Raw genomic sequence first — 71,521 nt, 5'->3', positions numbered from 1 at the left:
TGTCCCCGCCACCCCACCTCCAACTTTATATGTTGGAGCTCTAACCTCCATTACTTTAGAATGGGACTGTGTTTGGGAATGAGGTCACTGGGTGAACAGCTTCCCTTGCTACCCCAGGGCATTGGTTCCAGGACCTGCACAGCCACCACAATCTGCAGAAGCCCAAGTCCCCTGTATAATATGGTGTGGGGTCTGCCTTGTCACCGACCCTCGCCCTATTGCCTCCCTCTGCCCCTTTGTTTTCCTTTGCATGTGACTCAGGCCTTCCTACCATCTCCTTGGTCTCAGGCAGCTCTGAGGCTCAGCTCTCATGACCCGGCTGCCACCCCTGGGTGGCATCCTGTCTGTGCTGCTTGGACACCTGCTGAATCAGTGTCTGAGAGCCTTGCGTCGCCGTCCCTTCCCAGGTGAGCTGGGGTGACAGGGAGCTGCACTGGGGGCCTTTGGTGGACAGCCCCCTCTGTGCTCCAGCACTTGGAGCCTGCTGGCTTTTACAAGGGGGTGCTTGGGGACTGAAGAGCTCAGGGAAAGACACCCAACCTTAGCGGAAGCCCTCCCCAGGCGTGCTCATCTTTCCTCCCACTTCGGACGCTGCCCAGACTGCAGCGCCTGGGAAGTGGGGATGGTGGGGGCAGGTGTTGGTGTGCGATGCTGGAAGCTCCTTGCCCACAGCTCACTTGGATGCCTAGGGGTGAGGGTGTGCTTCCCTAGGGCTGCGTTGATGAGTTCTGTGGTGACAGGAGGCAGACGTGGTCCAGACACTGTAGCAAGGGAACCTGTCACACTCTTCCAGTGTTGCTTTCCAGAGTCCCCATCCTGTATGTGTCCCCACAGCTCTCTCTGAGAACACTTGGAGACCTTGCTCCCAGTGGGGTCCCGAGACTCTGACCGTGTGCTCCCGAACCGTCCACAGAAGATCCAAGGATCCTGACCTCGTGATCACCTAGTTAGTATTGGGGAGCTAGGAAAGAAGAGCAGCTGGCAAGGGTGTGCATGGCCTTGCAGCAAATTTGTCTTTGATGATTCAGAATCGTGAGATAAGAAAGCTCCAGAGCCAGACTCCATGGTCATTCACCTTTCCTGGGGGCTCTTCCAAGCACTCCTGGCACCAGCGGCCCCAGGGCTCCCCTGGGATGGTGCGCCCTGACACCCACATGCACCCAGAGTTCTCAACACAAGGACCTCTGCCCCCAGAAGCTCCCAAAGGGATGGAGAAGGGAAAAACCAGAGGGCCTAAACAGAACAGGGTTGGGGGGAAGCAACACCCAGATCTCAGCTTCTGCCAGGGGTGTAGAGGGGAGAAGGGAGACTGCTAGGGGGTCTGGATCCCCAGGACCTCGAGCCAAGACAAAACAGCCAGCAGGACACCCATGGCTGGACACAGAAAGCCTTGTACTTTGGAATACATTACACTTGCTAACCTTGGGCAGGTCACTTCACTAAGTCTCAAAATTCTCTGTGGTGAAAACCAGAATAATCTCTCTCTCTCTCTCTCTCTCTCTCTCCCTCTCTCCCTCTCTCTCTCTCTCTCTCCCCCCCTCCACCTCTCCATTCTGTCTCTCTTCCCCCTTCATCTCTCCCTTGCTATAATTCTCCCTTTCAAATAAATCTTTTTTTTTTTTTTTGAGAACAGCTGTTCATAAGAGAAATCTAAATCCTGCCATTCTACTCTGCTTCCTGTTGCTATAACAGAACATCAGGCAGTGTATAAAGAACAGAGGTTGATTCGGCTCACAGTTCTGGAGGCTGGGAAGTTGCAGAGCCTGGCACTGGCATCTGCTGGGGATCTTGGGAGCGCCTCATGGTACACCACGACTTGGCCGAGGGTGTTACCTGGCGAGGTCAAGCAAGCAGTTGTGCTGGCTCGGTCGCTCTTGCTCTTCTTACAAAGCCACTGACAACATCTTAGGAGCCTGAGCCCATGACCTGGTCTAATCCTAACTGCCTGCCTAAAGCCCCGCTTCCAAATGCCACTGATGCAATGACTTTGAGGATAAAGTTTCCAAAACATTAACTTTGGGAGGACACAACCAAACCACAGTGTCTGCTTATTTGTCAAAGAAAGTCTGAGTGTGGCCTGTGTTGAGATGTCTTCCCCATCAGCTCCCATGCTTTCTAGAAATGTGGCAGTGAGGACAATCGGCAGGCAGGAGCCCAAGCCTCACATGACAAGGGGCCGAGAGTGCAGGGACCCAGTGTTCCCAGAGGGAGTGAGTGACAAAGGAGCACACCTCCTGCCTGATGGTTACGTAAAGTGAAATTAAGAGAGGAGAGAACGTGTAATCAGATATAGATGAGAAACTGATGAAGATAATTGGTGACATCATGAAACATCTAACCCAACTGGCACTGAGCTGGGCCCGTGCATAAGTCGGTGCAGAGATACCTCAGGCTGAGCCAGTGTTGGTGACCTTGGCCAGTGGCTGAGAAGACACCTGCTCTTCCTGGAGAGGATGGAAGATGGAGCCCTTTTCCTTGACGATCCAGATAGAAATGCTCACGTACTGACCACTGCTTATAAGAATTAGAACCCCTACAACTCTAAGTACCTTCTTGGCTTTACTTTGTAAAACATAGCCTTTCATTTATAAGTACAACACGATAAGCAAAGTTCTACAGTTTCTCTGGGGAAAAATGTTCATTACCCATTACTTTCTGTGACCTCAACTTGTTGAAAAGTGACATTTCAGGGCCTGTGTGTGGCTCAGCAGGTTAAGCCACCACCTGTCGTAACAGCATCCCATATGAGCACCGCTTTGAGTCTTGGCTGCTCCATATCTGACCCAGCTCCCTGCTAATGCACCTGGGAAAGCAGAGGAAGATGGTCCAACCATCCACATGGGAGACCCCGATGGAGTCCCAGCTCCTTGCTTCTGCCTGGCCCAGCCCTGGCCATTGCAGCCATTTGGGATGTGAACCAGTGAATAGAAGATCTCTCTGTATTTCCTTCTTTCTTAACTCAGACTGTCAAATAAATAAAATAAAAAAAAGAAGGAAAAGTGACACTTCAGAGAATGCCAAGCATGAAAGCAGCTGAGAGGGAATAGGTTTTCCTCCTGCTCAACATCTGCTTGTGATGAAAGGAATTCTGGAATTTCATACTGTGTTTAAGGCCAATGTTGAACATGGACTAAGTCCATTCTCTCTCTCCCATTATTATCAGTTGCATTTGTTTCCTCTCAAAAATATAGTTTCGGGGCCAGCGCTGTGGCACAGCAAGTAAAGCACCGCCCGCAGTGCCACATTCCACATGGGTGCCAGTGTGAGTCCTGCCTGCTCCACTTCTGATTCAGCTCTCTGCTGTGGCCTGGGAAAGCAGTGGAAGATGGCCCAAGTCCTTGGGTCCCTGCATTCACATGGGAGACCCCGAAGAAACTCCTGGCTCCTGGCTTCAGATAGGCACAGTACCAGCCATTGTGGCCATCTAGGGAGTGACCCAGCAGATGGAAGATCTCTGTCTGTCTGTCTGTCTCTCTCTGTCTCTGCCTCTCTGTAAGTCTGCCTTCAAATAAATGAGTAAATCTAAAAAAAAATACACTTTCCACTGTGGGTTTTTAAAATTTTAACATTTGTCAAACTTGCAAATATGGAGACAGAAACAGGCAGCATTCCCAGGTCAAGAAGCAAATGAGGGGCCGGTGCCATGGCTCACTAGGCTAATCCTCCGCCTGTGACACTAGCACACCAGGTTCTAGTCCCGGTCGGGACACCGGATTCTTTCCCAGTTGCTCCTCTTCCAGGCCAGCTCTCTGCTGTGGCCAGGGAGTGCAGTGGAGGATGGCCCAAGTGCTTGGGCCCTGCACCTGCATGGGAGACCAGGAGAAGCACCTGGCTCCTGGCTTTGGATCAGCGCAGTGCGCCAGCCGCAGCGGCCATTGGAGGGTGAACCAACGGCAAAGGAAGACCTTTCTCTCTGTTTCTCTCTCTGTCCACTCTGCCTGTAAAAAAAAAAAAAAGGTAAATGAGGAACACAGCCCAAGCTGGTGGGGCTGTGGCAGACCATTGGTCCCTGGCGCCATGGGCAGGTCTCAGGCAGGGGTGGGTTTGCTTGGCAACACCAGCAAAATGTGAGGCTGTCAAGAAGAGACTTCAGCCAGGGCTCACCTGCAAACAGGGATGAAACTAGGGATACTTGCCTACTATAACAGGTGGCCTATACTGTAGCATAAACTTGTATTTGTGGTTAGAAAAATAAGATGCTATCTAAAGAGACCATTCCCCAGAACCTCCCCAGCTACAGGGCAAGGGTTAGTGCCAGCCTTAGCTTCGGAAGCTGGGCTTTGTTCCTTCTCTTAGGGACAACTGCCATGACCAAGCTTGGAAGAAACTGTGCAGGGGCCAGTGCTGTGGTCCAGTGGATTAAACCATCCTTAGCAGCGCCGGCATCCCATAACAGGAGCTGATTTGAGTCCTGGCTGCTCTGCTTCTGATCCAGCTCCCTGCTAATGTGCCTGGGAAAGCCGCAGATAGTCCAAGTGCTTGGGCCCTTGCACCCAGGTGGGAGGCACTGACGAAGCTCCTGGCTTCAGCCTGGAGTGAACCAGTGGCTGGAAGATCTCTCTCTGTCTCTCCCTCTCTTTCTCTCTATCTCTCTAATTCTTTCAAATAAATTATGTAAAAAATATTAAAAAAGAAAAAGAAGAAACTCTGTGAGACAGCTTTGCAGAGACCACCTTCATCAGGCCTGAGAGGAGCCTCCATGCCTCTCTGTAATGTATTTTATTTTTCACTGTATGTCCGTGAATCAGGATTCAGTTGCAGCAAACAGAACCTCCTCTGGCTATTTCTAGCAGAAAGGATTTAATACAAGGCAGTCTTGGAAAATGTGATGCTTAAATCTACACAGCACTGCCTGCAGCGTCCTCACTGAAGCAGTTGAATGCTGGAGCAGGACAGAAAGGCTGTGTATGAGGGAACTCCTGCCTGGAGACTCAGAAAGAAAGACTGACTCTTCTCGGGCATCAAGCCTGATGGCTTTCGGAGGAGAGCTACTCCATCAGCTCCCTGCTTCTCACGCCTTTGACCCCAAAAGGGAACCATCCATGGGTTCTCCTGGGTCTGCAGCACACCAATTACAGATCTTGGAACTTCTCAGTCCCATCATTGCATGAGCCAATTCCCATAAACGTGTGAATGAATGACCTATGGGCTCTCTCTCAGGATAACTCTGAGTAACACACAAAACCTTGGCAAGGCCAGAGACTCATGGCAGGAGTCACCAGGGCCTCAATGATTGTCCTTAGAAGGTCAGTCGAAAGGGATCAGAACACCTCTCTTAGGTACCTAATGCGTGGCTGCTGTGACCTCACTAGAGACCCCAGGCTATGGCTCTGTAACCCCCTGAGAGCCTCTCCCCAACCCCCCCAGTGAACACCTGCTCTAGGACCCAGGACAGCGCAGGAATGAAGGGTCAGCAGCAGGGAGGTAACACCTGCACATTACTGGCCACTGCACTGGGCGAGTGAAAGGAGGGGAGGGGGAGTGGTGAACCTCCTTCCTCATCCTGTCTTTGTCCACTGGAGGCTGGCAATGGCCATCTACTTGTAGTCAAAGAGAAACAAAAGCAACTTCTGAGAGAAGAAGCAGCCTCCACTTGGCAGCTGCAAGAACACTGACACAAAGGCCAAAATGACAACTTAGTGATTTACTGTGAGAAATGCACCTGCTGAATGGACTAGAATGCTCAGTCCAGGAGAACCAGGTCAGGTGCCCCCACTGGAGATGGCACTTGGAATACCCAGCCTCCCTCTTGCTTCTGACCCCCATCAATGGGTTGTGTCCACCACCTGCTCTTTGCCTGTCTTCCAGTCTAGCAAACTATGACCAAGCAGTACTTCTGATAGGTTGATGGGTGACTCAGCAAAAAACTGAGTGCCCCGTGTACATTTAGGCTGGGGACTGGACCTGGGGATGGAGCCCGCTTCTTCCCACTGTCTCTGCTTCCCCTTCCCTCTTCCTCCAGGGTGCTGTTGCACATGGTGCCTTCAGCAGTGAAGTTTTTATTACCCAGTGTTATCAGACCAAATAGTCCTGCCAGTACTGGGCCAGGAAGATTTCCTTGGATGTCTCCAGAAGTGGGGAAGGCTGGGACACCTCTACAGGGTTACGGGGCATTGGCAGGATATTTGATGTGTAAAAACCAGGTCGCTTCCAAGGCGGCTCCGTTCCTTCCCTCTTGATCTTGTCTTTGCCCTTCAGCCTCTTTCCGACACACAGGTTGATGCCTGCCTTCCTACCTAACGATTGGAAAGTTGGCTCCATGAACAGCAGAAGCTGAGGTGGACCGAAGCTGCACTGACTTTCCTCTTTGTTTCTGTCTGGCCTTTGTTTATCTTCTTTCTTCAAGGTATCTGATATTTTTCTTTAGGTTGTGCAACACAAAACTAATTTTTGTCTTTGACTTCAGAAATTTATTACTCTAATATCTTACTTATCTTTTAAAAATATTTATTTACCTACTTATTTTTATTTGGGGGGAGATCTCATCCACTGGTTCACTTCCCAAATTCCCATGAGAGCTGGGGCTGGGCCAGGCCAAAGCCAGGAACCCAGCCATAGCAGAGAGCTGGATCAGAATTGGAGCAGCCGGCACCCATATGGGATGCTGGCACTGTAGGCAGCGGCTTAACCAACTATGCCACAGCACTGGCCCCTCAAAATTGTTTTGTAGGTAAGACAACAAGGTATAAATGGCAGAGCTAAATATTTCTTTGATGATTTTTTTACACAGGCACTTTTTGTTGCATTATGGCTTTGATAAAGAAGACTTAATGTTTTTTTTTAAAGATTTATTTATTTGAAAGACAGAGTTAGAGAGAAAGAAGAGGGAGAGAACTTCCATCCACTGCATGGCTGCATCAGCCAGGTCTGTGTTAGGTTCCAGGTTTTTTGGGGGGTTAAGAAGGCGAGGAAGTGCCCAGTCAAAGCAGGAAAGAGTTTAAGGAGGGACAGAATAGGGAGTGAAGAGACTAGGGGTTCAGCCTGTCCAGACGGAGGGTAGGGGTTTGAAGCTGGGTTTCATTCTACTTGGGCAGCGGGCAGAGTCCCTTCTTAAAGCTGCTTGTTGGAGGAGGTGCAGAGAGCCACATGGACCCTGATAAGGTGGCTGGAGGGTGGCAGAAAGGTTTCTTGGTAAAGTCTACAATGACTGTCTCAGTGTCTGGAATGTTCCAGGTGAGTGGCTGGGCTGAGCAATAAGCATTCCACCCCCTTTGGATGATCTATCTGCACCCCGTGTCATTGGGTTTGGGGTTAGCTACTCATGTCTCCATGGCCAAACAGGCTTTAACAGTCTGCACCAGGCCAGGACTTAAACAGTGCCCATTTGGGACATCGCAGGCAGCAGCTTAACCCACTAGGCCACAGTGCTGGCTCCAGCTACAATGATTTCTGCAGCAGGACTAGGAGACTTTTGATCAAGTCTCTGCTTATCCATTTACCTGCAGAAATGTATGTTAAGCATCTATTCTATGCCAGCAGCAAAGATGAATATAACATCTGTGACACTGCAATGTATAATATCTAGGAGGGTACTTCAAAGAGCTTGTAGGAAATGGAATTAAAAGCCAATTCTATTTTAGTATAAAAAATTTATAAATTCATGCATAGATTTTTTTCATCATACACACACACACACACACAATCTTCAACTCCCTGCAGCTCTTGGAACCCAAAGTGCCGACTGGCTTTTGTATGCTAATGTGATGTCTGTGGCTGGAGGATCCTACATAGCTTCAGGATGCCCGCTGGTTGCCAGGGGAAACAGCTCTGTGATCAGAAGGTCCCATCTCCAGTCTCCAGGGAGGGGGGAACTGCTGAAGCCCTAGTTGATCAAAGTTGACCAATGATTTGATCAAGGATGTCTGGGTAATGGAGCCTCTCCAAAAGCCCAAGAGGAACAGGAATCAGAGCATTTCCAGGTTGCTGCACACATGGAGGTGTCTGGAGGGTGATGCCCCCTGTCCTCAGAGAGGACATGGAAGCTGCACACCGCTTCCCACATGCCCTGCCCTGTGCATCTCCTCCATCTGGCTATTCACCTGCATCCATTGTAACATGCTCTGTGATAAACTAGTGAATGTAAGCAAAGTGTTCTCCTGAGTGCTGTGAATGAATCAAATGCAAGGAGTGTGGAATCCCCACTTTGTAGCTCCTCGGTGGGAAGCACAGGTGCAGCCACCTGGGGCTTATAGCTGGCAACAGAAGCCAGGGCAGTCCTGTGGGAGCTGAAACTCTGTCCAGGTAGGTGGTGCCAGAGCGGTTGAATCAGAACACAGCCAGGTGGCATCTGCTGCAGTACTGATTGATGGCTTGGCGAGAACCCCCCCGCCCCAACACACTTGGTATCAGAATGTTGAGTGGATAGTAGGAAAAATTACAGCTGGCTGTAATCCGATTTTTCCTGTATCTCCTACAACACTGTTCACGTCCTAAAGAGTTCACTATCTTGATCAGTGTTTCTAGAAATGTGGTCCCCGGAGCAGCAGCCACAGCATCACTCATAAACTTGTTAGAGATGCAGGTTCTTGGGCTCCATCTCTGACCCACTGACTCAGAAACTCTGGGTCTGGAGAAGAGGTGGCAGTGAGCTGCATTTACTGGCACTGCAGGTGAGTCTGATGAGCCTGACACCGTAGAGCTTTAGAAGTCCTGGCTAGGAGGCGGTCAGAAAACAAACACCAGTCTGTGTGCTAAGTGTCAGGCCAGAGCTGTAGTTCAGGGCCTAAGGAAACCCGGTAGACATCACCTGCGGGAATGGGCAGGCGTGGCAGGAGAGGGGATGTAGGAATGGAAGCTGCAGAAGTGCGGTGAGGAGGGGCACTGTAGGCAGAGGAGAGGAAGGAAGACGTGAAAGAGCCAGTGGTTCATGGCAGAGAGAGCTCAAAACACAGCATCCTCAAAATGGAATTGGGTGGGTCTAGACTGAAGAGCTGAAGAGGAAATATGGAGTTGATTTTCTCCAACTCGTCTCTTATTTTATTCTTATGTTTCTTATTCTTAGGCTTTAGAGGAATCTTCCTCTGCCAAAAGAGAAAGCAAAACAAAAGAAAAACTTCCAAAACATCCTTTAACATTTCTTATTATGCTACTCTGTTGATGAGTAATGCTCCCAGCTTCCGATCGTCTGAAAGAAAGTCCTCAGTTTTTCTCCATTTTTGAAGTTATTTCTCTTGAGGACAGAACTTTATGTTGAGTCTTTCTTTCACACTTTAATGATGTCACTGCTTTGTGCTCTAATTTGCATAACTTTGGATGAGAAATTTCCTATCTTCCTTTCCCCATCTGTAATAGGTCTTTTCCTCTGGCTGCTTTTAAGATTTTCTCATTTGTTTCAAGCAATTTGAGTATAATGTACCCTGATATAATTTCCTCCTCCTGCTTCTTCTTTTGTGCTTGAGATACATTGAGACTGTTTTAAATGGGTTTACAGTTTTCAACAGATTTGTATATTTGTTTGCTGTCATTTATTCAAATGCGATCTGTCTCCCTGTCTGTGCTCCCCACCGAACTCTAATTATACATTAGATCATATTAGATATTAACTCATAGCTCACTGATGTGTTCATCAATTTTTTAAGTCTTTTTGTTGTTTCATTTTAACTCTCTATCGCTATGTCTTTAAGTTCCCTGATCTTTTCTTTCACAACATTTAATCTACTGTTACTCTCCTTAACTGAATTTTTAATTTAAGATAAGGAGACAGAGTTGGTGTTATGGTGCAGCAGCAGACAATACTGCTGCCTGGGATGCCAGCATCCCCTATTGGTGCTGGTTTGAGTCCTGGCCGCCCCACTTCGCATCAAGATCCCTGTTAATTCCCTAGGAAAAACAGTGGAAGATGGTCCAAGTGCTTGGGCCCTTGCATCCCTGTTTGAGATCGAATGAAGCTCCTGGTTCCTGGCTTCAGCCTGGCCCAGTTGTGGCCATTGTAGCCATCTGGGGAGTGAACCAGGGATGGAAGTTTCTTTCTATCTCCTCTCTCTCTAACTCTGACTTTCAAATAAATAAATAGATCTTCATAAAAAGACAGAGACCAATGTTCACCAAGTTGTAATGTTCAGTAAATCAGATACTTTAAGTGCATTTTTGACTTAGAATATTTTCTTTTTTTTTTCAAAGATTTATTTATTTACTTGAAAGTCAAAGTTACACAGAGAGAGAAGGAGAGGCAGAGAAAGAGAGAGAAAGAAAGAGAGAGGCCTTCCATCCGCGGGTTCACTCCCCAATTGGCTGCAACAGCCGGAGCTGCACCCATCCAAAGCCAAGAGTCAGAAGCTTCTTCTGGGTCTCCCACATGGGTGAAGGGGCCCAAGGACTTGGGCCATCTTCTACTGCTTTCCCAGGCCATATCAGAGAGCTGGATCGGAAGTGGAGCAGCCAGGACTAGAACAGGCACCTATATGGGATGCTGGCACTGCAGGTGGCAGCTTTACCTGCTACGCCCCAGCACCAGCTCCTACAATATTTTTAGCTTCATATGGGTTTTTCAAAGCAGTCATAAATTGAGCAGCATTGGTAGTATTTTTAATTTCTAAAGCTCTGATGCGAGGATTTTCTTTCATGTCTCTCCTGCTTATGCTTTCCTTTATCCTCTTAAACATAAGAAATATATGTATATAATATCTGTCCTAACATTCCCATGTGCTAAATCTACCATCGACATCATGTTTAGATCTATGTATATGACTGACTTTTTTGGTGTTAGTCATAGATCATATCTCCCACTTCTCTGCATGCTTGGCCATTTTTAATCAGATTCTGAGTAGTGCACACTTTTTACATTTTGGTTGCTGGATTAGAGTGTATCTCTGTATAGCCTTGGGGTTTGTTCTGAGAAGCAGTTCAGCCCATTCAAGGCTGGCTTTTAAATTCATCTAGGGCAGATCCAGGGTCATTTGGTCCCAACACTGAGACATCAGGCTCTGAAATCTCCCCTCAATACCTCATGTGGCATGAGGTCCACTCCCCGCTGCAGAAGGAAATGCAAATGATTCCCTCCCGGCATGCTCTGTGGGGACTGTTCTGCCTGGGCAGTTCTTTTGCAGGTCTCTGGAAGTTTCCCCACACTCCCAGCAGATCAGCCCCCATCCAAAGGCTCAAGGCAACCCCTCTGCACGTTCCCTTCTCTCCGGTGTTTGACCCTAGAGACTCAGCCACTTGGAGCTCCCTGCACCCTGAACTCTGGCTCCTCAGCCAAACTGCCAAGCTTTGTGTGGACCCCTCCTCTCTGAACTTCGACTTGGAAACTCTCCAGGCAGTAAGCTGAGACCGTGGGTGCAGCTCCCCTCACTGATGCCTCCTCTCCCAGGGATCAGGGTCCTGTCCTGTCTGTTGTTCAACAGCATGTACTTTGCCCAGTTTTCTAGTTGTTGGAGGCTGGAAGGGATCCTGTAACTCCACCTTGGTCAGACATGGAAATTTCCCCATCCTTGTTCAGATAGACTTCCAAGGGCCACGTCTCACAGGGTCAAGAGCTGAGGAAAGAAAAATCAGATCTAGGCTGGCGCCAGGAAGGCAGTGGAGGATGGCCCAAGTGCTTGGGCCCTGCACTCGCATGGGAGACCAGGAGGAAGCACCTGGCTCCTGGCTTTGATTCAGTGCAGCGCACCAGCTATAGCGGCCATTTGGGGAGTGAACCAATGGAAGGAAGACCTTTCTCTCTGTCTCTCTCTCTCTGTCTAACTCTGCCTGTAAAAAAAAAAAAAGAAGAAGAAGAAGAAGAAAAGGAAAAAAAAAAAAAGAAAAATCAGATCTCTGCCTGAGACCCTCGGAGCAAACACCATGCACAATGCCTTCCTTTTCTTGTTGAGGGGCCTCCCAGGTATGGGCTGCTGTGGGCACATAAGAGGGCTGAGTGATGAAGAGACTGGCCAGTTTACTGTGCAATGGGTTTGATGACAATGGAGTTTCTAGGGTTTAATGCTAGGCTTTGGGCACATGGTATTGCAATTTCCCAGATGTACTGAGAAATCCCATAGGGTTTTTGAGGTCTGCCAGACAATTTGCATCTGTGTCCTGTGATCCTGGAAAAGTCGCAGCTACTAATGTTCTTTTTTTTTTAATTTTTTTTTTTAAATTTTTGACAGGCAAAGTGGACAGTGAGAGAGAGAGAGACAGAGAGAAAGGTCTTCCTTTTGCCGTTGGTTCACCCTCCAATGGCCGCCGCGGCTGGCGCGCTGCGGCCGGCGCACCGCGCTGATCCTGGCAGGAGCCAGGAGCCAGGTGCTTTTCCTGGTCTCCCATGGGGTGCAGGGCCCAAGCACCTGGGCCATCCTCCACTGCACTCCCTGGCCACAGCAGAGAGCTGGCCTGGAAGAGGGGCAACCGGGACAGAATCCGGCGCCCCGACCGGGACTAGAACCCGGTGTTCCGGCGCCGCTAGGCGGAGGATTAGCCTAGTGAGCCGCGGCGCCGGCCTAATGTTCTTATAATTTTTCTGCTTAGGTAGAGGATGAATTGGATGGGAGAACTCTTGGAGGACTTGGTGAAAAAGAAAGTTAACCACCAAAAGACTGACTCTCAAGCCCGCAGATTCTGACTGGTGACCCAACAGAGGAAGAGCCTTGCAAATATGGGAGCTGGTGGTCATGTCACAAACATGTTTTCAGAACCTACTACTGCAAAAGGTGCAGCAGAATAGATATCGCGTCAATATACTATTCTCTAAAATCAAATACGTAATGGTTGCATTCATCCGGATCTTGAGTAATTTCTTTTATACATACTTGAGAAATAGGCTGTAAGGGAAGACAAAGAGAAGGGCGAAAGTAAAGAGATGGCTTTAAAAATTCTCTTCTTGGAAAAAGAAGTTAAGTTGGATCCTCAACCAAAATGAAGTGACAGACCATGGGTTCCCGGATCAGTGAGCGGGATTCAAATGGGCAGAAGATCAGCCAGATAGTGCTTTCTGATTGAAAGGTCAGAAGGCCCCAGGGCTGGGTTGCGGGGTGGGTTAGCCAGGCAGTCTGGTTCAAAGGGGCTCTGCTAAACATAATGAGATGGAGAAATTTTATTTTATGCATCAGATGTGGTGGAAAAGAGGGATTTGATCAATCGCTTTGGGCACTAAGACTCACAAAAGGTGTGTGCCGAAGTCCCCAGGTGTTTAAAAGGCTTCTTGGTAAGGAGGTGAGCCTCTAGCTGCAGAGCCTCTGATTGCCTGGCAGGGTACAGAGTGCAGGAGGCCCTGCCAGAGATTGGCAGCAAGGCGTTGCTGCCTTCCCGGGGGCGCTGGGGAAATGCAAGAACAGGAGCTACCAGCACGTAGTGGGCAGACGCTGCTGCGGTTGCCGGCTGCTTGCTATGTGCAGGGAAGTTGGCACCATAGGGAATTTTTCCAAACGCCAAAGGGTGAGTGCTGCTGCCGGCCACGGAGCAGACTGTAGATCCTGCCAGCTGTGTCTCTGCTCGCCCCACATGTGCAGTGCTTGGTCTTGCTCCTGAAGAAATGCTGACCATGGACTTCAAGGCTGGAAAGGCTGACAAATGCCCTCGCCCAAGCATGCTTAATTATCACCCCGTGCAGGGCATCCCTGCGTCTTGGTCTGGCACTAATTATTACAGAAGGGGTTACTAAGTGGGATTTAATAGGTCCTGTTTAGCTTGCTGTTGTGGGGTTTCTGCTTTTGCTTGGAGCCAGGGAAGAGAAGGATATTTGTCCAGCCTGTGGATTTATTTACAACTCTGGGGTACAAATTGGGAGCACCATAATGGAATGAATTTGAAGGTACTTCAAAAAGTTCATGGAAAATGGAACTAGAAGGTAAGCTTTTGTGGTGCAAAACATTTCAGATAAAGACTTGCTTTATCTGAAAGATAGAGCGACAGGAAAAGCAACAGAGATAGACACAGATCTTACATCAAGTAGTTCACTCTTCAAATGGCCACAACGACCAGGGCTAGGCTAGGTCCAAACCAGGAGCCTGGAACCCTACCTCAGTCTCCCAGGGGGGTGGCCAGGAACCAAGTACTTGAGCCATCACCTGCTGCTTCCCAGCACATACACGAGCAAGAAGCTGAAGTCAGAAGCACAGCCAGGACTTTAACCCAGACACTTTTTTTCTGGGATGCAGACATCCAGAATGGTGCCTTAGCCATGGCCCCAAGCACCCACCCTTCCATAAACTGTTTTTCTGAAGTTCCCTTTGTCCCATACCCTGGTTTCCTCTGACCCTCAACCATTTTTCTCCCCTGGAGAGGTCCCTGCAGTGGCTGTGCCAGGCTTCTGCTATCTACATGTGTGTCAACAGGAGCTCCTCCAGAGCCTTGCATCACAGCCCAGGCTACAGTGCCCTGCACCTGCTGCTGCCCCCTGTGCCCTCCCTGTGAGCCCCACCCCTCTGGTGGTACTGCTGCTATATAGAATATTCTGGAGTCCTTGGTGTATGAAATCAGATGGGAGTCTTGACCAAAGCAGAAAGACTCCTTCCTATATGAGCACCCCCAATCCACCACGACATAGGAGAAGGCTCTTGGGGCTCAGGGTGGCCTGAGACCACAGAGAACAGTAGGAAAGCACAATGGGATGGCAGCCAGCTGTGGCCCCCAACGGCCCACCTCCGATCATTGTCCTTGTGTTTGGGGCTCTTTCCCTCGGGCTGGCTCTGTCCCAGAGGGCCCCTTGTGCACTCACAGAAATAGGCACCTGACAGCCTGCTCTGTAAATAGCATCACAGGCCTGGACTTGCCCGAGTCTCCTGACAAACACCGGCTGCTGTCAGGCCAACACCTCCCCTCCCAGCCCGAGGAGGGAATAGCTCGGCCTTTTTTTTTTTCTAAGATGTATTTATTTATTTGAAAGGCAGAGTTAAAGAGAGGCAGAGGAGAGAGAGAGAGATAGAGAGAGAGAGAGAGAGAGAGAGAGTCTTCCATCCACTGGTTCACTCCCCAAATGGCCACAGAGACTAGTGCTGATCCGAAGCCAGGAGCTAGGATCTTCTTCCAAGTCCCTTATGTGGGTGCAGGGGCCCAAGGACTTTGCTTTCCCAGGCCATAGCAGAGAGCTGGATCAGAAGTGGAGCAGCCAGGACTGGAACCAGTGCCAATATGGGATGCTGGCACTGCAGGTGGTGGCTTTACCCTCTACCCTGCAGCACCGGCCACTAGCCTGTGTTTAATGCCTGCTCCTACGTTGCTCTCTGAATTGTTCTTAGCTAAAACATGAGACGCTGGGGGATAGGTGACAGGCATTGTAGTTGGAATACATTACTCATATTGGAAAGAGTCCTCAGCATGAGCAGCCTTTGTTTTGAGATTTGAGGCGACCACGAGCAGATCATACACCAGACACTGAGAGATGTAGGATTCAGTCGAATGGAAATTGCTTTGGGCTGTGGGGAAAGCAGCTACAATTTGTACTACATTCTGTATTATTTAATAATATTAATAATTTGCACCTTTATTTGGTGTATCAGATGGGAAAAAGCTACTCTTGAAATCTACCAGGCTGCAGCCCTGACTCAAAGATGCATGGGGGATGGGCATTTGGTCTCACTGTTAAGACACCAGCTAGGACATCCATGTCCCTACGGGAGTACCTGGGTTCAAGTCCCAGCTCTGACTCACAATTCTAGCTTCTTGCTAATGCTCACTCTGGATGTAGCAGGTGAATACTGAAGTGCTCAGCTACCTACTCTCTGGGTGGGAGACCTGGATTAAGTTCCTGGCTCCTGGCTCAGGCTTGGCCCAGCCCCAGCCATAACTGGCATTTGGGAAGTGGACCAGTGGATGGGAACTAACTCTCTCTTTCTCTAATAATTTTTTAAAACATAGGCACACAGGTACCATCCATCCCCAGCTCCCTCTATAACTGTGCTTAGAAGGGCTTGTGCCTGCTTCACTGACCAGGCAAATGCAGGGCTCTCGGAGACTGAACCACAATCCCAGAAGGTTTCATCATACCCAATTTTGCCTAGAAGGATGGCGGTTGTGTAACCTCTGTCTACCATGGTTAAAAATGAAGACAGTATCAGGGTCAGCGCTGTGGTGGAGAGGGTTGAACCTCTGCCTGCGGCATCAGCATCCCATATGGGCACCAGTTTGAGTCCCAGCTGTTCCACTTCTGACCCAGCTTCCTGCTTAGGTGCCTGGGAAGGCGGTGGAAGATGGCTCAAGAGCTTGGGCCCCTGTACCCATGTGGGAGATTCAGAGGGAGCTCCTGGCTCCTGATTTCAGCCTGGCCCAGCCACAGCTGTTGCAGCCACTTGGGGAGTGAACCAGCAGATGGAAGATCTCTCTCTTTCTCTATCTCTGTATTGCTGCCTTTCAAATAAATAAGTAAATCTAAAAAAAAAAATACAGTCCCTACCTCATAAGATGTTGTAAGGATCAAAGGAGTTTTTGCATGAAAGCACTTAAAGTACAGTGTAAATTCTCCATATATTTCCAGATCCTTCTCTGTGCTACTCAGCGGTCCCAATGGCTAAAGACTTGGCTCTGGTCTAGACTGACTTGTGTCCCTAGGTATTCCTATGCTAACATATCCACCCTAGGATATGTGCTTCTAGATGCTGCAACCTAATTATTAGCCTTAGCCATTGCTCATTTGTCTGCTCCCTGTGACATTTGTATGTATCGAGTCTACCCTGACTTCTAAGAAAGGCCTTGTTTTGCCCAGATGTGAGTTTGCGCAGCTACAGGTGCCCCTGGCTGCTGTGCCTCAGGCACAGCCTTAAGCATCTCCCATCTGTGTCTGAGACTGTGCTCCTTCTGCCACAGTCAGCTGTGTCTGCCCTGAGAACAGTTACCTACCTTCCAGGACTTTCTATGATGGTGACAAAAGGGCTGCGAAGCGGAGGATGCAACCCATCCTTTCTCTGCTTGGAGTTGGAACTGAAAACAAGGTTCCCATGTCCAGAATATACATCTCCTGGTCTTTTCTCTGCAAGAACACTGAGTATTGACCAAGAGACCTCCCAGACCTAAGGTTTAGTTATGTCAAGCCCAAGGCCATGGGCATCACATTTCACAGTTGCACTGAACTTGGACATGGGGGCAGGGGCCCCAGGGATGAATGCTGTTGCGAGGATGTTTCCCCTCCTCAAGGACATCTTTCCACCTTTCTCTCTCATGAGATGGGCAAACCACAGATGGAACCTGCCTGCAACCCTGAGTGAGCACATGGAACGGCGCAGCCTTGCAAAGTCACTGGACTCTCAAAAGGCTTTGCATGGAGACAAATAAACTTTGCATGTCAAATAAAAGTGTTGTTTAATTATTCTAATATAAATAGTGATAGCACTGGTCACGGTTAGCTCATTTAAACATCACAATGATCCTCTGGACTAGATACTACTAACTTTCCCATATTAAAGATGAGGAGCCTGAGACACCAAGACATTAATAACTTGCAAGTACCACATGAATGCAGCAGACCGTACCCATGCTACAGGAGAAAAACCCACAGCATGGACAGACACGTCATTGTCCCTTTCAGGACGCACATTTTATCAGCTGTTGCACTATCCCTGGGGGTGGACTTGACAAGTATCATTACCCAGAGATGCAGAAATTGAGGCTGAGAGGGAAGGTGATTGTGTGTGGTGTGTTTTCTGCTTTTCCCCCACCATCTATCTTAGATTGCAGGCAGTAAGCCCACAGAGATCATGTCTGCTCAGTGCCTACGACAACATCGTAACCACCTCTGTTTTCACAGCATATGCTAAAGGGCTCTGAGCTGGTGACCAGGGAACTGGGGGCCAGTGGCTGGGCTGTGATCCAGGTGAGAAGTCTTGTCACAGGATTCACTGATCCTGGAGCTGCTCTCTCAGTTGTATCATCATCCTCATCATCATAATTTTGGGAAACAGCTGGTCTCACACTTCACCCCCATCATACCCACCCACTCCCATTCCTGTAAGAAGGGACAAGGGAGGTTGAATAGCTTGGGGCAAGGGTCCTGCCCCTGGCCCATGTGACAAGGGCCAGTCTGGCCTCTGTTCAGCAGAGGATGCTCCTCTGTAGCGGGGCCCTGAGCCTCAGCTTCTGCCATCTCCCTTGACCAAACCCTCTCGCTCTAAGAGGGAAATGAAGAAAAGAGTTCACTTGATGACAGGAGCCCATTTCCTTAGTTATGCCTCTGCTCTGACAATAATCACATTTTTTCTATTTATTTCATTATAAATAATTAACCTTAACCATTTTCTTCACAGGAGTTGAATCATGAGACTTTAAAAACCGTCAGACCATATCATCACTGCAATTGCCAAGAGCCCTGGTGTCTCCTCCCGCTGTCTTAGAAAGTAAATCAGGACTTACTCTAGAACAAAAACATAGAAGTCACAGACATTTGCCTACTTTCCTCCTCAGTCTTATTTTAACTCTTCTGCTGGGATTAGGCACATCCATAATTAGGTGTCTACAACCCTTTTACATCCTTTTTATAGCAAGCGTGTGCCTGGAGTCTGCAGGCTGGCCAGCAGCAAGAGCTGTGCTTGCTCCGTAGGGTTGGTGGAGAGCCAAGAGACACCTCCTCCGGAAGAGAGCTGGCACATATTCACCAGCAAACATGGACAGGTCCTCCAAACTGATGACCAGCGCCGCATCCTTTCTCCTCATTCTTAATAATCAAAGACAGTGAGAAATACCTCCTGATGGGTTAGTATGCTCTACAGTTGAGTGTCGGATAACTAGGTAGCTCCAGTGCTGGCTATACATGGGGTGTGTGTGTGTATGTGTGTGTGTAGTTTCAACAAGATTATTTTAAAAACACACACAGATACAACATTCCATAGATGGGTGATAATCAACTTTTTGAAGTGTGAAGAAGCAATATTCTTAACATTGATAGTATTTGAGCCCATTGCTTTGGGCAAATGGCAGAATTCCTATTAGGGAGAGAGTTGCTCTTGAGTTTAGGAAGAAAATACTTGGGATGTTGATTATGCAAATGCAGTCAATGTAGGATTAGTCTGAATGGGAGCCATTTAAACAGAGGGAAATGACTCGTCTCTGTATGGTGTATGGTGTATGCGCACACCTTATACTGGTGAGTAGCGCCACCTACCCCACAATGCTCCTCCCTTCTTGCTTTTTCTGTGTCCAGGGAAGCTGACCTCCAGAGGGTGCTACCCAGGCTCCCCTGCCCTGTGGCTGTTAGTTGGGTCCAGGCCATGGAAAGCATCTGCAAGACAAAAGAGGACAGAGGCAAATGTATTTATCACCCTGGACCCCAAGCCCTAGTCCCGCGCACTCCCAGGGCTCCCTGGGCTGCAGTGCTTTCCAAGCCCAGCTCCTTCTCCAGGCTCTGGCTCCGTGGGTCTGGGCACAGCAGTGGCACAGCTGCCTGCCCCTGCTACTCACTGGGGGCTTCTGATCCCTATGGCTTCCTTTCCCCAAGGGAAGAGCTCCTTCCTTGAACTGTCTTCTGTGAAACCCTAGCATCCCCACCGACCCCCTCATCCCTGCTAGCACCCAACAACCATCAGTCAGCAGGGGCATTCAGCTGTCCCCTGAGACGGGAGCAGGTGGGGCCCCTGGTCTTTGAGGGGACAAGGAGGTGAGTTCTGTGGGGCAAGAGAGCACAACTCTTTCAGCTGAGGCTCCAGCGGAAACTGAGATTTCAAAATGTTCCTGGTTTGGTTTGTTTTCCGCTTTTGCTTTAAAAACATTTTCAAAAAAAATATTTTGTTAATTTGAAAGAGACAGACAGACAGAGCTCTCCCAGCTACCAGTTCACCTTCCGAATGCCTGCAACAGCTGGAGCAGGGCCAGACTGAACCTAGAAGCCAGGAGCACAGTGGGGTAGCAAGAATCCAAGTACTTGAGCCCTCACCTGTGCCTTGCCCGGTGCGTAGAAGCAGAAGGTGGGAATCAGATTAGAGCTGTGATTAGATCCGGTTCTCCAACAGCTAATGTGAACAGCCCAAGCACTGTCTTCACCACAGGCCAAAGGCTCATCTTTGGTTTGGCTGAATTGTTGGTTTTCTGTAATTCTCCACCATCTCCAAACTCTACAAACCTTTCATAAAAGTTTACCCCATGGGGCCGGCAGCGTGGTGCAGTAGGTTAATCCTCCGCCTGCGGTGCCGGCATTCCATATGGGCTCCGGGTTCTAGTCCTGGCTGTCCCTCTTCCAATCCAGCTCTCTGCTATGGCCTGGGAAAGCAGTAGAAGATGCTCCAAGTGCATCTTCTGGGCCCCTGCATCTGCATGGGAGACTGAAAAGAAGCTTCTGCTCCTGGCTTCAGATCAGTGCAGCTCTGGCCGTTGCGGCCATCTGGGGGGTGAACCAGCAGATAGAAGACCTTTCTCTCTGTCTCTCCCTCTCACTGTCTGTAACTCTACCTGTCAAATAAATAAAATCTTTTAAAAAAAAGTTTACCCCACAAACTTACTGCCACCCAGTTAAATGCAGAAGTCCAGGATATTTTAGGTCAATGCAGGCTGAGAAAACATGTGTCTAAGCCCAGCAGAGTGGGCAGGGGTGAGCTGCCCGCCTCCTGTCCCAGGAAAGGCCTCAGCCCACCGAGGCAGGCAGTGACGTCCCCAGAGTGAGCGGGGAGCACAGTATTTTGTTTGTTAATCAAAGCAAAGGAGAAACACAGTTGACTCAACATTCAGAATTTTCCAGAGTCCATCCAGAGATCTACCCACACTCAACACAAAGGTAGACAATTAAACTCTTCCCAAATTGTTGAATAGTGCTCTATTGCACAGAGTGGATCTGGGGAGATAAAACCAGACCCACAATACATGAGGCGTGAAAGGCACAGAGGAGAGTGCAAGACTGCAGACTGCGTGATGTGCAAAGGCAACCTCCGGGGCTTGGCACACGCGCTGTCTGCCCAAGGCCTTCGGAACCTCCACGGCCTCCTCTGCCACAGAAAACCCGACACTTGTGGTGAATTCAGCCCCGAGCTGCCCCGTAGAACGCTTCCTAAGCAGCTGCTGCATCATTACCTAAAGCTCTGGAAAGCCAAAGGTAGACACCGAGAATTTCCATAGACATGTTTTTTTTTTTAATTTTTTTAAAAGATTTTTATTTATTTATTTATTTTTTTTGACAGGCAGAGTGGACAGTGAGGGAGAGAGACAGAGAGAAAGGTCTTCCTTTTGCCATTGGTTCACCCTGCAATGGCAGCCACAGCCTGCACGCTGTTCTTCTCCTGGTCCTCCATGTGGGTGCAGGGCCCAAGGACTTGGGCCATCCTCCACTGCACTCCTGGGCCACAGCAGAGAGCTGTGGACTGGAAGAGGAGCAGCCAGGACTAGAAACCGGGGTGCCAGCACTGCAGGCAGAGGATTGGCCTATTGAGCCACAGCGCCGGCCCAAGAATTATTTATTTATTTGAAAGTCAGAGTTACACGAAGAGAAGAGAGGCAGAGAGAGAGAAAAGTCTTCCATCCGCTAGTTCACTCCCCAATTGGCCACAATGGCTGAGTTGTGCCAATCTGAAGCCAGGAGCCAGGAGCTTCTTCCGGGTCTCCCACGCGGATGCAGGGACCCAAGGACTTGGGCCATCTTCTACTGCTATCCCAGGCCATAGCAGAGAGCTGGATCAGAAGTGGAGCAGCCGGGTCTTGAACCAGCACCCATATGGGATGCCGGCACTTCAGGCCAGGGCATTAACCCTCTGCGCCACGGTGCTGGCCCCCTATAGACATGTTTTAGAAGTGGGAAAATCACCCCGAGACTCCCTGAGAGGGCCTGTTTCAAGCCCTCTGAACTACAGTGAAACATGAGCAACACTGGCTGATGCAGCAGGTGCACCCAGAACCACTGGGCACTGTGACAGCAGTGTTTTGTGAACATTTGCTCACCTAGAATAGTGATGCAGTGTCAGGGTTCTCCTGGGCCTTCCCTACATATGTGCATGCTCTGAGTGAGTCTCGTCTAGCATCAGGATGACAGCGGAGAGGCCAGCATTGTGGTGCAGCAGGTTGAGCCACCACCTGCAACACTGGCATCCCATATGGGAGTGCCAGTTGGAGTCCCAGCTGCTCCACTTCCAATGCAGCTCCCTGCTAGTGCACCTGCGAAGGAAGCAGAAGATGATCCAAGTACTTGGGCTTCTGCCACCTATGTAGGAGGCCAGGATGGAGTTCCTGGCTCCGGGCTTTGGCCTGGCCCAGACCTGACTGTTGTTTTGGCCATTTGGAGAATGAACCAGTGGATGGAAGAGCTCTCTCTCTCTCTCTCTCTCTTTCTCTCTTCTACCCCCATGACTCTGCCTTTCAAATAAATAACCATTAAAAAGGAATGAGTGTGGAACACAGGGAGAGACTCCCTAGGTCCCCGATGCTCAGCCTCTGCTACAAAGGCCTTCGGCAGTGTCAGGCTCTCTCTTGTTCTGGTTGCCTCCTGTTCACCTGTCCAGGTTTGATAGCCCCATTCTCCCTCCAACTATGGGAGAAGAAAATGTCTTTCTTCTATGCTTCTATGTTCTTTGGCTGAACTACAAATTAAAGGCACATCAGACAGATTAACAGGGAAAAACTAGCTTCAACAGCACGCAGGTCAGGTCAGCTGGGCACAGGGGTGGGATTTATAAGAGGTGTGCAATGGGACCAGCACTGTGGCACAGCAGGTTAACGCCCTGGTCTGAGGCACCGGTTCTGGTCCCTGCTGCTCCTCTTTCGATCCAGCTCTCTGCTGTGGCCTGGGATAGCAGTGGAAGATAGCCCAAGTCCTTGGGCCCCTGCATCCATGTGAGAGGCCTGGAAGAGGCTCCTGGCTCCTGGCTTCAGATCAGCATAGCTCTGGCCATTGCGTTCATCTGAGGAGTGAAACAGCAGATGGAGGACCTCTCACTCTCTCTGTCTCTACCTCTCTCTGTGGCTCTGTCTTTCAAATAAATAAAATAAATCTAAAAAGAAAAGAAAAGTAGAGGAAAGAAAAGAAGAAAGGTGTGCAGGGCAGGGTGTCCTAGCAGAAGGGAGTTGGCCAGGTAGAGGGAGGAGGTGGAAGGCAGCCCTGCTTGGGAAACCCTGCAGACAGGATGCGAGACGGGAGAGAGCACCACAGACAGTGCTGGACTGAGTTAAACGGTGGAAGTGATTCTCCAGGAAGAACGATTTCAGCCATTGTGTGCCTTGCCTTGAAGACTTCTGAGGTTCCTCCCTTTGGATGAAAACCCAAAAGGTGGTGGAAACCAGGAGAGAGGCCTCTAGGGGGCGCTAGTCTAGGTGGAGTCTGGAGGCCTGAGGAGATGGCGTTTCTTAATATCTGATGTTATAGCAGCTTGTGCGCAGAGAATGAGGGAAACCATCCACCGGAAGCTATGGGGGTGCAGAGAAGAGCAAGCAGGATGCAGCTCCGAAAGCCGCTGAGAACAGGGGCTGCCTTCACACCCAGCTTCCTGCCTTCAAGGCCGCCTACGGTTGCCCTCTTTGTCTCTGTGTTATTTATGTGCTGTCAGACCCTGGGGGACAGAGATGGGATTTCCAGGTCTTGGTCACCCTTACCCTGGCTGGCCCTTGCACCCAGAGGCTGGCGCTCAGTACCCACCCACTGAAGAACGAGGAGGTTCTTGATCTGTAGTCACCAGCCCAGCAGAGCACCCAAAATGCCAAGGCAACCCCATCATAAGCAAAGGCTCGGTTTTGGTAACACAAATGCCTTTCTTTGATTTAATGACAATCTCCAGGCTGCAAGGGCAAGTTTCAGATCTGTCTTTTGCCGGCAATTCTGCCGGTTCCGATGACAATCACCCCGAACCTCCTCAGAGGTAAAATGAATGGGGAGGCTCACCCAGGTGACACCTGCTCTTCGCTCGCATGCCTGTGGACACCACACAGGCTGGTTTCCAAACGTGCCAGTTCATGAGGATTTTTTACAAATGATTCGCCATACAGAAGCTGTATTTAAAAACCCCAAATGCACACTGTCACCATTCCTGGATGTTGACACATGAGGACATTGTTACAAAATACGGACGCCATGTCTGGAAAACCAAAAAGAACACAACCTCGGACAGATTAAGCCGAGAAATAGAAGCCGCTCGAAAGCCGAATCCCTGCTTAGGCTGTTCTAAGGAGAACGGAAATTTCGTTCCCCTTCAAATTATGAAAATGGTCTGATCTGCCCTCCAGGCAATCGATCTGAATTGTAAAGTATTAGCAGACGGCAACAGGGCAGAAAAGATGGCATCTGCTGCTCGAAAGTCTTGCTTAAACATTAAATGTGCATAGAGTGTGTTTTTAAGAAACACAGATTTTTACATAAATTATCTCTGGAAAGATATTTCAATTAAATGGCAGCTGTGAAAGATTCTTGTCCTCAGAGGAATCCCGTTACCATTAATAAGAAATGCTGTCTTCACGGATGCTGATATTAATTGAGCCGAAATGAAATTTTAGTGCTAAGTGGCTTCTCTCCCTTCATTATGAACTTTGTTTGTTATTTTTATTATGATGGATGAGATTGACTATTTAGACAATTCTCAAGGTTTATGAGGAAAAATTTTTAATGGTTATAAAGGAGGTTTCTGATGAAATCATAAACAACAAGGGCATGTGTAACCTAAATGCGTGGACACGAAGGGAGAGCAGCAGACTAGCCCTCAGCCCCAGCATAGACCCCAACCTTTGACTCACAAGGGACAAGCTCAGCACCATAAGATCCTTATTCCCAAAGCAGTGAAATGAAAGGGATTCTGGACCTGTTCATCTGTGGTCAACCAATACTTGTGAAGTTCTTATTATGCGCATTATTTTAGGCCTGAAGAACCTGACATGGCCTCTGATCCACCTCTGGTTTTGTCTACTGGGAACTAGAAATAAGTAGAAGTAATGAGCCTAAAGCGTGGGATGCTGGAAGCTCAGAGGAGCAGCTCTGTACGCAGGCTTGCAGGTGCCAAGGAAGTTTCCAGAAGGAAGTCCGGTCTAAGCTGAGAACTCAAGGATAAGCTGAGCTTTAACTGGGCAAGGAGGGCCAGAGAGAGGATACTCCAGGCAGGAAGAATGGCATGAGCCAAGGCGTGGAGATGCTGTTCACTTAGGGACTGGAACGTTAGCAGAGGGAACCCCCGGCAGCTGCCAACATCCAATCAAATATCCATGCTTCGTGTCGGTAGCTTCAGGCTCCTTGCTCTGGATCTCTGAGTAGCAAACTGGTGCCGAAACTTTCCCATGAACCATTCAGAAAGTGACTGGAGGCATATTGGATCTAATTGAGTTAAGCCAACTCTTGGGTTAAGTAAGTGTATTTTTACAGACACAGAGTTGGTAGCTGCCGAAGCTATGAGCTTCTGTTCCGAGGCAGTTGCTGCAGCCGTGACACAGGCAGGTCGGGAACTGAGATGGGAAAGTAGACTAAGCTAGGAAGAGCAGACCCAGCAGGCAGGGCCAGCAATCAGCAACCCCAGGTAAGGGCAGGTGCACGCTGCCTGGAGGCATGGAACTTCCTAACCCTGTTAGTGCAATTCCTTTCAGGCAGTGAGATTCCGTTCCCTGAAACAGGCCTGGGGGGTCATGCCAGTGCACAGACTGCTGAGCGGTTAACAAAATCACTGTGAAAGACTTCAAGGGCCACAATCAATTATTAATGTGAAATCTAATCTAATAATGGACAATAACGCTGTTGTCTTCAGATCTTTCTAAGTGATGGATTGCTGTTTCCATTCAACAGGCATTTACTGAGTCCCTACTGTGCTGGACTTTGGGGATATAAAGATAAATGCAACGTAGTCCTGGACCTCATTGAGGGAGGCAGAAATCACTGTGCAGCTTGGGAAGGAAAGGATGTCTCCTAGCCGTGTTTTCTGTTTTCTTTCCTTCTGATGCCTTAGTTATCATCTGTTTGATTCTAAGTGTTATTTGCCTGGAAATCCGCCCAGATCATCAGGGAACTGTAAAATTTCATGGCCTAACAGACCTTGCGAGATCACATGGCCTTGTTGTTTTCAGGCTGTGCAGAAGGTTTTTTGGTAGTGTTTTATGGGCCATTGATCTATAAAAGCTGATGGTTCTAAACACATTCATTCACTGGAGAAAGGTGTAGATCTGTTTATTGCACTCACAACATAAAGTATTGAAAATATAGCTGGCCAGCACCACAGCTCAATAGGCTAATCCTCCACCTGCGGCACCGGCACCCCGGGTTCTAGTCCCAGTCGGGGCGCCGGATTCTGTCCCGGTTGTTCCTCTTCCAGTCCAGCTCTCTGCTGTGGCCCAGGAGTGCAGTGGAGGATGGCCCAAGTGCTTGGGCCCTGCACCCCATGGGAGACCAGGAGAAGTACCTGGCTCCTGGCTTTGGATCAGCATGGTGCGCTGGCCACAGGGTGCCGGCCGCAACAGCCATTGGAGGGTGAACCAATGGCAAAAGGAAGACCTTTCTCTCTGTCTCTCTCCCTCACTGTCCACTCTGCCTGTCAAAAAAAAAAAAAAAAAAAAAAAAGAAAGAAAGAAAAAGAAAATATAGCACTGAGCATAAAAATGGGGGTGCAAATGCTCACCAGTGTCCTGCCCGTGTGGTGTTTAGAATCAGTGGGGAAGGACATCAGTAAAATCACATCACGAGTGAAAACTGAGCGCAGTAGCAGGTGCATGAAGAAGAGGTGCATCATGTCAAATAAATAGGAGATGTGACCCAGTTACAAAGTTCTGGAAAGGCTCTCCTGGGGTTTGTAGGGGTTGACAAGAACCTAGATCAGACCAATGTGAATTGCACAGGAGGGGGAGGCTTTTCTGGGGGAGGGGTTGGAAGGTACGTGGGTGTCTTCAAGAGGAAGAAAAAGATAGCAGGACATGGCCTGGGGGTGAGGTGCTGTGTGAAGCCAAATAGAGCCGGATGCACAATATTCTGGATTTGGGTCTTTATGCTCACAGAAGTTAGACGCCACAGAAGAGGATTTCAAAGGGAGGAGGACAGGGCGGGGAAGAGGATGACATTTGGCTGTCCCTGGCTGCAGTGTGGAAACGCACTGGAGGGCACCATGGGCATGTCAAGCCCAGTGCGGCAGCTTTAGAAAGTGATCCAGGCAAGACACGATGCTCCTTTGGATGCAGGAGCTGGTGGTGGTGAGGGAGCTGTAGCAGGTGTGGACTCCGCCCCTGACTCTAGATGCAGGAAGTACTCTGTTGCTTTTTTTCTAAAACCAAACCCAGCTTTGGCTCTAAGAGGCTCACTCACCATCAGAAGCAAGTGACAACTTGGAGCCAGATTTCATTTGATGGTCCAGAGTCCCCAGCACTCCCCGGCCCTTGGGTTACTTCCAGGCTTACCCAATCTAGAGTAACTGGGTAGGGTGTCGCAGAATGCTTCTTCTGCTTTCAGTATATTCTCGTCTACTGAAGAGTTGCTATGCATTCGGTCTGCTGCCTGATTCCAAAATTAATTTGTATCTGCATGACCCAAAATGCCAGCCATCTGTTCATCCCTAAAAAAGTCAAAAGCATGACATCAAACACTGACACTTACAAATTATTTATTTGAACTTCTTTTGACCACACACACACACAAAAAAAGAGATTCCCGATATATCACAGCTTTCTAGATTTGAGTTTTCCAGTGGATCCAAGATTTTGCAATTACTGCCAAAGGGGCGTGTCTTCTTATCTATTTAAAATGACCTCATGGGCCAGCACTGTGGTGTAGCAGATAAAGCCACTGCCTGTATCCCTGGCATCACATATGGTTGCCGGTTTGAGTCCCGGCTGCTCCACTTCCTATCCAGCTCTCTGCTTTGTCCTGAGAAAGCAGTAGAAGATGGCCCAAGTCCTTGGGCCCCTGCACCCATGTGGGAGACCCAGAAGCTTCAGGCTCCTGGCTTTGGATTGGCCCAACTCTGGCCATTGCAGCCATTTGGGGAGTAAACCAATGGATGGAAGAGTGCTCTCTCTCTCTCTCTCTCTCTCTCTCTCTGCCTCTGCCTCTCTGTAACTCTGCCTTTCAAGTAAATAAATAAATCATTTAAAAATAAAATAAAATAAAATAAAATAAACCCAAGTGTCCTGTCTGCAAATGTGAGTGCAACCTCTGTTTTCTGCAGCAGGGGCAGTGGCCAGAGGTGCCCTGAGGCCTCGGCACCCTGTCTGCCCTTCACAGACCATTTAACAGGGGAAGGCTCTGCTAGTGGTATCTGGCCCTCACTCCCATCTTGGCCATGCTATGGCTCCCATCACCTCTGCACCTGCCTCCAGGCATCACTGTGAGCCTGGGGCAGGTTTCCGCCTCCCTGGACCTTACAACCCTCTCTCCTTTAAGTACTCACACCCTTTTCCCTTGAAGCCTGCAACATTGCCTCTGCTCAGGTGGGTTATCTCCTTCCAGTGAAGATCTGTGCCCTGTGGGAATGGGAGGGATTTTCAAAATGACCTACATCAACCTTGCCTGAAACAGAAAAGAGCTGTCAATTTCTTCTCTGGCAAGGGAGCTCCCAACTCTAATACTCAGAGGCCTGGCTGTCCATCCCTTCAGGGGGAGAGGAAAGAATCTCTTTGCCCATCATCGAGTCTACACATCAGCAGCAAAGAGACAAGGCACAACTGAGAGGATCAGTGACACACACTTTGACTGGCACTCCCTGGCTCCGTACTGCCCAGCTCCCTTCCATTGAGAAGGATATCCTGGGGACAGTTCCTGGAGTCACAGTGCCCCCTGCCCCTTCCAGCTAGAAGGTCTCAGGGGCCAACCCTGCCCACAGCTCTCTTGGAAGGATTGCCTACCCAGAGGGCGTGTTCACACCACCTGATCCCACCTCCAGGAGCAAGGTGATAGGACCAAGGATTCTACCAGCAGGGCCACTGCGAGTGCAGGCTGAGCTCACAGGGCTGTGAGGACCGCAGTTCAGGCTACACTCAGCTGCCTTGCAGCCGACTGCTGGGCGTGCAATACCCAGGGAAAGGGCTGTTTTCGAATTTGTCCCCCTAGACTTAGCCCTTTTGTAATCAGGTTCTCTGAATGGGGGTCTTTTTCCCAATTTGCATACAGGCTTTGCAGGTAGCAGCAAGGTCCCTGGGCACCTGACCCAGAGAATTGGACTGTGGTTTCAAAGCTCTGCTCAACATGTGTGCTGTACATGGGAGGAGGACCAAGCCAACAGGGCAAAGGTGCTCAGAGAGAGAACAGGTGCTCCCAGACTTACGGTGAGTTATGTCCTGAGAAACCCATCATAAATTTAAAATATCCTAAGTGGAAAATGCATTTGATCCACCTAACCTAGCACACATCCCAGCTCAAGCATACACACTGCAGAGTGGCGGTCGTGTCCCCCTGTGATCCAGGGTTGCCTGGGACCTGTAGCTACTGCCACTGTCCGGCCTCTGAGAGAGGATTAGATTGCACTGCCCAAGAATGCCAATGTGTTTTCTTTCTCATGAAATTTGAATCCACAGACAATAGCAATGCTTAAAATGCATAGGATGCTTTCAGTCTCTCTTTTGTCATCAACAATCAGATTTTTCTTGGTGTGGCCATACTTAGAGTGGTAAAAGGAATCCATTGGCCCTTGGATCTCTAAGTTCTGTTCCCTTCTCCAAGCCATGTGGATAACACCACCAAAGACTTCCGCCAAGGTCTAGAGAAATGAAAATCCCACAGTGGGACTGAATCACAGTGAATCCAAGACCACCAAGATCTCCTTCAGGTCAGCCCTTGCATGTGCTCCTGTGTTCTCCACACTCAGGTCACCGCTAATCACAACAGTCAAAGGAACCCCTGGCTGACCTTGAGGAATTAATTAACTAGTTCCAGGTCAGCATAAAACACCTTGACATTGAGCTGAAGGCCTTGAACCTCCCTGGGGTGACCTGAGACCCTTTTCCGAGCACAGCTTTGGCCAAGTGTCAGGGCAGTGTTATTTGATCTGGCACAGAATCTTGTCTTACTCCATGGCACACTGCACAGAACACACACCTGGGAGGCTGGCATATCCGGGGCCCCCAGGGTGAGGCAATTCATGTGGAGCAGGTCCTGGAGGGGCAGTAAGCATGATATTTTATCTCCCTCTGCCTGATTCTCAGCAGGATCCATGCCTGAAGAATTATGCACCTTCTTGGCCACAGCCACAGGGCCAACCCCACCATGGAGTGCACACAAAGTGCAGAGGGTATAGGCTTGAATAACAGATACTCTGGGATCTCTTCTCTGGACTCCCAACTTGTGGCTATTTAGGCTGTGGACTTTGCCACCTTGACCTCTGGCATTCATAGTTCCTCTAAGCTGCCTGATCCCCAAATCATACCCAGTGCTCGCCCATTGCAAAGACTCCCCTGTCTCTTGGGCTCTACTTTTGGTCCTAGCTTCTGGTCCTGCACTGCTAGCACCCACTAGCTGAGAAGGAGCTAATGCAGGGTGGCAGGCAGTGAGGGGTAGCAGGAGAGTTGGCTCCCAGCAATCTCTGATAGCGGGAGTGCTGGGGTAAAACAGATAAAACCTGGGCAAGAGGAGTCGGGGCTTTCAAGCTGAGAATGAACTCCCAACAGAGGCCAAAGTAATCCATGGCTGGTGATGCTCCGGGGCTCCTGGTGAAGGTTAAAGCAAATACTCTGCAAGAAGGCCATCCCAAACCCTGATTTAGGCTCACAATACTCACACAGATGAAGACTAAGAAATGAACTCACAATCCAGAATAATGCAGTGTGAGAGAACAAGGAACCATAATGGAGAGAGTTAGCAGGAGCAAGAAGTGACAGATCTAGATGGCCAAACACTACCAACATTGGAGCGTCAGGTACTGAACATAGAATGGGCATATAATGGGAATAAAAGAAATAAAATGTCAATGAAAAGTTTACTAATCAGCAAGAAATGGTTAAGAATAATTGAGTGGGGAGATTTTAATATCAAAATTCTAGAAATGAAAAAATTATGGTAACTGAATTTTAAAAATTAATGAATGGATCAAATATCAGTTTATTCACAATTAAAGAGAGGATTCTGAATTAGGAGTTGTAAGGAAAGAAATTACCCAGAATATAACAGAGGGTCAAGGGGATGGAAAATATTAAAGAGGTGATAACAGTGTGGAATATTGAATGCGACTATCTAAAATACATCTAATCAGAATTCCAGGAGGAAAGAATTGAGAGAATGAAAGAGAGATAAGACATAGGGAGATAAGTTTCCAAAATGGATCAAAAACATGAATCTGCAGATCTGGAATCTGCAATATACCCCAATAAGGAAAAGCAGTGAAATTGATAGCCAATTACTCAATCATAAGAACAAGAATGATCAGTATCCCCCCCACCTTCTCCACACAGCTTGGGGTACCAGGAGTTAGGAAAGTGAGGATGTGGTTTGATTTGACTTGTTATTTTCTCATTCTACTGTCAGCCCCTTCCCACCCTTCTGCATCCTCTGCATTTGAGATAGGAGCAGGGAGAGGTACAGGGGTGAGGAGGGAACAGGGCATTTATGCTTAGCTGGGGTTGTTTGTGTTTACCCTTGTATGACAATGTCTGCCATGTTGATAGACTTTAAATCCTTACTTTCCTTTTTGGGGTACTTGTGGGAGCTGCAGTCTTGGGCTACCCACTGTAACTACCCTACCGGTCCCCACACATTAGCAAGATACCATAATCTCTGTTGACTGAAATCCCTCACCCCAGGAGGCAGCCCTTTTGGGCAGGGTCCTTCAGGATGGTGTGATTCTGACATCCTGCGATGAGACCCCTGACCACATAAGGGCAGCCTGCCCCCTCCATGCCCCCTCCACCCCCTGGGTGCCTTCTTACCCCACCATCACTAGTCCTAGCTGGCACTCCCTTTTAGAAAGATCCAGCAGGAAGGCACATGCTAGTCTTCCTTCTCTTGTCTACCTGCAAACTCCTGGGCACAAAGGTCATGCTCTTTCAAGCACAGGTCCCACCTACAAGTTGCCTCCGGAGCTCAGTAAGCATTTGGCCAAGAAGGAAGGTGCTTCCAACAACCTCCATCTCTCTGAAGGTTCTCCTGAAGCTTCCCCACCTCAGTTGAGCTGGGTGGGGAGAGGCACTCTCTCTGCTCTACCATGGAGCAGGAGCACTGCTGCATTCTATTCTGTGTCCGTGAGTTCCTTCTGAAGACTTGTCCCCAGCAGAACTCGAGCCTCCTCCTCAAGTCTGAGGCAGTGGTTCCTGGACTGACATTGCTATCATTTTAACAGTTCCTGCATGGAGGAGTCCTGGGCCTTTCTTGAGGATAAAGGGTTCTGTCATCCATCTTCCTCCGAGATTTTGAGACAACTGGTGTCTCAGTGTTGTCATTTGAAGCTGATGCAGACAGTGAGAAAGGTTGTCTTAAAGTGACTCTGTGGGGGCCAGCGTTGTGCAATGCTGGCATCCCATATGGGCACCAGTTCGAGTCCTGGCTGCTCCACTTCAGATCCAGCTCTCTGGTATGGCCTGGGAAAGCAATAGAAGATGGCCCAAGTCCTTTGGCCCCTGCACCCACATGGGAGACCTGGGGGAAGCTCCTGGCTCCTGGCTTTGAATCGGCCTAGCTCTGGCCATTGTGGCTATTTGGGAAGTGAACTAGCAGATGGAAGACTTCTCTCTCTGCCTCTGCCTCTCTATAACTTTGTCTTTCAAAGAAATAAAATAAATCTTAAAAAAAAAAACAGTAACTGTGTGTGAAGCACATGGAGCAACTCTAGCTTTACTTTGGATGCTGACATGCACAAACACACACACATACACACACACACACACACACATCCCACACAGGGTGTGCCAGAGGGACCACACTTTGTATTGGCCACACACAAAAGAACTGGCCAATCTTGGTTTCTTCCACCAGCCGCTTCACACAACACTGCTGCTCAGAACTCAGGGCTACTGGAAAAATCTCACATAAGTGGACAGCTGTTTCATGCAGAGAGCCAGTGCAGATGCACCTTGCAGATGCGAGTTATTCCATTTCCTGAAGACAGAACTATGCATATTCAAAAGCATAGCGAAAGCCATGGGATTTCCCCATTGACCACCATTTTTGGTAGCTGAGCTTCTTTCACTTGAGCACAGGTATGTTTCAGATTTCAGAAAGCTAATGTAACACAGGTATCATACTTTATATAAACACCCCTCCCCAAGCCAGCACTGCCTCAGACACTATATCCCTTATATCCCGTAATTAAATTCATACCCATTTCCATAACAGAGAATATGAATAGTCACTCTAAGTGGAATGAATTAAGACTTTATTTGCCTATTCTGATTTTGGATCAGGTTTTGCCACTAAATGAGAAAGAAAGAAGAAAAAATTCTCTTAGTATTTGGACACTGGAATTGTAGATAACGGATTGTGGGTGTGTATTTCTCCAATTGTTATGACTTACTTAGCCAATACAAATCAATGATTGGATCTTCTTTCTTCCTTCTGCATCTAGCTTTCTTCCTTCTCATTCATGCTGTTAGCCTGATATCACAGCCTCATCCCCATTGTATCACTCTCACATATCTCTGGTGTAACTGTCAAACTACTTTTGACTCTCAGAGCTTATAGTTGCACTGAGACCACACAGGCACAGAGGAAAATGGAAGCAACTTGGATTTTCAGCTTCTTCAAACAGGGTTGTGTCTTACACAGCTTTGCAGAACCCTAAGTGACCTACAGAAAAATCTAAGGCTTCCAGTGATCGAGGAACTGACATTACAATTTCAGGCAACAAGGGGCCGGTGCCCTGGCCTGAGGTGCTGGCAACCCATATGGGTGCTGGTTCTAGTCCCGGCTGCTCCTCTTCCTATCCAGGTCTCTGCTGTGGCCTGGGAAAGCAGAAGATGGCCCAAGTCCTTGGGCCCCTGTACCCATGTGGGAGACTGGAAGAAGCTCCTGGCTCCTTGCCTCGGATCAGCACAGCTCCGGCCATTGCAGCTATCTGGGGAGTGAACCAGCGGATGGAAGGCCTCTCTCTTTCTCTGCCTCTCTTCTTTCTGTAACTCTGACTTTTGAATAAATAAATAAATCTTAAAAAAAAACCAATTTCATGCAATGAGCAACTCCCATTTCCTTCAGTCATTCATTGAGTCAATATGGACCATCAAGTGGTTCCTAAGTAACCAATTTCACAGACTCAAGGAGAAAGACTTTCTGATTGCAGGTAACTTTTTGAAGTAGCTTGGAGTTGTAGATGACTCGCTAAGCCAGGCAATAAAATCTGAAAACACAGTCCAGCAGAGTAGAATCAGGTGTTTGAATCAGGATATAAAGTCATTTTTCCCACTGCTACATGCTGGTTCCATGTCTCTTGGTGGCTCTGTGTCTCAAACAGCATACTCACAAAGGATGTTATTTTCATTCCCATGTTCATGGAAGCATGATTCACTACAGCTGGAGGTGCAAAACAAGTGTCATTGAGCAATGGATAGAAAAACAAAGTGGGGTACATACAATGTAATATTTTTATTTATTTATCTTTAAGAGGGAGAGAGAGAGAGAGCAAGCAAGTGAGAGCACTTGCTCCCATCTGCTGGTTCACTCCCTAAATATCTACAGTAGTTGAGGCTGGGTCAGGCAGGAGCTGGGAGCCAAGAACTCAATCTAGATTCTCCACATGGGTGGCAGGAACCCAATTATTTGAGCCATCACCACCGCTGCCTCCCAGGGTCTGCACTGGCAGGAAGCTGGAGCTAGGAGCTGGAGCTGGGAATTGAACCTAGGTATGCTGATACAGGACACAGACATCTTAACCACTAGACCAAATGTCCATGCTCATAAAATGGAATATTAATCAGCCCTAGGAGCAAATTCTGACATGTGGACAATACTAAATGAAATAAACCAGTCGCAGAATGATATATGCTATGTAAGTTCACGTGCATGAGGCACTGGGAGCAGTCACAGCCACAGAGACAGAAATGAAGGTGATAGAGACTAGGGCATGGGGGAGGGTGGGAAGATGTTGAACGGGTGCAGAGTTTCGGCTTTGCAAGATGAAGAGAGTTCTGGACAGGGATGGTGGGGGACAATGGCACAGGGACATGAATGCACTTAGCACTGCTGAGCTTAAAATGGTCAAGATGTAAATGTGGCATCTATTTGACCGCAAGTGAAGACCAAAATAAAAAAAAAATAAAAATAAAAAATAATAAAAAAAAAAACAAGAGAAGGAAGGGAATTCTGACACTTGTCACACGATGGAGGAACCCTGAGGACATCATGCTAAGTGAGACAAGCCAGGCAGGAGAGGATTCCATTAATATGAGGCCCCTAGAGCAGCTGGATTCACAGAGACAGAAAGCAGAAGGGAAGTTGCAGGCCTGGGGTTGGAGGACGGGGAGTTACTGTCGAATGGGTGCAGAGCTTCCCCTTGGAAACATGACAGCGTTCTGAAGATGGGTAGTAGTGGTGATTGCACCAAAATCCACTTGCACCATTGTTAAACTGGTCATTTTTATTTTATGTGTATCTTACTACAACCCCCCCCACACACAAATTGGCTAATGCTGAGATAATTCTCATTTTGCAAAAATCGTCTCTGCTTCAGGTATTAATTTAGGTCAAACATAAGCCCAAAATGATAGAATAAGGCATTAACACCAACCTGGGGCTAAGAAAAAAGATAAAAGAAAAGAAAAGAAAACAACTGGCATCAATCACCCCAGCTAAGCAAATCATCACTGCAGCCTTGTACAATTTGCTTCTTTTGCACGAATGTTTTGCACTGACAGAGGTAATGACATTGAAAAGGGGGAACCAAGTGAGTCTCAGCTTTTGAGAAAACTAGGACGCAGCATCATTTATAGAAACAGGTGCAACTGGTTTTATTTGGACTTTTTTTTCTCAACTATCTTGTTGATAAATAAAAGCAGACACCATGTCAAATGAACCAGGGCACCTGGCTCACAGCTGTTGCCAAATTGCTAAATTCCATGAAGATCAAATTCACCTCCATCGCAGGAGCACTCTGGCTTCTTGGCCCTGTTGATATCGTTTGCAACAGCACCTGCACCCACCATGCGGGCAAACTGAGTGATTCCTAATGATGTAGAGAATTATTTCCCAGATGCATCTCTGCTGAGTCAAGTTCAACTGTCATGTCCTTCCCACCTTTGACAGCTATGGTTCTCAATCTTGCCCATATATGGAATCATCTGGAAGGTTAAAAAAAAAAATCCGGATGCTCCCCTGTACCTGAAGCCAGCACAATCAGGACCTCTAGGATGGGCCCCATGCTTGAAATCTAATGCTTGAAAATGACTCTCCAGTCTGCCGTGGGGGAGGGGAGCTTCAAACATTTTGTGGGAAATGGAATGAAAAGATCAGTTTGTTTTGATGCAAAAAATAATTTGTAAAATTCATGCATATGAGAGATCTTCAAAACTTTCTTGGGAAAATAGGCATTATGAAAACACTATGCACAAGGTTCAATGTTTAGCACCAAAAACCAAATTCTCTTTTAATTCTACTTTTCTGCAAACTTTTCGCAGTGCCCTCATGTGCTATGTGCAAGAGCAGCAGAAACCACAGAAATGCTGTCCCTAAAGCTATATCCCCTATTTTCTGTTGCCATATGATCCTTAGTCCCACTAATCCTGAGAATTTCATGTCCCACTTCCCTCCTACTGCATTTCTCTAAATAATTGCTGAGTTATAATCCAATAGTGTGCTGCCAGAGAACAAACGTGAGGGAACTTCCAAAATTTTGTGTAAATGTGGAATTAGAAGATGTTTATTTGGGGACAAAAAACTGTTTTGAAATCCATGCATAGTGTTTTCTTGATACACATTTTCTGTGAGCTTTTATAGACCCCTTATATGCAGGAATTTCAAACTTATTTGCATCCAATACCCATAGCTTTTCATTCTATTTTTGCACAAACATTTTGAAGTCCTCTTATATTTATTAGGCACCTGCTATTCTAGATGCTGGCACATACAAGGGAATAAGACAATGCACCAACCCTCCCGGGAGCTCACTTTGCAGAGGAGAAAAGCAGATTCCTTTAGGGGCCCAACACTCCTCCTTCCAGGTGCCAAGACTGCCGGCCTCCCGGTGGCTCATGACTGAGCCCCTCAGAGGGAGCTACCTTGGCCCCATGGGCAGCCCATATCCGGGGACTTGCAGGTAGACAGCAGGATACAAACGCTGGGACTTCTCCCTTCCATCTGGGGAGATCGAGTCATGCATGAGCTCCCCGGGGGATTGGCAGACGCCTCTGCTGCAGATGAACCCGAGTTTGCCTCCTCCATCTGACCAGTGTGGCCTCCCTTGCTGCTTCAAGGTGTTGACTCCATACACTTCTTGCACACAAGCCCCCACCTTAGACAGTAGCCTAGGGAACTCTCCCCATGCCTATAACGTATCCTAGGGTCTGTTTGTGACATGGGTGCAGGTGGAGAGATTTGAGACCGTGTTGGGGTTAGAGCGTACAGGACCTGCAGCTGGACTGAATGCGAGCTGGTAGCAAAAGAGCAATCAAGGATGTCTCCGAGGTGTGGGGCATGAGCAGTGAGGGGCTGAGGAGGAAGCCGTTCTCTTAGATTCCAGGGGTGCAGAAATTTTGGTCTGTTCTAAAATCAGGGCTTCTCACCGCAGTCTGTCAGTTATTAAAAACCTTCCCCATTAGAGTTATTAGGATTTTTTTCTGCATTTTAACACTTCAGGTACATTAGATAGTATAGCATTTAATTTTCATAACAAATGTACTAGTATCATTTTCCTACTCCTGAGACCCCTCAATCTCCTGACATCTTACCAGCCTCTTTGTCTGGCCTTGGTCAAAAGGCTGCATTAGCCTTCTCTGCCTTCTTTGAATGCCTGGGAAACTGCGGCCGCAGGCCCTCTGAACGTGCTGTCTTCTGCCTGGAGAGCTCTTTTCCACCCTACCCCAATGATCACTTCCACGCTTCTTCTGCTATTACCTTCTTCTGGCGTCACCTGCAGAATAATTTCCTCTGCGTGGCTTCTCTTGTCCTCCCAACATTAATCAGGTTAGGATCCCTTGGCCTCATTTCATCCTAGGCTATTTCCTTATCAATCAACTCTACACTATTCTTTTATTGAATAGCTCTGTGATATTTAACATCTATTTCTTTTTTATTAACCCTTTAATAGTCCCTCATGGAGACATTGCTGTGATAATGACAGGGCTTTGTGCGACAGATCTCTGTGGTGATACACTAGGGTCTGCCCCAGTCCCTGGTGTAGTGACAGGCTCACAATATATCAAGAACTGCTATGAAGGAATGGTGGGAATGTTGGGGCTTGATGAGATGGCAGGATCTTCTCAGGATTACAAGTCAGTGGGTGAGTCAGGCTGTAAACCCAGCTGTTTGACTCCAAAGGTCAAAATACATCGCAACTTGCTAATCACAGTTGAGCCGGCTGCCTCATGCAAGTGAGTGACAATAGCTGCATCAGAGCTCAGAGACACATCCCCCAACGTGAGTTCAAATCCCGTGGCCCCCTCTAACATACCCATCTTCATGGTTACTCCTCCCAGAACAGAAGGGGAATACTTTTCCTCCCACCCAAGCAATTCTTTTTTTAAAAAATTTTATTTAAGCCAAATACAAATTTCGGAACACAATGATCTCTCCATCCCTCCCTCCCGCCCACCTGTGCTCCCTCCCTTCTTCCTCCTCCCTCTCCCATTCCCATTCTTAATTTTTACAAAGATCTACTTTCACTTTACTTAATGATCATAAAGTTAATCCTACACTAAGTGAAAGAGTTTAGTATGAAGAAAAAAACACTGTTCCTCGACAGAAGCGACAAGGGCTTTAAACAGTCATTGAATCTCAAAATGTCCATTTCAGTCCAAAACAGTACACTTTAGGTACTCTATTAGTTACATCGATCAGGGAAAACATATGCTGTCTGTCTCTTTCCAGCCAAGCAATTCTAAAGCTGCTCAAACTGATGCGCATCCCCAGCATGATTGCTAGAGAACAGCAGCTGGGGCAGGGGCAGGAAGCTGGTGCACAACCAGCTGTAACCTTCAGAGACCAGAGTGGGGTTGTCCAAGGAATTGTTCTAATTGAGGAGCAGTCACTAGAAAACCCTAGACTGGGTGATTTATAAAGATAGGAAAGGTATTTCTTTCTTTCTTTTTAAAGATTTATTTATTTACTTGAAAGGCAGAGATACAGAGAAAGAAGGAGGGAGAGAGAGAGAAAGAGAGAGAGGGAATTTTCCATTCACTGGTCCACTCCCCAAATGGCCATAAAGGCCAACGCTGGGTCAGGCTGAAGCCAGGAGCCAGGAACTTCATCCAGGTCTCCCAGGTGGGTGCAGGTGCCCAAGCACTTTGGCCATCTTCTGCTGTTTTCTCAGGCCATAGCAGAGAGCTGGAATGGAAGGGGAGCAGCCAGCACTTGAACTGGCACTCATATAGGATGTTGGCACTGCAGGCAGAGGCTTAAGCTTCTACACCACAGCATCAGCATGGAAATTTATTTCTTGCAGCCCCGGAGGCTGAGAAGTCCAAGATCAAGGGGCCAGCATCTGGTAAGGGCCCTCTGGCTGCATCATCCCATAGTGGAAGACGGAAGGGCAAGAGAGGCCAAGAGAGAGCAGGAAGGGGCCAAACTCACACTTTTATAAGATACCCACTTCCATGATACTGGCATTAATAATCCTTTATGAGAATACAGACATCCTGGTCTATTCACCCCCTAGAAGTCCCAGCTCTTTACACTATTATACTGGGGACTAACTTTCCAACACATGCTTTGTGTGTGGGGGGGGATACACTCAACTATGGCAAATGCATTAGTGCACTTTCTTGCAATAAACACATTTGCTGAACAGAACTGAGTTTTTCAGTGACAGCGGGATCTCTGAGGGCCCTGGTGTGATGGGAGGTGGAGGAAGCCAGGCACATGGGAGCAGTCCCTCCCAGCCAGTGCTCTGAGGATCAGTCCTGCCTCTTACCAGCACTCAGCTGGTGAGTGGGAGCAAAGCCATCAGTCCTTGTGAGCCTGGATGCCTTCGCCTGAAGAGGGTGGGGCTGGACCATGGCAGCGGTTGTCATAGTGTTTTGACCGCACCCCTGGGTTGAGTTGCTCACTCCTCAGAGCGTTTGTGCAATCATGTGTGTGCAGAACTACACCAGAGGCTTCATGAGAAATATTTACTCTTTGGTGCTGTAGTCTTGCATTTTTAAAAAATTTTATTTCATTTTCCAGGAAAGTTGCTCATTGATTTTATGATCCACTCTGGGGACCCAACAATAGTTTCTTGTTTTTTTCAAGATTTTTTTTATTTATTTGAAAGTTAGAGTTACACAGAGAGAGAAGGGGAGGCAGAGAGAGAGAGAGAGAGAGATAACTTTCCATCTGTTGGTTCACTTCCCAATTGGCCACAATGGCCGGACCTGCATTGATCTGAAGCCAGGAGCTTCCTCCAGGTTTCCCACACAGGTATAGGGACCCAAGGACTTGGGCCATCTTCCACTGCTTTCCCAGGCCATAGCACAGAGCTGGATAAGAAGCGGAGCAGCTGGGACTTGAACCAACACCCATATGGGATCTTGGCACTGCTGACGGCAGGTTTTCTGCTATGCCACAGCACTGGCCCCAACCCAACGATAGTTTCAAAAATTCTCATCTCTATGATTGGCAACAAATAACTAACTGAGCAAAGAGGAACCTTCAGTGCAAGCTGGGATTTGTTTTAAAACTTAAACTCACATTATCTTTATCATTGGCCTCATCCATAGAAAATCTCAGTTTGCAACAAAACGTTTCTGCCTATGGGAGAGTTATGCAAGGTGGCAATTGTGGTTGAGGTTCCTTTTCAAACTGCTTACCCCTGAGGTCCCATGGGATTTACACCTTGGGGAGGAGAGGTGAGCACTTGGTGAGATGTGATCAGGGCAGTGAAGAAGACCCAGGGGGACGTCAGGAAATGAGACCTTCCTCCAGCTGCCTGTCAGCTCATCTGTGACTTACAGAGTTTGCAGCGGTGGTCTCCAAGCGTGCTTCCAGCTGTAAATTTCTGCAAGCAAGTGTTTGTGGCAGCATGCTATGTTTGCAAGTCTGTGAGACCTGAAGATGCTAAGGGAACCTCACCTGTTCTGGGCGGGGCATGGGTCAACAGGTGCAGCCAAGAAGATTCCACTCATCAGGCAGAACCACCCAGATTCGTCAAAACCTGCCCTGGACAGCACAGGGTGAGCACAAATGCAGTGTGGCTCTGGGATGGGGCTGACTGACAGGCAACATGGAAACTTGTCTCTGACACCTCCAGTCAACCATGTATATAAGAATCTTATTGGGGGCTGGCACTGTGGTGTAGCAGATAAAGCCACTGCCTGCAGTGCCAGCATCCCATATAGGTACCGGTTCGAGTCCCAGCTGCTCCACTTCTGATCCAGCTCCCTGATATGGCCTAGGAAAGCAGTAGAAGATGGCCTAAGTCCTTGGGCCCCTGCACCTGCATGGGAGACCCAGATGAAGCTCCTGGCTCCTAGCTTTGGATCGGTGCAGCTCCGGCCATTGTGACCAACTGGGGAGTGAACCAGCAGATGGAAGACCTCTCTCTCTCTCTCTGCATTTCCTCTCTCTGTGTAATTCTGACTTTCAAATAAATCAATAAATCTTTTAAAAAAAGAAGAATCTCATTTTCCTTATTTTCAGGGGCCTAAACTATATCATATGAGTTTTAATGCCCTGGGTTTGGAAAACCAAGGCCTGTGGTCTGCTTCGTGGCACAGCAGGCAGCACAACTGTGATTTACCTGTCAGTCATGTATGGCACTGCTTCCTCCAACCTGGGCAGGTAGTTGTAAATCAGAAAGTTGAGACTCAGGGAGGACAACATGGCCTCAGTCCTTAGCAACAAAGCTGAGATCTAAATCCAATCTCCTGGCTCCCAGTCCTATTCTCTAGCAGTTATTCCTTGCGCTGAGTGAAAGGGGATTCTCAGGAATGATGCTAATAACATCTTACTACTGAGCACTTCATGGATACCTGTTATGGGCCAGGCTGTGCTCCAAGGGCTTCACATGCATTAATTAATCTCAAAAAGCAAAGGCTAGGGAGTGGGCATTTGGCATAGCAGTTGAGATACTAGCCTCCCACAGTGGAGTGCTGGGGTTTGATACGGAGCTCCGGCTCCTGCCTCCAACTCCCTGCTAATGCAGACTGTGGAAAGCAGCAGTGATGGCTCAAGTTATTGGGTCCTTGCTACCTATGTTGGTAGACTGAATTTCCAGTTCCTGGCTCCAGCCTAGCCCAGCCCCAATTGTTTAGGGTATCTGGGGAGTGAACCAGTAGATAGGAGTTTGCTCTCTCTAATCTCTCTCTGCCTCTCAAATGTATTTAAAATTTAAAAAGCAAACCTTATGAAACTGGTACCACTTTGATCCCTGTTTCTTAGCTGGACATATGAGGGTGAGATATGCAGTTTTTACTTCTTCCGGGTCTAGAATTCTAAAGTCCTCAACAGTGTGAGGAGAGCAGAATGTGCCTCATTGAATGAAACAGCGATGGCCTTCCACCAGGCTCCTCTGTCCTCTGAGTAATGGATAAATACATTAGGGAAAGATATGAATTCAATTGGGCTAATTCAAATTTCATGCCATTTAATTTTAATAGGAAGAATATTGGCCTATAAATAATGTCTTTGAATAGTTAGAACGTGGGTATGTGCAATTCAGTGTTGAACTGAAGATAGCATTTCAACATTATTTAATCTGATTCATCTCAGGGGACCAAAGGCGGCATTTTTAGTGGCTATAAAGGTAGCTGGCTGAAATTCTAATAAATCTGGGAACAGAAGACTAAAACATTGTCCTCCGACTGGCAGCCATGGCTTAAGTTTCTGAAGCATCAGGAAGCTCAGCCTGTGGCAGGTGCATCAGCCCTTCTCGGTACCATTGCTAATGTCCCAGGAACCAGAAGCAGATCACATATGATCCTGGTTCTGATTCAAGCTGCTCTTCTGTCATTTTTGCTATTATTTGATCTCCCTTGCTATCCTATGAGCCCTTTGAAGACAGGAATCTTATCCTTCAGGTCTCTGTCAGTATTTAGCCCAATGCGTGTGGATGAATCACAAATGCTAATACTCAGTATTGCAGTTGCCAGTTCTGACCAGCCCTAGCCCCTCTGTCCTCACACATTGTGTGTTGCAGTTTGGATAAGAGTTTGGGCATCCCCCCTAAAAGCCCATTTACTGATGTCTTGGTTCCCAACATCTCATGTTAATGGCTAACGTTAATTGCAAATGGATTAAGGGTAGAGGTTTGGCCCAATCATGGAGTGTAGGAGGTGGGCGCAGTGGGAAGTCATCAGGTCGCTGGGGGTGAGCCCCTGGAAGACAGTTCTCATGAGAGGGCTGGTTCTGAGAGCCGAGGTCAGCCTAGCTTCTGTCTGCTGCCTGCCTCACCATGCGGTCTTCCCTCTACACCTGTTCCACTGTCCATTGCACCCATCAGACTCCTTACCAGTGAGGCCACCTGACCATGTCTTGTGAACCTCAGAAACCATGAGGCAAAATAAACCTTCCTTTTTAAGGAGAGTCTCTCGGGCATTTTAGTAAAGTAATGAAAATCTGACTCATAACTGCCTTAGTCTGCTTTGTGCAGCTACAACAATTCCATACTGTGTATAATTTGTAAAGAACAAAAAAACTGGGGGCTGGCTTGGTGCAGGGGGTTAAGTCACCACCTGTGACACTGACACCCCATATTGGAGTCCTTGCTGCTCTGTTTCTACTCCAGCTCCCTGCTAATGCACCTGGGAAGGCAGAAGATGGCCCAAGTGCTTGGGCTCCTTTCACTCACACGGGAGATCCAGATAGGGTTCCTGGCTCTTGGCTTCAGCCCGGCCCAGACCTGATTGTTACTCTGCCTTACTAATAAATCGATCTTTTGAAAAGAGCAGAAATTTATTCCTCACCATTCTGGATGGTGGGAAATCCAAAATCAAAACATAGGCAGGTTAGGGCCCAGTCTTTCTGCTCGTAAGATGGTGTGCTGAGTACCTGCCCTCTAGGGGCAAGGAACACTGTGCCCCTGTGAGAGAGAAGGGCAGGAAAGGACAGAGGCAAGGCAGGGATGAATTTTTGTCATGGAAACACCTGCCATTAGGCCCCACCTCCTAGCACTGTTGCAGTGGGCAGAGAGTTTCAATAGAAGTTTTTTAGGGGCTAAAAATGCTCAGGTCTAAGAACTGAGCAGTCCCAAGCCCATTAAACTCACATGGCTCTCCTGGGGACAATCATAAAACAAATCAACTATCCTTGCTGACTTTCACCAACCCTTAAGGAAGCATTTCAAAAGAAATTCTAAGATATGTTCAAGAACATTCCACATGAGAGGGGTGGGTGGTGAGAAAGGGGACCAAGGCTAAGAAAGTTTGTGAAACTCTGAGTTAAACTCAGTGAAATTTTTTTTTCTGGAGTACTACATGCAGTCTGGAATCTGTCCTAAAAGGACATGCAGTATTCAGCTTTTCTGTCTTAACTTGGATTCCCCCAGAAGCAGATCCCTGCCCTGAAAAGATGTGGTCTAATCCACTGGACTTGGAGAATCTTCCAGTCATATTGGGAGGGTGGAGATGTGATAGAGGGAAGAGTAAGCAGAGTTTCCTAGAGCAACTGACCTGATCTGGACTGAATGTGTCTCATTAGCATTCATGTGGCAGCCCTAACACTCAACGTGGCTGCATTTGGACATGAGGGTCTTTGCGGAAGTTAAGGTTAAATGAGGTCATAAAGGTGGGAATCCCAGTCCAGAGGATTAGTGCCCCGGTAGAAAGAGACAGCAGTACTCTCTGTGCCCAGGCACCAACGGAAGGCCATGGGAGGACGTCAGTGAAAAGAGAGTCCCTTCCAGAAACAGAACCCCACCAGGACCCCAGCATCACACTTCTTGCGGCTGGTGGAGCTTTGCTAAGACAGCGCCAGCAGACTAAAACAAACCCATGACTGGGAGCTGGAGCTGAAGGCCCCTGAGAGAGATCAACTGGGTGCAATCGCAAGGAAACAAACTGGGGACCCGGTGTTTGAAATCTTCAAGCAACAGTAGGCTGTAAAGAAAAAGCTTTGATGTGCCCAAATGCTTGGCAGTGTCTGTATGGGCAGCGCAAGCGTAGCAATTGATGCTCCGCCCATGCTGTGGTGATTTCTTCTGTCTGAAAACATTCTGGCCACTTGTTAGTCCACTAAACTGAGAGCCAGCAAAGAGGGAGGGAGCTGAGGTATTAATTCACCAGTTTCTATCAGTTGTGGGCAGACAACTGCTCCCAGGGGTACATATCTGCGGCACAAGTGGCAAAAAATGGATTCTAAGGTGAGAGAAAATCCTCCACCAGATACATTCAGGTACCAGCTGCTGGACGTTGGCTGGGTTGCCCTGGGAGGCAAGGGGTAGGCCTGGGGTGATGATGGCACACACTGCACCTTCCAAACACGCACTGGCATCCTGTGGGGCTGCAGGGCTCCTGGAAACCCAGCTAGGGAAGCCCCAGTTTCCGGCCTTCTGGGCAAGGGATTGACTTCCTGTCATGGTTCTGTTCCTCTGCTCATTCCCACGCAGATCAGTCAGCTTGAGCGGCCAAAACAAAGTGCCACAGTCTGGGAGGCTAAAACAACAGAGGAGTGTTTCTCACAGTTCTGGAGGCTCAAGTCCAAGATGAAGGGGTCAGCAGGGTGGGGTCCCCTGAGGCCTCTCTCCCTGGCTGGTGGGTGACCATCTTCTCCCATTCTCTTCCCTCTGAGTGTATCTGGAACTTACTCTATTATTGTAGCAGCACCCGTCAGAGTGGACGAGGCTTGCCATACCAAAACACCTGAGCCTGGAGAGTTTCTAGGTAACAGAGGTTGTGTAGCTCATATTGCAGGAGGGTGGGAGGTCCATGGTCAATGTCTGACGTCTGGTGAGGGTCTCCTTGCTGATGGAGGCTCTGCAGAGACTCCAGGCAGCCCAGGGCATCATATGGAGAAAGAGCTACATAAAATAGACAGAGCCAAACTGGCTTTTATAACAGATCCACCTTTGAGATAATTCATGAGCCCATTCACCTGAATTAACCTATTCATAAATTAATGCATGAATTAACCTATTCATTAGGGTGGAATCCTCCTGGCCCATTCACTTCTTTAAGGTCCCAACTAGTCTCACCTCTCAATTTCTCACAATGGGGATTAAATTTCAGAATGAGTTTGGGTAGCAACATTTAAAGCATAGCCATGCCCAATCCTGAGGTGCTCATTTGCATTTTAATCATCTCTTTGCAGACTCTGCTTCAAAATACAGCCACATGGTAAGATTCTAGGAGTTAGGGGAGATGCATTCAGCCCCTAACATTATCTGTTCCTCCACTGGCAATAAATCAAGTCATTTGAAAAGAACAAAATGGCTCTGAAGTGAGCAAGAATTGCCTCAGACTGGAGCCTGTAGATAATGTGCAGCTTTGAGGGTTTGTCCTTCAGGCATGACAGACAAGATGGCAGAGACCTACCCAATGTGGCTGGACAAGGCCCCCGTGGCACTTGACACGTGGGGTCCTAGGCCCTGGAGACACCTGCCACAGCTAGTTCAAGCCAACCTTCCAGCACATGACTCTCTTAACTCCTCTTCCAAATTGTTGACTCAGACATCACAACAAAGACCCTTCTGTGTGGCAGGCAGTGTCTGAGGGCCCTTGCGCTACAGCTACATACCAACTGGACAAAAGTTCCTGCTTTTGTCAGGTTTGTATCTTGCTGGTGCAGTGAGGAGGGGACAGGGAATAAACAAGGTAAAGAAATAAAAGTTTGTCCATCAGTAGTAATGAAGGTCGAATATGGTAGCAAGAGGACCAGAGCGTGTTGGGATATACAGGGGGAACAGGAGGCAATGCTTTCCTGTCTAATGTGTTTATTTGATTATGTTATAGTTGGTCATTGTTCAAAACTATTTCCTACAATGCTTCTCTATTAATCTTTTAAAAATATGTTTTAGGATTTTCTTCTTAGATTTATTTATTTATTTTGAAAGGCAGAGTTACAGAGAGAGATCTTCCATCTTCTTGTTCACTCCCCAAATGGCTGCAACAGCCAGGGTTGGGTCAGACTGGTTCTCGCTTGTCGGGCCAGGAGCTCAATCACTTGGTCTGTCTTCCACTGCCTTCCTAGGCACATTAGCAGAGAGCTGGATCAGAAATGGAGCAGCCAGGACTTGAACACGTTTCTATATGGGATGCCAGTGTCACAGGCAGTGGCTTAACCTGCTGTGCCACAATGCTGTCCCCAAGACTCTCATTTTTGAGCAGTTTTAGGTCTGTAGCAAAATTGAACAGACATTTCAGAGTGCTCCCTTATTCCACTGCCCCCATGCGCACAGCTGTCCCCATTACCAACACCCCCACCAGAATGGTACATTTGTCACAGTCCATCAGCTTACTTCAGCACATCATAACCACCCAAAGGCCATGGCTGACATTGGAGCTCACTCTTGTGCTGTACATTCTAGGGAGTTGGACAAATGTGTGAGGACACGTGCCCACCATTGTATATCACACCGAGCAGCTTCACTGCCCCCCAAACTCTGGGCTCCACCAGTTCATCCTTCCCTCCCATCTAACTCCAGCTGACCACTGACCTTTCTACTGTCCCCATTTCCATAGTCTCTTCCTTTTCCAGAATCTCACATATTTAGGGTTATATAGTCTGCAGCTTATTCAGACTGGCTTCTCCCACTTAGTAGCATGCATTTCAGCTTTCTCCTTGTGTCATCTGCAAACAGAAATAATTTGACTTCCTCCTTTCCCATTTGTATCTCTTTGATTTCTTTTTCTTGTCTAATGACTCTGGCTAAAACTTCAAGAACTATATTGAATGGCAACAATGAAAGTGGACATCCTTGTCTGGTTCCAGATCTTAGTGAAAATGCTTCCAGTCTTTCCCCATTCAGTATGATGCTGGCTGTGGGTTTGTCATATATTGCCTTGATAATTCCTTCTATACCCAATTTGCTTAAGGTTTTTATTATGAAAGGGTATTGCATTTTATTAAATTCTTTCTCTGCATCTACTGAGATAATCATATGATTTTTATTCTTTAATCCATTAATGTGAGATACCATATTTATTGATTTGAGAATGTTGAACTATCCCTGCATACCAGGGATAAGTCTCACTTGGTCCAGGTGAATGATCTTTATGACATGTTGTTGAATTCAGTTAGCTAGTATTTTGCTGAGGAGTTTTGGATCTATGTTGATCAGGGATATTGGCCTGCAGTTCTCTTTCTCTGTTGTATCTTTTTCTGGTTTTGGAATTCAGGTGATGCTGGCCTCATAGAATGCATTTGGGAGGATCCCCTCCCTTTCGATTGTTTTGAATAGTTCAAGAATTGGAATTAGTTCTTCTTTAAAAGTTTGTTAGAATTCAGCAGTGAAGCCATCTGGTCCTGTGCTTTTCTTTGCTGAGAGGGTCTTTATTACTGATTTAATCTCCATCTCGATTATTGGTTTATTTAGGTTTTCTATGTCTTCATGACCCAATTTTGGTAGGCTGCATGAGGACACATCATTTTTATCACATGCATGAAAAAGCAAATAGTTCAACCTAAAAATGGGCTGTTGATCTAAACAGACATTTCTCAAAGGAATACATAAAATGGATAATAGTTACATTAAAAAGTTCAGTCTCACTAATCAACATGCAAATACAAATCAAAACTACAATGAGATATCAACTCACCCCAGTTAGATTAGTTAATATCAAAAAGATGAGGGGCCAGCACCATGGCATACTAGGTTAATCCTCCACCTGCAGTGCCAGCATCCCATCTGAGTGTTGGGTTCTAGTCCCAGAGCCTCCTCTTCCAGTCTAGCTCTCTGCTGTGGCCCCGGAGGGCAGTGGAGTATGGCCCAAGTGCTTGGGCGCCTGCACCCACATGGGAGACCAGGAGGAAGCACCTGGCTCCTGGCTTCGGATCAGCGTAGCTCCAGCCATTGTGGCCATTTGGGGAGTGAACCAAAGGAAGGAAGACCTTTCTCTCTGTCTCTCTCTCTCTCACTGTCTGTAACTCCACCTGTCAAATAAATAAATAAATAAATAAAATATATTAAAAAGATGAAACACAGCAAGTGTTAGCAAGGACATGCAGAAAAGGGAACACTTGCAAACTGTTGATGGGAATGTAAATTAGTACAGCCATTGTGGAAAATACTATGGAGACTCCTCAAAATACTAAAACCAGAACTATCTATGATCCAGCAATCCCACGTCTGGGTGTAGTCCAAGGGAAATGAAATCGGCCTATCAAGGAGACATCAGCAGTTCCATGTTTATTGCGGCACCATATTCACAAAAGCCAAGAAAGGAAAACAACTTATGTCCATCCACTGATGAATAGATAATGAAAATGTGGTACATGTATGCAAGGCAATACTACTCAGCCATGTGAAAGGATGAAATCTTGTCATTTGGAAAAACATGAATGGATGATGGTAAGTGAAATAAGCCAGGCACAGAAATGCAAAGACCACATGTTCTCACACATATGTGGTACCTAAAAGCAAGGGAATCTCACAGGAGTTACAAGTGTAATGGCAGTTCCCAGACACTCAGAAGGGAGAGAGGTGGGAGGCATGGGGGAAAGGATGACCAAAGAACACTAAGTTACAGCTAGACAGGAGCAAGAAGTTCCTGGATGCTATTGCACGTAGGATAACTGTAGATAAAGTTGGTGTACTGTATGTTTCCCTATCAAAAAACAAATATGGCACACAGAACGGGACCTGGAATACAGTGATTACTTAGTATGTTTTGGATCCTACTGCTGGCAGCTGGAGACCTGGCACCGCCTTCATGTGTGATGCAGTTAAGATCTGCAGGCTTTTCGGGCAGCCTAGGTTTCCTGCACTGGCTGTAACAAACGGCCAAACAGTTCTGGCTTAAAACAACACCAGTTACCCAGCAGTCGTGTTCTTTGTTCTTTGGTATTTATGCAAATGAGATGAACACTCATGTCCACACAAAAAGATGCATGTGGATGTCTGTGGCAGCTTTTCTGATAACAACCAGGATGTCCTTCATTCGCTGAGTGAATACAGTGGTACCCCTAAACAACACAATGTTATACAACACACAAAAAAAGGAAATGCACTCTCAAGCCATGAAAAACGCATGGAAGGAGTGTAAGTGCACGCTACTAAGTGAAAGAAGCCAGTGTGCCCAGGTTACATGCTGTGAGGTTCTGGAAAAGGCAGGACTATGGAGGCAGCGTAAGATCAGTGTTGCCAGGGGCTGGGGGCTGGGGTCAGGGGTCAGGGGAAGAATGACAAGTAGAAAACACAGGACGCTTAGGGCAGGGAAAGTGCTCTGTATGACACTGTGAGGTGAGTGCGTGTCAGTACACATCAGTGTGAACCCACAGCATGGACATCATGGAGAGTGAACCTTGTGAAAGCCGGGGTTTAGTGAAAAAAAAAATGCCTCCTGTTTCAGAAGTGCACGGATTGAAGTAGGCCCACAGACCTGCACTCCTTCTAGAAGCCCCCAGGGAAGAAGGGCCCTCCTGGCTCTTCTCAGCTCCCAGAGGCTGCTCCTGCCCCCTTCCGCTTTTTCTTTTTTAAATATTTATTTATTTATTTGAAAGAGAGAGGAGAGGCAGAGAGAGAGAGAGAGAGAGAGAGAGAGAGAGGTCTTCTATCCGCTGGTTCACTCCTCAATTGGCCACAACAGCCGGAGCTGCGCCTATCTGAAGCCAGGAGCCAAGAGCTTCTTCTGGGTCTCCCATGTGAGTGCAGGGTCATCTTCCACTGCTTTCCCAGGCCATAGCAGAGAGCTGGATTGGAAGTGGAGCAGCCGGGTCTCGAACCAGCACCCATATGGAATGCCAGCGCTTCAGGCCAGGGCATTAACCCGCTGCGCCACAGCACCGGCCCTTCTTTCCCCTGCCTTTAAAGGCAGCAAGGTCGCATCTTCAAACCTTTGTTTTCTCCCTCTGCTTTGCCTGCACATCTCCAGCTACTGATCTCTACTCTCCTGTCTCCCTCTTCTAGGGACCTTTGTGAGATAGTTACGTGGGGACCTTTATTCAGTGGTCCCTGTCCTGTCCATATCATAAGCCACTGGGACTGGAGGCCACTCAGCAACTCAAAATCCATAAGAAGAGAAAAACTGTTGTCCCATGCCACCAGTGACAGAAGTGAGTGATGTGAGCACTGACAACAGAGTTCTCCCTTTTCACACAGAGTCTCTAACAGAATAGTCTTCATGGGACAGTCCCTTCCCTTCCTTCTCTCTCTCTGACAGTCCCATGAAATATATCCATCTCTGTCCAATGGGAAGCCTAGAGAGAATTTTACAAGGGAAAAAGATGTTTGTTGTGATTTTTTTCTTATGCAGCTCACTTTTCTTAAATAGCAATCAGATTTGTTTAAATAGAGGATTAACTAAAAAGTGTGCTTTAAAAAAAATGTACTTGTTTTATTTGAAAGGCAGAATTCCAGAGAAAGAAGGGGAGACACACAAAGAGATCTTCTGTCTGCTGATTTTCTCCCCAAATGGCTACAACGGCTGAAGCCAGGCCAGCAGGCTGCAGCCAGGAGCCAGGAGCTTTGCCTGAGTCTCCCACATGAGTAGCAGGGGTCTAACACTCGGGCCATCCTCCGCTGCTTTCCCAGGTGCATCAGCAGGGAGCTGGATGGGAAGCGGAACAGCTGGGACTCCAACCTGCATCCATATGGAATGTGGGAATCGCAGGCAGTAACTTAACCCACTGTACCACAACGCCAGCCCCGAAAGTATGCTTTTGACCCAGCAAATACACCCATACGTGTTATCACATAACAAGTACAAGAAAACTCATCATGATTTTTTCTCATTACAGACAAACCAGAAAGCACCCAGTGTTGACAAACAAGAGGCGGATGGCCAATTGTAGTGCATTTGTCGTGGTCTGAATGCTTGTGTCCCCCAAATGTATAAGTTGAAATTTTTTTCAACTCCTCCCTTTTTTTTAACTTTTATTTAATGAATATGAATTTCCAAAGTACAGCTTATGGATTACAATGGCTTCCCCCCCATACCGTCCCTCCCACCCACAACCCTCCCCTTTCCCACTCCCTCTCCCCTTCCATTCACATCGATTCGTTTTCAATTATCTTAATATACAGAAGATCAGCTTAGTATACATTAAGTAAGGATTTCAATTTAATCCCCAAAGTGATAAGAGTACAACGTGGGCCCTTTGGGAGGTCACCGGTTCCCTTCCATAGGGGGCCTAAGGCATGTGTTCACTCCCTCCACCAGGAAGACACAGCCAGAAGGGACCAGCTGTTAGGAAGGGGCCCTCATGAGACACAAGTCTGCAGGTGCCTTGGTCTTGGACTTCTCAGCCTGCAGAGCTATGAGTGGTAAATTCCTGTTCTCTATAAATTACCCAGCCTAAGGTATTTTGTTACAGCAGCCTGGGTGGACAACGATGCTCATACAACAGAAGGCTGTGCACCAAGGAGAAAGAACCATCTGCTCCATACAACAAATGCAGACATCTCACAGGCACAGGGTTGAGCAAAAGAGGCCACACTCCAGTGTAGGCATCCTGTACGGTTCCATTTATCTAAAGCTTGGAAGTGGACAAGTCTAAACAGTGCTGTCAGAATTCAGAAATCGGATTTCCTTTCAGGACTTAGCAGCTGGGAGGGGCGTGAGGATGGCATTGGGGTGCCGGTGGTGTCCTGTTTCCTCTGCTGGCTGCCTGGGTGTATTCATTTAATTGTCTCCACCACACCACACACTTGTGAAATGTGCACTTGTCTGTATGCAACAACGACGCAACAACATTTACCATATGATAAATAAATGCATTGGCCTTTAATTAGGGGTTATGTTCTGTTCTCGGGTGTGATATACACCCATGGTAGACAGAGGAGAGCATAGTCCACCCTATTCAGTATAGTGCACCAATTAACCAACTCTTTGGAAGTTAACTAGAGGTTATTAACTGCTGAGTAAAGTGTCCTCCTGGATCTCACAGACTACACGAAAGCACTGGCTCCAACCCAAGGTCTCACACAGCCTCCCAGCCGATGGGCAGGCCCAGAGGGGCCAATATGTGTGCCTGCGGCTTTGAGCTGGTGGACAGGTGGGTAATTAAGGCAGAGACCAAGCCTTTCTCACACTGAACAGCGATTGTCAGTATAGGTTGGGGAAAATGCCAGGAAGGTTTCCTACTTCTTGCTGAAGTTACTTTAAAAAGGTGATAGCAAAAGCATGCGATGCAAAGGCAACAAACGTCCCATGGTGGGGGGAGCAGGGGCACGGGGACCTGCTACAGGGCCCTCTAGTGGCTCCCAAGTAAATTGAGGGGACCATCTTGCAGCCAGCTTGCAGGCTCCTCAATGAAACCTGAGCAAAACTTCCCGCTGGGCCCATTGGATTGCAAGCTGTGGAGGCTACCCACTGCCTGATAATACAGTTCATTGGTTCATTTTTACGTGCCCATCACACCAGACTTCACACATTTGTGAGTGAAGAGACCACATCTTACCGGAACTTGCCCAGTCCTTGGCACAATTCGCAGGGACGTTCAGATGTCTGTGTCTCCCCACCATATCTAAGTGGCTCCTAAACACCATAGCTCCTTGCTTCTTCTCAGGATGTGATCTGCCCACCGCCACCACTGCCAGCAGCAGCAGCTGTGGGGAAAAAAGTGTTGCAAACACAAAACCAGGACCTCCATCCCATTTTAAAACAGATTTATTTATTTATTTATTTATTTATTTATTTATTTATTTGTCGGAGCTATGGGGGGTGGGAGGAGAAGACAGAGGGAGAGAGAGCGAGACTTTTATCTGCTGATTCACTCCTCAGATGCCCCAATGGCTGGGGCTGGGCCAGGCCGGGTCCCCACGTGGGTGCAGGGGCCCAAGCACTTTGGCCATCTTCTGCTGCTTCTCCCAGGCCATTAGCACCATGGGATCAGAAGTGGAGCAGCGGCAGCATGAGCCGGCAGCCATGTGGGATGCCAGCGGCTATGCCACAACACCGGCCCCTTGCTCCCATTTCTTAAACTGGGAGATGATCTTTAAGCTTAAGATCCAGCTAGGCACCTTGGTATTTTTATTCAGGGGAGACATGGGTCTGTAAATGCAGACAGCTGGCAGGTTCTTAATCTTTGAATCGACCGATGCAGTAAAAAAAAAATTAATTAATTAATTAACAGTGCCACTTCAGCACCTAAATGAACTGGGATTTGGCCAGTGTCTGCAGGAAGCTGCTGCAGGAATCTCGTTAAGATTTCCATTCTAAAACATAGCTCACAGCGCGTTTAGTAAGTGCAGTTTGGCAAAGAGCTTGGTCATCCCCAAGGCAGCGGCCACCCACCCAGGCCAGCAAGCGCTCCTGGGCCCAGCCCCAGGATACACGCGAGGAAGGGGCCCCTTCGCGATGGGCCCAAGGCGAAATCTGCAAGAGTTGGCTGCACGTTTTCCCGTTTTAAAGATCCGATTCCCTCACCTGGCCACGCCACTCCCTGCTGCCGATCCTGGGTCCAGGATCACACGGAACAATTCTCCCAGCCCCGAATGCAGTGGGTGGGGAGAAGCCGGCCCCAAGAGACGGGGCCCCCCAGGGAAACTCAGGAACGAACTAGGTCGCACGCTCCCAGGGTGCGTTCCTCTGCCCCGCCCAGGTACGAGCCCCGGGCCGCCCGCTGGGGTGGGGAGCAGGGAACAGGGAGCAGCTGGCAGGGCCGGGAGACCGCGCGGTTCCGCGTCTCCAGGCCCCCTAGTCCTTCGCTCCTCGGCCGTCCTCGCCCGCCCGCACCGCACCCCGCGCAGCCCCGACCTGTGGGGGCGAGCGCGGTCTCCCGGGGCTCCCGCGGGCGGGCGCGCTCCGAGCGAGGGCGGGGGCGCGCGCGCGCGCACGCGCGGGGAGCGTGCGGGCTGGACCGGCGAGCAGAGCGGGCGGGGAGAGCGGGGCGCGCCAGCCGAGCCCGCTGCTCACCTGCCGCCGCGCCGCTCACCTGCCGGGGAGCGCGCGCGCCCCGCGCCCTCCGGGCCCCTCCCGAGCGGGGCCGCCGCCTCTCGCCGCCGCGGGCACCGGCGCCGACATGTGATGCGAGTAGCCCGGGCGCCTCGGAAGCACCAGAGGAGCGCCCCCCTCCCCGGCCTGGGCGCGCCAAGGTGACCCCCTCGATGCCACCCCCTCCCCGGCCCCGCGGACCGCCTGTACCCCGCGCCCTGTCTGTCCTTCGTGTCCGGCGCCCTCCCCCCGCCGCGAGGGGCGCGGCGGCAGTGCATGGGCGTCCATCTGTCTGTCTGTCTGTCTCCGCACCTCCAGGGCACACATGCGCCTTTTGTGGCTCGCCCAGACTGCCCGTGCTCCTGGGGGGCGTCTGGAGCCCCCCTCTTTGTTCTGTCGGGGGGTGTGTGTGAGGGTGTGCACGCGCTCCGGGGTCGCCTTTGGAGGGTGGGCGCGTGGTGGGAACCGGCGGCTTAAATCTTCCGTCGAGGATGGCGGCCGCTGCGCGGTACGGTGGGCAGAAGCCCAGATGTCAGACAGTCGGTGCTGGGCACGCAGGAGGTGATGTCCGAGCGCGCAGCCCTGGCGCTTCACGGAGGGACCGCGGTGTGTCCGGGAGGTCGGGTCGGCGCCTGCCTGGCTCGCGCTCCCGGCAGGGAGTCCTGCCCTGTGCGTTCCCCGGTGCCAAACGGCATTGCAGCTAAAGGGTGCCCACCGCGGAGACTCCGGCTTTTGTTTTATTTCGCGACCATGTGCATTCCCAACAGCTTGTGTGTCTGAGCAGGGGCTGGCTTTCCGTGTGTGTGTGTGTGTGCGTGTGCGTGCGTGCGTGTGTGTGTGTTGCATGATCTGGGCGTCTCACCCTGCCCTACCTAAACATTAAAAGGCCTGTCTTTTCGTTGAAGAGGACAGGGGTTAAAATGAATGAAGACCTGAAGGTCAATGTAAGCGGGCTGCCTCGGGATTCTGTAGATGCCGCTGCCTCGGAGAACGTCTCGGCCGCTGCCTCTTCACAGGTGCCCGCCGTACAGCCAGAGCCCGAGCTGGCAGTGAACCCCTGGGACATTGTCCTGTGCAGCTCAGGAACCCTCATCTCCTGTGAAAATGCCATTGTGGTCCTCGTCATCTTCCACAATCCCAGCCTGCGAGCACCCATGTTCCTGCTTATAGGCAGCCTGGCCCTGGCGGACCTGCTGGCCGGCCTCGGCCTCATCATCAACTTTGTGTTTGCCTACCTGCTGCAGTCCGACGCCACCAAGCTGGTCACCATCGGCCTCATTGTCGCCTCTTTCTCTGCCTCTGTCTGCAGCTTGCTGGCCATCACCGTGGACCGCTACCTCTCCCTGTATTACGCCCTGACCTACCACTCGGAGAGGACGGTCACGTTCACCTACGCCATGCTCGTCGTGCTCTGGGGGACCTCCATCTGCCTGGGGCTGCTGCCCGTCCTGGGCTGGAACTGCCTGCGAGACGAATCCACCTGCAGCGTGGTCAGGCCGCTCACCAAGAACAACGCGGCTATCCTCTCCGTCTCCTTCCTCTTCATGTTCGCGCTCATGCTGCAGCTCTACGTACAGATCTGTAAGATTGTGATGAGGCACGCCCACCAGATAGCCCTGCAGCACCACTTCCTGGCCACGTCGCACTACGTGACCACCCGCAAAGGTGTCTCTACGCTGGCCATCATCCTGGGGACCTTTGCTGCCTGCTGGATGCCTTTCACCCTCTACTCCCTGATAGCAGATTATACCTACCCCTCCATCTACACCTACGCCACCCTCCTCCCAGCCACCTACAATTCCATCATCAACCCCGTCATCTACGCTTTCAGAAACCAAGAGATCCAGAAAGCCCTCTGCCTTGTGTGCTGCGGCTGCATCCCATCCGCCCTGTCCCAGAGAGCACGGTCGCCCAGCGACGTGTAGGCAGGCACCGGTCCCCCGCGGGAGGACGCTGGACCGACCGAGCCTTCTGCTGCCCCACCCGGGGGTGAGTTGCCCCGTTGCGTTCTCAGCGCTGGGTCTTTCTCCAGCCACAGGAGCACATGGCATTTGTGAAGCAATGACATCGTTCAGATGAGTTAAGTGAAAAAAAAAAAAAAATGTGACCAGTGTTTTCACCTTTTTTTGAAAAAAAAAAATTGTCAAGTTCTTTGCTCAATATGATTTTGTTGTTGGACGACAGAGGTTTTGTTTTATATTTTGTTTGGAGGGGTGGGAAAGGAGCTGATACGACATGGCCATGATGTTAAAAATGTAAATGAGTTCTTGGGTTTTTTTTTTTAACCTGGACTTTAAAATAAACGTGAGTTATTAAGGAAAATGGAGAAGGAATTACTTTTCCCAGCCTCTTGAAAACAAAAACCAAGGTAGATTTTCAGTGCTGCATGTTGTATCTTTCAAAACAACAAAAGTAGTTGACATAATTATGCTTGGAAGCAGCCTGCTTTTGTTGACATGAACTCAGTCCTAGGTTGCCAGCACTGGAGGCGTGAGCCCATTCTTACTCACTCTTTCTTTTCAGCAATTCCCATGCATAAGGATGATTTTAGTATTTCTGTCAATGCTGCAGCTCCTTCTGCGTGTTTGCCTGTGTTCGTGAGACCTCTGGTTTCAAATGTTGCTGTGCAAATCCAGAATCAAAGGAGTCGTTTTTCAAGAAGTGCTTCCTAAAATAACTCACGAAATACGTTTTGACTTTTCCTGTGAGCTAAGATCCAACCATTTGGTTTCTTAAGCTGCAGTCTGATTCTTTTCAGGAAAAAAAAATCAATACAATCCCTTAAAAGTTGATTCCGTGTATTTCAGGATATTCTGAAAAAATAAGCTAGTGTGACAATATCATGAAATATGAAAACATCACGTTTCTTATCTCCCTGTGTCTAGGAATATATTATAGTTGGTCTCGACTGAGACTAATAGAATTAAATATCATAGACCAGGTTTTCCCGGTTCACGTTATGCTGCAAAATGCATTTGAAGCAGGCAGTGTCCTAGCTTCACAAGCAGGCTTGTGAGTGTGATTGTGACATACATCCTGTATGTTCACAAGCTGAATGACCGTGTCGTTGCTTAGGAAAAGTTACCTTCACATTCCTTTTCCTTCTTTCTTCCAAAAAGCAACTTCCATGCAGCGAGGACTGTACTGCTGGTTTTCCAAGAACTAGGATGTAGCCAGGAAAGTATGCACAGGAACTAATTTTAATCATATTGTAAGGCTCCCTGTGTCTGAGCGTGCTTTCTGTGAGTGCAGACAGATGTACACAGAGGCACCTTCCCTCTGTGTGCAGTGGGTTTATAGCTGCGTCTGAACAACCAGTGAAAGGATTTCTGGACAGCATGTCAACTTAGCCCATTTGGATGGCTGCACAACCAGTATTTCTGGGTCCTTAGGTGGGGGCAGGGGAGATAGCTTGTAAGAGATTAACCTCATTGGTTTGTCCCAGACATTATGCCCATAATATCACAGGAGCATTCTGGTAGCCTGTGTCATGACGCATCCATCCAAAGCCTTTTCTGATGGAGCACGGGTATCCCCTCCCTGAGGTTCCTTACGCAGCAGGAGAGGGACTGAAATACTTAAGTAGGAAAGGACCTTCCATACACAGCACTGTATGATCAATCTAAACAAGTTGATGCCTTTAAAGCATGTATGTGGAACACTTGGTGGGCTTGGTAGATTGGATAGGATGTGTGTTTGCTTTTAATCATTTGAAATCTAATGGCACCTCCATGGGAGACTTGACTAGGGTAGGTCGGTTTTGATGCTGGCTGGTATACATCCCTGTGAGGTTTTAAAGCAATAAAAATGATGCTTTTGCCGACATGGTGGCACCCACTTGCCTGTCTCTAACAGGGACAGTCACAATGACACTACTTCAGCTGTTACGTATCGTGTGCTAGGCCCCTGCTAGAGACTTCTCCTGTTTTTTTTTTTTTTTTCTTTTAATTGGTTTTGTTTTGCTGTAGTCAGAGAAACACATTTTTACAGGTAAGGAAACTAAAAGAGGAGAGGCCAAGAGATTTGTCCAAGGCCACAGAGCCGCAAAGGCAGCACGGAGATTTGAAGCCAGGTTTTCAAAAAGTCTGAGTCTTGCGCCTGCCCAGCCTGTGCTGTCTGCATCCCTCACTGAATATGAGGGCTGAGGACACCACTTGCATGTGGTGGGACCTCAGTGTGCCCCTGCTTGAAGGAAGTCTGGTCTGGTCTGGTCTGGTCTGGTCTGGTTTGGCTTAGTTTGGTGCCCTTAAGGCAGCAGGTCCTGGTCTTGTAGGTACTAATGAAGTGGCTGCTTTTTAAATTAATTAATCTATTTATTTATTTATTTAGGAAAAGAGCTTTATCTTTTTTTTTTTTTTTCTGACAGGCAGAGTGGACAGTGAGAGAGAGAGAGAGAAAGGTCTTCCTTTGCCGTTGGTTCACCCTCCAATGGCTGCCACGGCTGGCGCGCTGTGGCCGGCGCACTGCGCTGATCCGAAGGCAGGAGCCAGGTGCTTCTCCTGGTCTCCCATGGGGTGCAGGGCCCAAGGACTTGGGCCATCCTCCACTGCACTCCCTGGCCACAGCAGAGAGCTGGCCTGGAAGAGGGGCAACCGGGAAAGAATCCGGCGCCCTGACCAGGACTAGAACCCGGTGTGCCAGGCCGCAAGGCGGAGGATTAGCCTAGTGAGCCGTGGTGCCAGCCCTTTTTTCTTTTTTAATAGAAAGCTTTTATTTAATAAAAATAAATTTCATAAGTACAACTTCTGGATTATAGCAGTTCTTCCTCCCCATACACGCCTTCCCACCCCCAAACCATCCCACCTTCTACTCCTTCTCCCATCCCAATCTTCATTTAGATTCATTTTTAATTATCTTTATATACAGAAGATCAACTCTATACTAAGTAAAGATTTCAACAGTTTGAAGTGGCTGCTTTTAATCAATGTTTTTAAAAGCCTTAATTTTAACCAAGAGAGTTTTTTAATTCAACTATAATCTGTCTTTACCAGAATAAGTCCTTACTAAGTTGTGAAGATATTCGGATGTTTAAGTAGTGTTCTGCAAGATTTCCTTGTTTCCGTGGAGCAAATCTATACACGTGTGTGTGTGTGTGTGTGTGTGCATATGAATACCTATGTTCAATAATGTTAACCTGCCAATGGACAAATGTAGCATGCTACCTGAGGTAGCACGTTCTCTCTTACTCCCAGTACATAAGATTTCTGACAACCAAGGAATGCGCATTATTTCCAGTAGAAACAGCTATCCTAGAAACTAGGGCAATTCAGGTGCCGCACAGTTGTAGCTGTCCAGGGACTTGTGTCTCTCATCCTTTAACTCAGTGCTTCTCTGAATCGGTCGAGTTTGTGTCACGATTGTAAAGGGCACTGCGTTCAGTCCTGGCACCTGGAGAGGGAGGAGGCAGAGCCCCTCCCTCCCCGGAGGCCTGAATTAGGTTCTGGAAGGCAGGATTCCTCGGCTGACTTGTCATGCAATAATAGTCTTAGATTCCCCCAGGATTTAACGCAGGATGGAAACAGGGAGTTTAAAAGGGCAGATGAGGAATACAGATATTAATCCCAATAAAAATGTCTTAGAGACTTCTGAGACTTTAAGTGTGAAATCCATTTTTTAAATAATGATTTTTATTTTATGATATATGGAGTCAGGATTACATGCCATTTCTGATTTAAAACATGTATTAGAAGCAGACATTTGGTGTAGAGGTTAAGATATCACTTGGATCACCCACATCCCATATCTGGGTGCTTAGGTTTGAGTTCCAGCTCTGCTCTGAATTCCAGCTTTCAACTAATACACACCTGGGAGGCAGCAGGTGATGGCTCAAGTAGTTGGATCCTTGGCTCCAAGGATTCATGGAATGAACCAGCAGATGGGATAACTCTCGCTCTCTCCCTCCCTCTCTCCTTCTCTTTGCCTTTCAAGTTAAATACATATTTAAAAATAATAAAATACAACCCATACTAAATGAGTGGCTACTATAGTGCTGTTGACAGCAGCGCTGACTTTTCCACCTTCATTGGTGATGTAATAAAGGCATTCTTGTTCCTTTTACAAATTTTAATGATTTTAGATGGTTTTCATACCTGGTTATAACTTTAAATCTGGTTCAGACTCTCAGAATCAGCAAACTAATGGTTTTGCAGGTTGTCATTAGAATTAGCAGACAGATCTGTCTTCTAGCAAACGACGCAGAGGAAATATTGTTCACTTTGACTAGTGCTTCCGGAATGTTATATATGGAAAGGAGTTCTAGATGGCTTAGGGACCTCAGTGGGGCTGGGGCTAGGGGCAGGGGCAGAGCAGGGGCAGGGCTGAGTCTCTCCTATGCCTCGGGTACAGATAGCCCATTGATGCCACTTTGAGTCGCAAGGATAGGTGTCACCCTTTCAGCATTCTTGACTCACAAATCAAGTGTTTATCCTTCTCAGAGGCAAATAATTCATCTATGTGAAGTGGATATGAGCTGTGGATTCTTCTAGAACTTTTAAGTAGCAGAAACCTACAAATACATTTTTCAAGTTTTTACTTTATAAAATTGTAATTATCATTACAATAGCTCTTTCAAAAACTTTGTATGTATGTAACGTGTTTCTGTAGGTGTGAGTGAACATGTGTTGCAAACAAGGTTTGTGCCTCCATTTTTTCAAGAGAGACAGTTTGCTTGATGACATGCCCTTGCCTGCATGAGATCATCGTGAGATAATTGAAATGAGAATCTTTATATCTTTGTTCTCTGGGTTCTGAAATTCAACTGAATTCATCCCAAAGCAACCTTTTCTAGCAAGGTGCATCAGAGTTTTAGAATATCTCCTCTTTGCTTGACATTTCTCTGTAACCTTTTCCTTTTTCAGCATCAAAAATTCTATTCCTATTAAGAGATACAGCAGCCATTGCTCCTCCTATGCTCCCCTTCTGCCCTGGGAGGTGAGAAGATTTTTTTTTAAATCCAGTAGAAGTATGTTAAAGTACATGGTCAAGGTGGATTTTAACTTACAACTTCAATGTGTCCCCTGTTTTACTGACAAAACAGATTTAGGACTTTTTTTCACTGTAAAAATTCAAGCATCAGTGAAAAACATTCCACTGAAAATAAATTTGGAGCAGAAATACATTCACTCATGCACAGATCCTCTTGGAAGTTGATTGAATGCACAGTTAAAGACAGAATATTTTGAAAGGCAATATAGGACCTCTGATAGAATTCTTTGTGAAGCCTGGATTTGCATCTGCCACCAAATAGCATACTTTGAATCTGTAGGGCTCTCCTTTGAGCTGGTGAAAATATCAGCCTTTCGCCTAAGGAGAAACCATGGCCTCGCTTTTACAGCCATCCTCAGTTAGTGGAATAAAACCTAAGGGAAAATTGGCTCTGATCCTTCCAGGATCCTCCTGAGCCATAAGCAAATTTGTTCTTGGATTCCATAGCACCTAATAACTGGAAGAAAACTTATACTTTATTGTCTATCAAATCTAAATCATCTAAGTCAAGATATTGGAAATGGACATTGTGCCTGCCGGGGCTTACGTTTTCTACTTTTGACCTTTGCTGTGACGCCTCCAATTCTGCTTTGCCCTGGCCCAGCACCTGGAGACACACAGAACCCTCTAACCCCTAGTTGGCCCTTACACCTTTATAGTGGAGATATTCATTAAGCAATACTGCTCTCTTCTTCAAATCAAATGATCCCAACTATGCAAATCATTTATTTCTGATTTTATTTTATATTCCCTTGATCATTTTTCTAATTTTTTTTCCATCTCACCCACCATTTCTCTGCATGTGTCTTTGGGTCTAGTGATCAGAATGGGGGTGCAGTAGCCCACTGCAGGGAGTGCTACGTGGGGCAGGCTGGTGGGTGCCTCTGTGCTGCTCACCGTAGAACAGTGATTCCTTGAGTATGGGCCCTGCCAGCAGCATCAGCCTCTCCCAAGAATGTGTTTAAAATGCAGTATGTCAGGCCTCCACCCAGACAACTGTGGGGTCTCAGCAATCTGAATGTGAAGAAGCCCTCCAGGGGATTCTCAGTCACCCTAGAGTTTAAGGGCTGTGCCAGGAAGCCTGGACCGCATCCTAGCATCAGACCGACTTGGCTAAGGACCTTCGTGTCTCAGCATAACGGGGACCTCCTGGCTTTTCTGCCACATCTATGCCTCGGCTCATACCCCCGTGGCTACTAGGTGTCCTGCCTTGCACTGATTTCTGTGGAACTTATATGTTCAAGGTTATTTCCTAATTTGTCAGGCTTGGTTGAACATCTGCCTCTTCCATTAGGTTCACAGCACTGTCATCCACCATCTGTCACCTACCTCAGATGGAAGACAAGTCAGTGAGAGGAAAAGAATCCAATCAGACTCATTCTTGGCATCATGGAAGACAGTGTTCTTTTCCTTTTCATGACCTGTATGAATTTACCAGAATATTCCACGTCAGGGTCTCAGCCATCCAACCAAGCAACATCTCTTTGTGCCTCCACATCTGCCTCCTCTGGCCATATGGTTGTGCACACACACCCGAGTGTGTAGTACGGTCACACACTCTTCCCTCCTCTCTCACAGTCCATACTTGCAAACTACTTTCTCAACACCCAGACCAGAAATCTTCATGAGGATGCCCAGAGAGCCAGAGCAGCTGATTGAAAGTGCAATCTTTAGACTCTTTCTGTGGTGCTCCGTAGGCACAGCCTTGGCAAACCCATGTCAGGACGGAGACACTTCCACGATTCCGTACTGAGTTCAGCTCCTAGGATGCACGCTGATGGACATCCGCCTCCCACCCTTCCACTCATCTCCTGATCCCGTGGTTTACAGTTCTGAAAGACCAGAAATAAGAGCACTAAACAGATTCTAGGCAGGGCTTTCCTTAATTCCAAGATAGGCTGAGTTCATGTCATTTTCACGAGCTCTTTATCCTTTCAAGTCACTAAATTGATTCTGTCAGGCTAGAATGGTTTGAGATTCTGAGAACATATTTAAAGTGCTCAAAAAATCTTTTTTTTTTTAAAGGCGTTGTCTTTTTGTAAATTCCTGACCCAGTTTAAGAAGCAGGAAGCCAGGGCCAGCTTTTGGAGCAGCGGGTTAAGCTGCTGCCTGCAATCCTGCAATACTGGCATCGCATATCAGAGTGCAGATTTGAGTCCTGGCTGCTCCATTTCCAATCCAGCTGCCTGTGAATGCTCTGGGAAGGCAGCAAATGATAGCCTCAGTGCTTGGATCCCTGCCACCCACATGGGAAACCTGGCCCCTGCTTTTGGATTGGCCCAGCCCTGGCTTTTGCAGCCATTTGGAAAGTGAACCAGTGAACGGAAGATCTCTCTGTGTGTCTCTCCCCCTTTCTCTTGGGGAAATAATAATAAATAAGTAAATCTTGGTGGTGGTGGTGGGAGGAAGCAGCAGTAAACCCAGCAATGCAGCATTTGAACAGGTTTGGAGATGGAGATGGCTTCTCTCCCCCACCAGTGATCTGCCATTTCTCAGATGCAGCTGCATTTGCACTTGAGACTTTGGATGTCTCCAAGTGAGAATCTAGCTCTTTCAGAAACATCTGAGTCCTGTGGTGATGACTAAGGTACCTGAAAGACTGGATTGTGCTGTCCACAGCCCTAACCAGGAGCCTGGCTGAGAGCGCTGAGACAGGCCCACTGGTCCCAGCTCCCCAACAAGTGTTTATATCTTATGCAAAATTTGCCCTGGGCTCGAGGCTTCCTTCTCCCGCTCCGTCTTCCCACCTCTTAGGAGTACAAGGCAACAAGCCAAGTTCAGGGAGTGCAAAAAGCAGAGGAGGCCCAGGGATTGGGGACAGGCTATTGCAAGCTGTTCTCATTTAAAAATCGTTCTGAACAAGGTAATGAATAGTTTTAGTCCAGGAACACATGGCAAATCCTGAATGTGCTCTCTAGAGCGTGCATTTGGAGGTGCACTCACTCTCCCCAGCGTTCCCGTGCAGGTGCAAGTCATTTCTTCCACTGCTCAGACTGTTCCCCCAAGTGACCAGCTGGCTCCTACTGGTTCCCGGATGTGCCACTGGCTTGAACAGGTTTGTAAAAGAAACCCAAATGGCTTCAGGTCTCCCACCTCTAGCTGCAACCTTGCTGGAGTAAGCACCCTCAATGATACTTGCCATCTCTTTTGGAGTAAAAGTAGATGCTTGCAGCTGTAGAGGGAAAAGCCGACAGTTACACAGTCATCCTCAGTAATGTAAGAGTGTGGGATCTAGACTCAGACTCCTGGCGTTCATGTCCCATTGATGTCACTTCCTGCTTTACAGGACTGGGACAAGTTACCTAACCTGTCTGAGCCTCCGAGTCCTGGTTTGCTACAATGATCATGCTACAAGCACCTGCATCCAGTGCTGGGTGACCTAGGATCTATGAATGGCTTCTTATGGGTAGACCAGACAATCTCAACTTACCATACTGGACTTCACCATGCATGATAGCAATACCACTCAGTAGAAACCCCACTTGGAATGCTCAATTCCTATCTTTCCTAGCTAGTGCGTGTGTGTGTGTGTGTGTGTGGTCCAGTCCTCTCTCCATGCAGGGCAGTGGCAGCAGCCACAGCATCCAGTCAGCCCCTCAGGCAGGCACACAACTCATCCTCTACAGTGTGCTGTGTGGCTGAGCTGCGATGTGCGGTAGGTCAGGTGGGTTCCATACATTTTCCACTTACAATGGGTTTATCCCAACGTAACCCCATTGTCAAGTTGAGGAGCATCTGTACAGGGCGCACATCCACGTGGACACTACTTCCCTTCAGCAGTATTGTTGCCACAGATGCTACACCAGTGTGATTGTTATTACTGCTTTTCCCAAAGCTGTCAATTGTGAGTGTGGAGGCCACTCAAAGGTGAACTAGGGACCTACATGAAACACTTTGTGTTCTTTATCTCATGCAACCTTTACACCAACACTATGACATGTGCATTGAATTTGCCAACAGAAATAAAGAAACTGATGTACAGAAAGGTTAAGTGACTTATCTAAAATCACAGTCTTTGCTATGTGGTCACTGTGAACACTTAGAAACAAGCAGTGCCTGCTTAAGAATTGTCCCGTCAGATCAGCCAGACATGGCCTGTGTGTGAGAAGATGAGACTTTCCCATGACAGCCCAGGCTCAGGAATAGGGGGCACTGCAGGCAGGACAGGTGGGCACCATGGTGACGGTGAGACGCTTTGGGATCTGAAAGGTGAGACTGGCCCTAGATACATATAAAGAAGGCCAGTGCATTTTCCCAGGATACACAGGTGTGAAGGGGATTATTCAAAAGAAGGCTGGCTACACATGGAAAAAAAATTTAATGACATTTAACTTGGAAGAACTCTCAAAAATAATTCTGAATACCTCATTTTAATGCATTTCACTATAATCACTAAAAACCCACATTTCGGCATTTTGTGAACTTTAATAATGTGCAATTTTAAAAAATGTATTCCTCTCTATGGAAATCAGCCCAAGTATATATTCAGAATAAGAGCTTAGTGACCAAAAGTTTGCATTTGTATCAACAAGGATTTGCATGAATAAGAAAATTTTTACTTAAAAAAAATCCACTTGTTCTACGCAGACTTTTCCAACAGCAAACATGGCATAGAGCTTTTCGTTTTGATGGATTGGCTGGATGACCTGGTGAGCGTAGAGTCTACTCTCTCCTGTTGGACAGGGCTTTGCAAGTGCCTCCCTTCGGGAAAGCCCAGACCAGGACAAGCTGTGACCATGGAGGGCATTAGCTGGGGGTGCGACAGACCCAGCACCTGCACTTGAACTTGGGATTCCTCACCCAGAACTTGGTTTGGGGTCAGATTTTCATGGACAAGGAAAAACTTGAGATGTGAACAGCGATTTCTAGGTTTCAATAATTTCTTTCCACTCCTGGCTATGAGAAATTACAGTTGGAGTTGAATAATAATTACTGCTAGCACTTTCTGTACTCTGTTCTAAGTGCCACTTGCAGTGTTTTCTTGCTTTGCCTTCATTTTTCACACTCACAGGGGTAGTACTTGGAAGCATTAATTCTATTAGTGAACAGAATTAAGAGTACTTCCTGTGTCCCTTCTTCTCCCGGGTCCTCAAATCCTGTGCTCCACACATCCCAGGAGCCTAACACACCTTCTTAGGGTCTGGCGGGGTCAAAAATTCTCCAACAGTGTATAGGCTGAAGCATCAGTGTTGCATCCCAGAAGTCACCGCATTTCAATACAGATTGTATGATGTTCATGTGCCCAAAGTATCAGTGCCAAACTTGACAAACACACGGGGCATTGTGATTCTTTGTCACATCAGGGCTGGCAAGCCTTAAAGGTCCAAAGGTATGCAAAGGTCCAGAATGCGTTTCTGTCCTGCTGAGAGGTTTGGAACCAGCACCAGACTTCACAGCGGGTGTCTTTCCTGCCTTGCTGAGAAGTAAGGAAACCCCACACATAGCTGGGTGATGAACTCATGGAAACAGTAACGACACAACTATTATGAGAAGTCACAGCAAAGAGCAAAGTGTATTGGATGATTGCTGCTCCAATGCAATAGTGACCAAATCACTTTACAGGAATGAGCTCTTCCTATCTTATGGTGTTCCAGTGACCTCTGGGCACTTTTATTGTCTGTTTTATAAATAAGGAAGTCAAGAATGGACACACTTAGAAATGGACCCAACATTTATCTGTTCGTGACAGATCCGTCTAATACCACAACGGCATTCCATGCTGCTAGACACTCACTGCAGAGTGCCATCTGTCCTTGAGGACCGACCTGGTTCCCTGCTAGAGTTTGCATATGGTTTGAGGATATCCCCCAGAGGTTCATGTGCTATGCTAGAAGCTTGGTTCCAGTGTAGCAGTGCTAAGGTGTTGGGATCTTTGAGAGATTAGAGGCCTCGTGGAAGGTGGTGATCTCCCTGGGGATGCTGACCCTGGCAGGGATTAATGTGGTTCTCACAGGACCCCCCGTTGTTTCTGCAATATGGAGTGATTATGGAAAGAGTAACTAACTTGTGATTACTCTCACATGTGCTTCCACCAGGCTGGACATAGCCAGAAGGCTCACCAGAGCCAAACAGAGGAGAGTGCCATGCTCTTGAACCTCCAGGGCTGTGAGCTAAATAACCTCTCTTTTCTGTAGCAAGGGCTCGGCCTCAGGTATTTTATACAGCAACACACCATGGATGAGACAGTGTTTGTCTCTGCCAGACCCCTCTACGTGATACCTACCAGGATTGCTGGAGGCTGCTCAGGATTCCGTTGTTTTAACAGCTCTAAATAGAAGACCGTCTGCCCCCACATGTTGGAGCCAGGTGTTCTGCCTCCGCCTGAACACTTGAATACAAACTAGGTGAACTGCATTACAGGGTTGCACAGAGACAGTCCCACCCCAGCCTCTACCCATGACCTCTCGGCTGGGGCAGTGGGGCCCTGGTCTTTTAAACACAAGATGATTATTTCATGAGTCTCAAGCAATACCTTTTTCAAAGAAAGCATAGAGAACATTTGAAATTATAAAATTAGGGGTAACCTGAAGGACTGCCCAAATAAGCTAATCAACAAAACTGGCATTTTTGTTGAAAGCAGGACAGTGACTTTCTTAGCTTTATTGAGCAAGAAAAGGGAAAAAGGCATAGAGAGCCTATTTTCCAGTCTGCCAAGTTTTCCAGCTTGTTTAGAAGATGGTCTCTACTTTATATTAGAAAAAAGGTTTCACTGAACGTGATGAATATGGACAGTCCATTTGAGTGGAGCAGTCAGCTCTACTCACTGGCCTCAGGGTCCAAGAATAATAACCCTGACTGCAGAACCTCTAGTGAACGCGGACTTCAGTGCTTGGGTGTGTGTGCGTGCGTGCGTGTGTGCATCAGTGCAGACATATCCTCTATGCATTCTCATTTAGGTTTTGGCAATGAAAAATTGTGGGGATACTTAAAATCAGGCTATTTTTTCATGCAGGAGCTATGAAATAAACTAATGGGAGTAGGGTCAAATTATTCCAGACTTGTATTTTTACTACAAATGTCTAAAAGTACACAGTTCAATCATGAATGGGTTATTTTTTATTTAATTTTCATTATTTAATGGCACATATTTATGGGGTACAGTGTGATAATTCAACACATACATCCCACATGTGCATGATTTTTTTTCCTGCCAGTGTTGCTGTACAGACTTTGAGTTGCATAATTTGAGTTGGCAACTATCTATTATAGGACTATCAAATCCCAGCTCTGTCAACTTTATTTTCTATTCATTTTCCTTTTTTTTTGTTTTTATTTTTATTTTTTTTTTGACAGGCAGAGTGGACAGTGAGAGACAGAGACAGAGAGAAAGGTCTTCCTTTTCCATTGGTTCACCCTCCAATGGCTGCCGCAGCACCGCGCTGATCCGATGGCAGGAGCCAGGTACTTATCCTGGTCTCCCCTGGGGTGCAGGGCCCAAGCACTTGGGCCATCCTCCACTGCACTCCCAGGCCACAGCAAAGAGCTGGCCTGGAAGAGGGGCAACCGGGACAGAATCCGGCGCCCCAACCGGGACTAGAACCCTGTGTGCGGGTGCTGCAAGGTGGAGGATTAGCCTAGTGAGCCACGGCGCAGGCCTCTATTCATTTTCATCAGCTAGAAAAACACTAAAGCAGAACTGTCTGGTGAAACTTTCTAGAAAACCCCTTTCTGCTTCAGTGACTTCTGGCCTCATGTGGGCATTGGGCGTTTGAACTGTGACAAGTGTAACCAAGGAACTGGATTGTGCATTTTACTTAATTTTCATCCACTTAAATTTGAAAAGCCACATGTGGCCAGTTTGGGGCAGTGCAAATGGAAGTAAAACTCAATTTCCCATGGAGACAACTCAAGAAAGATTATTTTAAAAAATCACTTCAGGTATAATTCTCAAAATTCAGGCTTCTTTCTCTGTCCTCATTACTACTCTACCAGCTTGAAATGAGACATTACACTCTGCTTCTCAAACATCTATCGTGGAACAGTTTTAAATGGATGAATCTTAAAAATCAGGAGTAATGATCACTTTGGCCAAGAATTACTAGTGCACAAGATTCACCACGGCCCTTTAAAGAATAATAGGCATGCTTTTCTTCTGCCTTTAAATAGAATTCCTTTACAGAAAGTGAAATGAAATGTGACAACTCCCAGAACTACAAAGAGAATTCCGATGAATGACACAGCTAATTCTGTGCCGAGCTCCTGAACGCCGGAGTCCTCCTGTGCCTGTTTTTGTGGCTGTCGTTTGTCTTTGGCGTGGGCTGCAAGGGTCCTCGCCTGTACCGGAGACGTGGAGATGCTTGCTGAGGCGTGTTAAGGTGGGGCGTGGGACATGAGGTCAGGCCTGTCTAGACACCAAAGGCCTTTCCTGGTGGCAGCCTCTCTCAAAAACACAGTCTCAGTCTGGGCTTTTAATTTTCATTCTTTCTTCTCTAAGCTTCAAAAGGCTCCTGCCAATCTTTGCCACGAACAGATCTCATTATTGGCCTTGTACTGGCCTTGTCCACATTTTGTACTGACTGAACCTTCTGTCACCCGGTCTAGGTGTAGTACATAGCTTCACTTCCCACCCAGCCAGCGAGTTCAGAGGAGAGTGATGGCTGAGGACTCGGGGTGACAGGCGACAGCTCCTGAGCCGCAGGGCAGGAGGGGATGTGTCAAAGCTTAGAGTCAGAAACTCTGTGTTCCAGGACTGCTGTGTGAGCTGGCCCCAGACAGGGAGGACATAAACAAAAAATGGGGACAGTTAGCTTTCTGCTTTCCCAGGGAGAGTGCACACTCAGGCAGGGGACACAGTAATGGCACCATGGTCACAGCCAGCTTCAAGTTCACTAGTCGGATCACCTGTGACAGTGAATATGCTCTCGGTTCCAGTGAAACACTCTGAACTTTGCAGCTCCTATGCTCCCTTCTCCCCTGCTGAAGGGAGAAAAAATGCCCATTCTCTTCCATGCCTCTCCCTCTCTACACTGCATAGAAATGGCTTTCCCTGGGGAACTTAATTTGCTTGAGTGATTCCAGCAGGACAGGCACATGCTGCAAGCCCACCACCTCCAATGAGAGCAAACAGGGCTAACTCCTTGGGGTGCGCGTGCACGCTCTCCACGAGGCTTGTTCACAGAATGTAGATGTGAAGATCCTGTGATTAATGTTCACATATGCTTTAAAAATTATTGTGACACTTTGAAACCTAATCTTGAAAATACATTAAATGTTTTCCTCCATGTACTCAAGGTTTCTACAGCGGATTAAAATCAGATTCGTGTGGTTCCGCGTGACAGTCATGCACTTTATGATTTCTGGAATGGCACAAGTGATTCTTTGTCAAATGTCACAATTGCACTATGCTGTCTCCATGTGGAGGTACAGTTTTCTGGTTCATCTTGTAATAGCTTAGTTAAAAACAAAACAGTTTGTCTATGAGGTTTGTGACATTTTATATGTGGTATGACAAATAAATTATACTTTATAAAAAGATTGTACATTCTAGATACAATTGTTGATTGTCTTCAATCTATCCCTACATGCTTTTTATGTAATGAGTTAGTTATTTGAGACACAGAAAGGGAGACAGAGTTCCCCTCTGCTAGTTCACTCCTCGAAATGCCCACAAGAGTTGGAGCTGGGCCAAGTTGAATCCAGGAGCCTGGAGCTTGATCCAGGTCTCCCACACGGGCGGCAAGGACCCAATTGCTTGAGCCATCAGTTGCTGCAGAGTAGTAAGAAGTTACGACTGGAAGCAGGGCCAGGACTTGCACTGAGGCACTCC

The 71,521-nt window shown here is 47.9% G+C and overlaps 1 protein-coding gene across 4 annotated transcripts; it reads left to right on the top strand.

The window, feature by feature from the left end:
* Positions 1–53,644: 53,644 nt before the first annotated feature.
* Positions 53,645–71,320, top strand: GPR12 (G protein-coupled receptor 12). Of its 4 annotated transcripts, none has more exons than XM_089304422.1 (2): positions 53,645–54,439; positions 55,677–71,311. In XM_089304422.1, the coding sequence occupies exon 2, from the start codon at positions 55,692–55,694 to the stop codon at positions 56,694–56,696; it is 1,005 nt and encodes a 334-aa protein (XP_089160548.1). In that variant the 5' UTR covers positions 53,645–54,439; positions 55,677–55,691; the 3' UTR covers positions 56,697–71,311. The 4 variants fall into 4 exon arrangements, with proteins under 4 accessions (XP_089160548.1, XP_089160549.1, XP_008258105.3 ...); XM_089304423.1 differs by having other exon boundaries at positions 53,651–54,439; positions 56,081–71,320; XM_008259883.5 differs by lacking the exon at positions 53,645–54,439 and adding an exon at positions 54,491–54,932.
* The last annotated feature ends 201 nt before the right edge of the window (positions 71,321–71,521 follow it).

The sequence above is a fragment of the Oryctolagus cuniculus genome, chromosome 9 (assembly GCF_051225735.1).
Source record: "Oryctolagus cuniculus isolate XC-2025 breed Fujian yellow rabbit chromosome 9, ASM5122573v1, whole genome shotgun sequence".
Lineage (NCBI taxonomy): Eukaryota > Metazoa > Chordata > Mammalia > Lagomorpha > Leporidae > Oryctolagus > Oryctolagus cuniculus.
Note: the sequence above shows the minus strand (reverse complement) of the source record. Positions and strands in the feature narration are given on the sequence as shown.

Coding starts and splice junctions, on each gene's coding strand:
- GPR12 (XM_089304422.1), top strand. CDS start 55,692: ATGAATGAAGACCTGAAGGTCAATGTAAGCGGGCTGCCTCGGGATTCT.